At 38.7% G+C, this 53,708-nt stretch overlaps 1 pseudogene; it reads left to right on the plus strand.

Moving 5' to 3' along the window:
• Nucleotides 1–30,203: 30,203 nt before the first annotated feature.
• On the plus strand, nt 30,204–30,631 carry LOC102257219 (annotated as a pseudogene).
• Nucleotides 30,632–53,708: the final 23,077 nt, after the last annotated feature.

Consider the following 53,708-nt stretch of genomic DNA (forward strand, 5'->3'; position numbering starts at 1 on the left):
TTATAATAAGGGGGGATTGATAGTTAATATATTAGATCAGCGGTTGCCAACCTTTTGGACATCATGGACCACCAGTTGGCAACCACTGCTCCAAACCAGTGGTCACCAACCTTTCAGACCTCAGGGACCACCAGTGGTCCATGGACCACTGATTGGTGACTGCTGTATTAGATGATTTTATGTTTTCCTTCAGCTTGGTTATCTGCATCAAAGTAGTTATTGGTCAGGCAGAGAGTTAAATTCAACCAGAGTAGGGGTTTTGCCAAATGAGTACAAAGAAGGGAAGGGTAAAATATTTCAGGGTGTATGAAAAGGAGTTCCACAAGGCTTGGCCATAGAACTGAATCTTCCAGGTGAGAAGTAATTTTGGAAGGCTAGACAAAAATTTGGATCAATTAGTTGTCCGTCCCAGTGAAGTTGAAGGGTTGATGTAAGATCCTTGAATGCATGCTGGAATTAAGATTTTAGAGGGATTGCTTTATTTGTAGTGAGAGGTCTACTATTCAACCTTGCAACAAGTGGCTGAGGTATTCTAGAGAACATGACCATCGGAGCAGAGGAATTCTGAAAATTAAGTAAAAGGGAGATTGGGCAAGCAGATTAAATCACTAAGGGATAGTGCTGGAGAGAAGGCCAATAATCTAGGAGCTAAAACCTTCCAAGAATGAAGGGAAATAATAAAGACTGCAACAAAGAGGTAAACATAGGATTATCTAATACTAGAAGCCTGGTGCACGAATTCATGCACGGTGGGGTCTGGCTGGCCCTCCCCTATGGGAGCCGATTAGGGCCAGGCCATCAGGGGGAGAGGGGCTGTGGGAGGTTGGGGTGGGTGGTGATCAGGGCCCTGATCAGGCTGCTTGGCCTCTGCAGTGCGCGTCATAGCGACCAGTCCTTCCGGTTGTTCCATCATTCCGGTCACTTGGCTTTTATATATATAGATTTTATATACAAGGGAACTGAGGTTCAAAATTGTAAAGTGACTTATCCAGGGTTCTGGATAAGTTATTAACTCAGCCTTACAATTCACACTTAAGCAATCTGTCTCCAAACTAAATATTTTCCTCATCATATCACACTATCACCATTATCATTTTTGTGAACTCAACATTGAATGAAGATAAGAAATACCAGGAAGCAGGAAGTTTGTTGGGTGGTGGGAAGAGAGATGATAATTTTTGGCAACTTGAATTTGGAGTACCTGTGGACACTATAGTGAAGAGGGCTGTTAACTAATTGGAGAGATTTTGTAGGCATTTGGAAGTTTCAGAGATCTCAGAGCTTTGTAAACCCATCAGTCTATAATGGCATTTGAAGCAATAAATATGGGTGAGATAAAACAAGGAGAGAATGTAGAGAGAAAAAAGAAGGCAAGCAAAAAATTGAAAACAATATGTAAGGGATGAACAGAGAAAAGGGAATCACACAGGAAACTGAGAGAAGAGAGTCAAAGAGGTAGAAGAACCAAGAATTCAAGAATTTCAAGTGATAGTGAGTGCTTAATAGCATCAAATGCTCCAAAGAGATGAAATGAAATAAGGAATGGAAAGAGTCCTTTGGATTTGTCACTAAGAAGGTCATAGAACTGCAAAGCCGAGTTATTGTTTAATAAGAAATAATTTTTGACAATGAATACTAAACACTAAGTTTTGGAATGTCAGGGATCAAACAGAAGGTAGAAGAAAACAGTTATAATCGCTGCTTTCTGCTGAAATTATTATCTTCTCTGTTAGTCTTACCATCAGAGAAGTGTCACAACAAAGTGTCAAAGGTTTGCAGATAATCAATTACAGAAGCATTTTCTGAAACACTTGGCCAAAGTATATTCCTTAAAATAATGCTCCAGTAGTCAGATAATTTGGGAAACTGACAGTTAATTCCCCTTGGAAATGTACAATCATTTCAGCATATTTAAGGCTCTAAGATATCCTACAGCAAAGAAACTAAACTTTGATCATTTCAAAGTTTCATTTCCTAAGTTTGTTGACCAATTAACATCATTATTGTTGTTGTTATTATTATTTACAAAGTACCTTTTAACATTGTAAGATTATGTTATGCAGAACACACTTGGGGGAATGTTGATTTAAAGTGTCAGGCCAGAATGCACTGGTGAAGAGGAAATACTTCAATCATAAACTTATTAGGGGGTGAAAAACATGATTGAGGGACATAGAAATACTAGAGCAACTACTAAATGTAGTATGTTTTCTTCCTAATCATTCCCAAGAATTAAACCTATTATTACTTTCACTTATTGTCATTATTTTTTTCTATTACCATTTACATTCAATATTATTTTGAATTAATTTTAAGTGTACAGCATAGTAGTTAGATAGTCATCCTATCTAATAATAGACAAAGATTTAAATTGACCATACCTTCGCTACGCCTCCCATTGGCTAATCAGTGAGATATGCAAATTAACCGCCAAAAAAGATGGCGGTTAATTTGCATACGTAGGCTCAAAGCAGCGGAGCGAAGACTGAAGGCGGCTCCAGCCGCCGGAGCTGCGAGAGGCTTGAAGGCGCCTCCGGCTGCCAGAGCAGCAAGAGGCTTGGAGGTGCCTTCGCTGACGGGTGTCGGAGGAAAACCGGTGCCGGCAGCCAGGGGAAGGGAAGGCCTATTGCACGAATCTTTTCGTGCAACAGGCCTCTAGTATACTTTATAAAGTATTCCCCCTGATATTTCCAGTACCCACCTGGTACCATACATAGTTATTACAATATTATTGACTATATTTTCTGTGCTGTACCTTACATCCTCATGACTATTTTTCAGCATCCTATATAATAAAAGCCTAATATGCTAAGTGTCTGGTCGTTGGGTCGGCCATTCAACCAATCAAAGCATAATATGCTAATGATATGCTAAGGCCGCTCAACTGCTCTCTATGATGTGCACTGACCACCAGGGGGCAGAGAGTTGACCAGCCGACCAGTTGCTATGACCTGCACTTACCACCAGGGGGCAGATGCTCCAACCGGTAGGTTAGCTTCCTGCTGGGGTCCGGCCAGTCAGGACTGAGCGAGAAGGGCCAGACACACCCTGGAGCCCTCCTGCGGTCCCTCCTTGGCCCCAATCGTGCACCTGTGGGGTCCCTTGGCCTGGCCTGCACCCTCTCCCAATCCAGGACCCCTCAGGGGATGTCAGAAAGCCAGTTTCAGCCCGATCCCGCAGGCCAGGCTGAGGGACCCCACTGGTGCACAAATTCCTGCACCAGGCCTCTAGTTATTAACATAATTTAAATTCTCAATAAACCAGAGTTGGGGGGGGGGTCAATAAAATTATATATACTGTAGTTATTAAATCACATATAATTTTCTTTGTATTAAGTTTATAATAATGACTGAGTTGGAAAGCCATTAAAAGTGCCTTGATTTAAGTTCATAAGACTGATTGATTCAAATAAAGAAAAAATAAGCCCCAATTTGTATAGAATTTTGAACAGTTATTTTTAACATAAGGGGTAGAAAATACTATTCATCTGGGGCTGTTTGTGACTTTATCTGGAATTTACAGATGGTCTCTGCTGAGTACATTAAAGAAAAAATTACATCAGAATTATTTGTGACTGACATTCATCAATTTTTGGATTGGCATCTTACTAATAGCATATCTACTTAAGAACAGTGTTGGTGATGACAAATGACATAATTATTAAATTTAAACTGCCAAAGAGACAAATGGTCTTAAAGCCAATATCAAAGGGAGATATTTTTAAACTCTTACCTTTAAGTGGGTAATTTTGAGACTAAAACTTATTTGAACAATGGAAATTAACCTACTACATGAAAAAATATATAATTTGTCTTTTAGGTAAAATTTATGATTGCACAATACTTTATTACACAGTTCAGATCAGGTAAGCTTTTTCTGAGTGCTCATTTCTCTGCTCTTAATGCTAACAGAAATACTTCAGGAAAAAAAAATAGGGTTTTTTTTTTTAATTCCTAAGAGATATGGTATAAATAGGAAGGTCCAGTAAACAGTACAAGAGAAGGGGATTCTAAAAGTGCAGCACATACTGAATAAATGCTTCTTATTTGTTTATTCAATCAACAAATGCTTATTCAATGCTCATTACATAATAGACACTGTTTGAGATCTGAAGGACACAGCAGTAAAATACACAAAGGCCATGTGCTTATGAACTTTCATTCTAATTAGGGAAGCAGGCAAGAAAAAAAAAAGGTAATTTCCATGGTATGTAAAAAGTTAAGCCGGGGAAGAGGATAGAGAAAGTGGTCAGTAACATGCTCTCTGGGGAGGTGATAGTATCAGAGCAGAGAGCTGAATAGGAAGTTATGGCAATAAAAAGTTGTAGGGAAAGAGCCTCTTGGAAGAAGGAAAAGCAGGGGAAAGCCCAGAGACCCACAATCTTTGAGAATGTGAGAAATAGTAAGAAACTGATTATGGCTGAGCTCCTGTGAGCAAATAGGGGTGTGATAAAAGGTGAGGCTGGAGAGGTAGACAGAGCCAGGTCCTGATGGTCACGGTAAAAATTTGGAGTTTGCTCTAAGCTTGGTAGAAGGCTATTGGTCAGTTTTAAGCAGAGGAAAAGGATGATCCAATTTACATTTTTTAAATACACACTCCTCCCTCCTTCTTGAGTGTTGAGTGGAGAATGGACCAGAGGAAAGCACAGAGAGAGGGGATGATGGTGTGGCCCAAGATGGTAAAGGTGAAGGTGGTGAGAAATTATCAGGTTGGGGATCTACTGTGGAGGCATGGGTGACAGGTCTGCCTGTTGGATTTTGACATAAGGCCCAAAGGAAGAACAGCAAACAAGGATTATGGTGCTGTTTGGGCCAATGATGTAGAGATGCAGATAAAGGCAGGCTTATGCCAAATTTTAAAAGAAAAATTAACATTAACACAACAAGGGAGTCCCGAAAAATTTCTTAAGGCTGTTTCTGTGAAGTTAATTTCCTTTGATTAAAAAAACACACACTAGAATTTCAATCTTTAATTATGATAAATAGATTTACTGCAGTAACAAGTAGCAAAAAGTACATTCAGGTTAAGAGATGCTATTTACAAGGATTTTTCTTATTTTGAGACCATAAGGAAGAGTAAAAATGGCTCATACTAAAACATAAATTTATCTCTTAGCATGAGAAAAACCTGAAAGTCTTTGTATATGTATTCCCCAACAAGCTTTATTAGGTAGTGTTTTTTAGTAAATACAAAAGTATTTACTTATACTTAGAAATAAAACAAAACTATTTCCCTCGATGGATACACAATGGAAAAAACAAATAATTAGCTAGAATGTGTCACTTGCCTTTAAAAATAAAAGTAGCTATATTCATGCTGAGTTGTATATGAGGAAGAATAAAGTGCTAACCTCCCCTTGTACTGACAACATAACAAGAACCAATTATTGAAGCAGTGACTGGCGTTAGGCATGGACAAAGAGTTTTGGGCAGTAAATCAGTCTTATAAACCAGTAGAGGCTAGAAGCCATCTAGACTGGATTATAATGAAACATTTTTATATGGAAAGCTGATGAAGAAACAATAAATTTAATTTTATCGCTACAGGAATCTGTTCATAAAACTACTATTACATAAGAGGAATGGGGAATGATTCTATTTATCTGCAAATAAACCACTCTTTCTTCAGTGATGCTGACAGTTACAAGACAATGTTTGAGGGCAGTTATATTTGCTGAAGGAATCTCTAAGGTACTATATGGAGGTTGCTTAGTGCACAAGCACATTTCAGCGACTCCTTCTCATGGTGTGCTTTGATCATCTCTCCCTTGATTAAACCCACACACGAGTGGGCAAAAGCAGGTTCACAGTTGCATTGTGACATTCTTTTGAGTTAATAAAGCTATTTCAATAATTATAACCTACGTCTTTTTCTATATAAACAGCTGTAAGCAGACTTTTGCCAACTCCTATATATTGAAGTGTGTGTTTTGAGTTAAGAGGTAGACTGAGCAATCTATCATTAAGTTTTCCAGGTCAATGCCAATGTTAATTTTTTTTAGTTTCATACATTTTTGATATATGACTACCTCTCATAGGCCCTGACACTGTAAAAAAATTATTTGACTTTTCATGGGCTTATGACTAAACACAAGTGAACAAACCCTGAATGATCATAGCTTTTTGTTGAATTCATTGTATTTGAGTTATTTTTAAGTTGTCTTTATGAGTACAACTGGATTATAAAGTGTTCAATTCTTTGAAGATTAAGAAATTATTGGAAAGCAGAATTGCAAGATACTTCAGAATGTTAACCTCAGGGACTGAAGAGAGAAAGTCTACTGCTTTTCTCTAAATTTACTGTAGGCAGCAAACATTGATCAGATCACCTTTGCTTAGCTTTGGTCAAAGATGTGTAATACACACGCATTTTGAAGGAAAACAAATACAAAAAGAGAGAAAGTACTTTTTCACTGTGAAATGCTCCCAGCAACAGGGAATACTGCCACAAATTGTGATGTCAATTTTCCATTGGCAAGGTCAATATGGAAACTTAAATTTATTTTCTAGTGTGAATTCACAACTCCCTTGCTGTGCGGCTCCTCTTTCAGGTACCGAACCCTACTCCACGCAAAACGTGGAGGGAGTGTTACTCGACAGGCCCTGACACTGTAAAAAAATTATTTGACTTTTCATGGGCTTATGACTACACACAAGTGAACAAACCCTGAATGATCATAGCTTTTTGTTGAATTCATTGTATTTGAGTTATTTTTAAGTTGTCTTTATGAGTACAACTGGATTATAAAGTGTTCAATTCTTTGAAGATTAAGAAATTATTGGAAAGCAGAATTGCAAGATACTTCAGAATGTTAACCTCAGGGACTGAAGAGAGAAAGTCTACTGCTTTTCTCTAAATTTACTGTAGGCAGCAAACATTGATCAGATCACCTTTGCTTAGCTTTGGTCAAAGATGTGTAATACACACGCATTTTGAAGGAAAACAAATACAAAAAGAGAGAAAGTACTTTTTCACTGTGAAATGCTCCCAGCAACAGGGAATACTGCCACAAATTGTGATGTCAATTTTCCATTGGCAAGGTCAATATGGAAACTTAAATTTATTTTCTAGTGTGAATTCACAACTCCCTTTAGACTTGTAGAGGCAATCTCAGCTCTAGTACAACAGTGCATGATCCCAAGAAATGAATTAATACTCAGGAAAATGTTTCCATTCATTTATATGTAATTTATTACTTTCTAACAACTGCATTTTTAGTGCCTCACTTTTATATTTATTGGAAGCCTGCAATAGCAAAGGCTTGGTTTAATTCAGCATAAATTACAGGATAAAAATCTAATTCAATTTGCTTATGTGAGAGAGTAAACCAGCACAAGATTGCGTCTCTTTATATTCAACCATCTTCAGAGTGGTGTCAAATGCTTAATTAATTCATACATTTTATGCAATGGATTAAAGCAAACAACTCTCTTAGTTGTTTCTCTGCTTTGTGTTAAATGTACTGAATATCCAGAATGAGATTTTCAAAGGGGTGCTGTCAAATTCTCATGATGAAAATTTGTCCCCATCTAATTTTTTCAAAATTAGTATAGTTTTCTGCACATCTGAAGAGCCAGGACATCCCATCTGGGCCACCAGCCTCAGCAAGGCTGGATGCGGAGTAGATTGGCCTCCTTTGGCAGGCAGACCGTCTGCTGTGTGACTGCACCCCTTGGGTGAAAAAGTAGCCAGAGGTGATTTTTCTCTTCTCAAAATATAAACAAAGAATGACATCTCTGTGGGTTTTGCAAACATCCTACGTGATAGCATATTTGGCTTAAAACACGCACATTTTGATTCTCACTTGAGAACCTGGATTTAACAACCTGACAACCTTGATAATGACTGCCAACCAAGGAACCCTGCCAAGCTTTAGAAGATGCCAAAGGGCAGGGCAGCCAAGAGACACTTTAAAAAAGTAAATCTTCAAGGTAAAGTCGACAGATAGTGGAAGGAAGCATGAAAATGGGTTGTATAACAATCTGGCCCTGCTTTCTGGCATTAGGTCAAGGGACCCTGCAAGATGGGAGCACGGAGGATGTGCGTAGGAAATCACCCTGTGAGGATCTATAAACACAATTTAGAGTGAGCCAATTCCTGATGATAGTACTAAGGAATATCTGACTGCTCATAAAAGGCTTAACTTAACTAAACGCATTGAGGGATGTGATGGAATTAGACTGGGAGCTGCGGGCTAGCCTATCTTTGAGTTGCCAAGGCAACTCGGAAGAACTGAATTGGGTATCTCTGGGATAAGCTTTTCAAATCAAACCTGGAGGAGGTAGAGAAGGGGAAGGAGGAGAGAGAACAAACAGCTGGCATTAAACAGTAGCTAAAGGCAAGAGGACTCGGAGGTCCGGCTCATGAACGAAGCTGACTGGGCCCTGCTGCTCATGCTGAGCCTTTGCAATATAGACATGAGAGGAATTTAGCAAGTCACTGGTTGGTCTTGCATACATTCTGGACCAAATAATATGCAAAAGCAGGACTGCATATTAAATGTGATGAGATAACTGGCGTCTCTTTTGTTATTATTGATTGTATATGTCTCCATTTTTCCCCACCCTTTTTCATGTGTCTTCCTAAGAATACTGCATCTGAAGTAGACAAAAAGGGTATTGCTAAAGACCAGTCCACATTGCAACCAAGCAAGATAATGAAAGATAATTCAACAAATCTATTGTGCTTTATCTATCTCCTAAATTTAAAACCAAAATGGCTCACTGTGATAGAGTACATCTCTAGCCTGCAAAATTTTCCTTTCTGTGCTGCCAAATCCCACTATTCTTTACCCAAACTCCCTTCTTCTCCCCTGACACCCTTAGGGCCATAGTGCTTTTGGTATGGAAGCGTGTTTGTGTTAGATAATTTATTATGAACTTTAAAACTAAGTCAATTAAATAACAGTTAACTTCTTTGAACATGAAGTAATTATTTGTGTTTATTTAAGTAACCCAATCCATTTTTCCTCAGGCTTATTTTCCAAACAGCTTTGCGTAGGTGTGTATGAAATCTTAATTAGCTACTGTCCGAGGAGGTCTGTTCATACACTTTGTGAAAGAATTTTATTTTAAACAGCTAGTCCATAAAAGCATGTAGCCAAACATAGAAAAGTTGATGCTGGGCTTAAAATGTGGCCTTGTGCCATCATCTCCCTGTTTTGAGTTGACCTCTGCCAACCTGGTCCTACACAATGCCTGAGTTCTTTTGAGCAGAGACATCAACAGTGTCTGTTAATGAAGTCTTGAGCTGGGTGAGCATTAGTTATGCTCCCATAATGAAGCAGTATGCTGATAAATGTTAAACAACCGGCTCTGAAAAATGTGTGTTATAAAAGAAATAAAGCAAACTATTTACAAATAATAATCCTATATAATAAAAGGCTAATATGCAAATTGACTGAACGGCAGAAGGACCGACCAGTCACTATGACGTGCACTGACCAACAGGGGGCAAATGCTCATTCCAGGAGCTGTCCCCTGGTGTTCAGTGCGCTCCCACAGGGGGAGTGCCACTCAGCCAGAAGCCGGACTCATGGCTGGCGAGCGCAGTGGCAGTGGCAAGAGCCTCTCCCGCCTCCATGGCAGTGCTAAGGACCCCTCGGGGGATGTCTGACTGCCAGCTTATGCCCACTCCCCACAGTCAGACATTCCCCAAGGGGTCCCAGACTGCAAGAGGGCGCAGGCCAGTCTGAGGGATCCCCACCCCCTCTAGTGCACGAATGTCATGCATTGGGCCTCTAGTAAAATATATAATATTCATTATTGAAGACTCTACATAGTCAATTGATTCTCAGGGGATGCCTTATTGATTTTGGCCAAACTCTGGTATCTGTAGGCTACCTACCGCTGCTATTGAATGAAGAGTTCCTATAAAAATATTAGATCATAATTTTGCTTTTGTTAATGTGTAAGACAGAAATAAAACACTGGCATCTTATGTTGGAATTTCTTTTGACATTCAACGACATACAAACTTTACTGAATCACATAATTTTTCAATACTGGAAGAACAGTTTCCAGTTTTTTGTACTATTTATAATGGAATGGCTATAGAATTTAACAAGCATTTAAATTTAATATGCAACATTATAATTTTCTCTATCTCTTTTTTTAAAAAATATTTTTTTATTTCAGTGAGGAAGGGAGAGGGAGAGAGAAATAGAAACATCAATGATGAGAGAATCATTGATCGGCAGCCTCCTGCACACCCCACATCGGGGACTGAGCCTACAACCCAGGCATGTGCCCTGACTGGGAATCAAACCGTGACCTGGTTCATAGGTAGATTCTCAACCACTGAGCCATGCCAGCCAAGCTCTATCTCCTTTTTAAGACAATAAAATAATAGATAAAGCCCTGATTTGTAGGAAATTATTGATGAAGATACAGTAACAGAAACATTTCTCATAGTAGGCACCTTTGAAGAACAGTCTTCCTGATTAGCAGGATGGAGGACCAGACATTGATGACTTTTCTTGAACAATCTGCAGCTTTACAATTATTGCCTAAACTATACGCAATATCACACTGTATGTGCTAAGGTGTTTTAATCTGTATTATAACTATTGTAACACAACCATTTAATAGCACTGAGATTTGTAGGTTGTTATGTATCAACATGTCTATAATTACATGTGTAAATAATGAGGTACAAGGTCACACCAAATAAAAAGTAAAACCCTAGACACTGCATTCAATCGTGCAATAGTACTGTATACTTTTCTAAATAAAATAAAATGGAAGCATATGCAGTGAAAAGTAAAAGTTACTACCCTTTTTCCCATTGCTTTCATGTTAAGCCTCCAAGGTAACCACTCTTAATAGTGACATGTATCCTTTAAGTTTTCCTGACCACATATTTTAATGAGATTGTATTAACATATAGTTTTCTTATTTTTATTAAGATAATACTATATTATTTTTATTTTTAAAGGAACACATTTATACATGCTGTTATGCAAAATGTTGTGTTTTTTTTTTCTGTTCATAATATGTTCTCCTTGGTCAGACACACAGCTCTACTTCCTATTCCATAAGAGCTGTGAAGTATTCTACAGCTATAATCATTCTCTCCCTAACAGAAGTTTAATCATGGTAATCATTCTCTTACTAATAGAAGTCTAGGTTTCTTTCAAGTTTTTCACTCTTTTTTATGCCCTTTGCTTTTGCAAAAATAATAATAATAATACAGTCACAAGGATCACTGCATATACATTTTTATGTAGTAAGTGACTTTCTATAGGAGATAGAATCTTAGAAATAAAATGCATAGGTTTCTTTGATCATTGATCATGTATTTATTTTGCAATTATTGAAATAATCTTGACTTCAGTTCTAAATTTGTATACAAATATTTGCCTATTCACCATCCCTACTCAGTTGCCAACTAAACTCCAAAGGTACCACATCCTTTGAATTCATTGAGTTCTGCATCATTTTGCTTTTGAATATTCTATGGTTCAAAATCTTTGGTTTTGGAACTCACATTAGCTACAGGTTCTTTCATTTATGAATTCTCTGTCCATTAATTTTAAGAAACAGTGAAATGATAGTCTAGATCAGTGATGGCAAATCTATGACACGCGTGTCAGAGGTGACACGCGAGCTCATTTTTTTGGTTGATTTTTCTTTGTTAAATGGCATTGAAATGTATAAAATAAATATCAAAAATATAAGTCTTTGTTTTACTATGGTTGCAAATATCAAAAAATTTCTATATGTGACATGGCACCAGAGTTAAGTTAGGGTTTTTCAAAATGCCAGGACGTCGAGCTCAAAAGGTTCACCATCACTGGTCTAGATCATGGTTATTATGAACAAATCCAAGTAAACTGAATTCTTATATTTCAGGGTTCATTAGCATATCTTCAGAATGAGATTGTCAGGGTCCCACTTATTTGGGAAAGAGCATGTGTGTCCTTAAGATAGACTTGTAATTAAAGTAGAGAAAAACATTTAAAATTATTCAAATAGTGGAGACTGATGACCATGAAATAGAATCTGTATAAATGATTTGCTCAGCCATGAATAGGTATCCTATCTAATAATAGACAAACACGGTAATTGACCGTACCTTCGCTACACCTCCCATTGGCTAATCAGCGCAATATGCAAATTAACCACCAACAAAGATGGAGCCTAATTTGCATATTCCGGCTGGGAGCGAAGCCTGAAGACACCATAGAAGGAAGCCAAGCAATGGAGCCTAGGTAGCCGAGATGGGCAGGAGAGAAGCAGCAGAGATGGGCGGGAGAGAAGCAGCAGAGAAGGGTGGGGTAGGAGCTGCAGAGACGGGCGGGGGAGGAGCCGCAGAGATGGAAGGGAAGCCCTATTCTTGCAGGAATCCTCCTGCAATGGGCCTTTAGTCTATACTAATAAAAGAGAAACATGCAAATTGTGTCACTCCGCTAGGCCCACCAGCCAATCAGGATGAGTATGCAAATTAACCCAACAAAGATGGCGGTTAATTTGCATATGCAGGCACGGAGCGAAGACTGAAGACTAAAGGCGACTGAAGACTGAAGAGGCTTGGCTTCTCCGCTGCAGCCGGACCAAAGGCCTGGGTCCCGGGGGCCGGAGGAAAACCGGTGCTGGCAGCCAGGGGAAGGAAGGCCTATTGCACGAATCTCTTTGTGCAACGGGCCTCTAGTATGTCTATAATTCTGATGGCAATTCTCACAGCTGGAACACAATAGCAGAGTCTTAGCCCATTCAGAATTGAAGAGAATGCTCAAGTCTTAAGCAGCTGGATTCTTAAGTCTTAGTGAATTTTGTAAGGTCTAAATGCATGGAGGTATGGTCAATGTGGTCATATAAGACATCTATATTACACATATATCTCATATTTCTTTTGAGGGTGCTGGGGGCACTTTTCTCAAAGAAGATTCTTCTTGGAGTATTTTGGGACCACACAGATGAGTGATTCCAGGCTGCTTTGCCCTTGCTGAATCCCATATATTATTTTTTTTTCTGTTATCTAAAACAGATTAGACAGTTTTCTTTTTAGCCTACCATTGCTGAAAAGGTTTTCTTATAGATCATCTTGTTTTAATATGCATAGTCCTACCAAAGCTGCAGCCTCAGGTGGGCTGGGTTCACATCTTTCATCCTGCTCTGCACAGGTGCCTGAGGCTCTGGGCTACCTGCGTGATCCCGTAGATGCCCTCGAGTTATGCTGCACTCTCAGTTTCTCAGACCTGCTGGGGTTTGCTGCTTCTATTTCGCTCCGGGCAACAAGGGATAGCTTACACTTTTTAAGATACTAGTCTATCAATTGTGAAAATATTCCATGTGGCATTTTTTATCTCTACAGATGAGTACTTTTAGGATTGTTCGTGTACCATAACAGCAAAAAGAAAACACTAGAAACAGAAGTATAAGGCATTTCTGAAAATTATGAGTTATTTTATCATTATATAAAATGTGTAAAATCTAAAGCATAATAAACATAACGTCCGTGCTCCCACCAAGCACCCGAAGAACTAAAACATTTTCAATATATTCGAAGCTCCCTGTTTGCTTTCCATGATTACATAGTCCCTCTTCCCTAATAAGGTTGTAGTTATCTTGAATTTTGTGATAACAATTCCCTGTTTTATTTTTCTTTTAAAGTCTTTATTGTTGAGAGTATTATATATGTCCCCATTTTTTCCCATTGACCCCTTCTAGCCCGCCCCGCCCAACAACCCAGGCCTTCACCACCCTGTCTGTGTCCATGGGTTATGCATATATGCATACAAGTTCTTTGGTTGATCTCTTCCCACTCACTCACCCCCGCCTTCCCTCTGAGATTTGACAGTCCGTTCCATGCTTCTATGCCTGGTTTTCTTGGTAATTTTACTTCTTATGTGAATATCCCTTAAAAATAATGCTTACTTTCATATATCGTCAAATTTGATATAAAAATCATTCTGGTGCAATTTATTGACAACTCGCTTTTTTGTTCAACTTGTTAAAGATTGTTTGTGAGATTCTATAAAAAGCTTTTCAGCTCCTCATGAATAAACTAACCATTACTCACAAAACTGTCATGTCAATGAATAAGCAACATGAAACAAATAATTACTAGCGGGCTTGGGAATTTCGATGTTTTCCTTTTATTTTGGAAATGAAAGTCCAGCTGAAAAGCTTAATATTGACAAACTTCCCCCTTAATTAGAAAAAAAAAAGTATGATGATTACATGGAAGTAAATGCCAATTCTTCGCTAATGGCAACAGTTTTAAATTGTGTTTGTTATTCTCCTGCCTACAAACCCAGTGTCAACCACACAATTCCAGACAAGTTAACAGTTTAACCATTTTTAAAGATTATAAAACGAAGCAGGAATGAAATAATAAATAATACCAACAACTTTCTGCTTCTTTCTATACACAGGCACACATACAATGTTAAATTGTGAAAAATTTTAAATGGGATCATGCTTTTACTTTTTAGTTATCCATTCAATTTCAAACAAGGCAATCAATCTAACATTTCCTTAGTTTTTGTTTATTTCTGTTTCAGGAAGAAGGCTGGAAATTTTCTTCAAGAATTATACATCATACAAAATCCCGCCTTTCCCCCCATCTTAAAATGAATTAATTTCTGGAATGATAAGAACCAAATGCAGAGAACAAAATAAACAGGGCAAGACTAATGGTCTTTTTGTTTTAAGTAAATTTCATGTTTCCATTTAGATTTTCACCTACAATTGCTTCTTAATCACTCCATAATACAAATCCTGTAACACAAATGTTAAAATATACTTTACAGCATTATTCACCCTGGCCAAGACCTGGGGGGAAAAAAAGAAAGCATCCTGGGAGAGAGGGCTGGATAAAGAAGGTGTGGTACATATACACAATGGAATACTACTCAGCCATAAGAAAGGATAAATACTGCCATTTGCAACAACATGAATGGACCTTGAAAACATTATGCTAAGTGAAATAAGTCAGTCAGAAAAAGCTAAGAACCATATGATTTCCCTCATATGTGGGATATAAAACTGAAACTCATGAACACAAACAGAAGTGTGGTGTTTGCCAGAGGGAAGCGGGTGGGAGGAGAAGGGGACTCATATATGGTGACAGCAGATTTGACTTTGGGTGGTGGACACATGGTGCAGATCTTGTAACGTAGAAAACCACACCTGAAACCTGAAACCTATATGAAACCCAAAACACTTTAATTAAAAAAAAAAAAGTTCTGTGAGTTCTGAGAAGACAAGCTATTTTTCCATGCTATGGAGGTGTCAATAAATTGAAGAAGAGATGTTACATACTTAAAAAAACAACACCTTTATACTTCTCCCTAAATGCCATTTAATATGGGTTCTATCATCACAGGCCTTCTTTAGTATAAAATTTAGCCATACATATTTCTGTTGTATTTGCCATATTTTCAATATTGAGAAGTTATAGCATTTTCCTGTGGAAATTACCATCTTGACAGTCCTTCTGAAACACTTCGTCTGTTTATTATTCAGCACAACTCGATTGCCTTCTATTTTCTGTTTTCTTCATTTGTGACTGCATTCACTTTTCCACCAGATACTGTTTCCTCTGTTTCTGATTTTCATGCATTGGTCACTTTCACTAAAATATTGTTGGACACCCTGTCATCCAACAAATATTTATTGAGCATTGTTTTGAGGGCTGGGGTACAGGATCAGAAAGACAAATACTCTGCTCTTAGGTAACATGATAGACAGGGTGGGGCAAATGTAGGTCTACATTTGTCCATATGGAAAAGAACACAATAATTAATAAATAGTAAGGCAAGAATAAACTATGTGTTTTGTGTACTCCCACCTGTACACCTACTTTTGCCCCACCCTGTATAAGCATCTATTCTCAAATTCTTCTTAGACAAACCTTTACCATCTTTATTATTCTCTTATTAATGAGCTAAAAAATTTAATATTCATTCAGCATTAGTATGAGAGTCCTCATTTTAACTTTTTGAAAATTGTAATTTGACCAGAGATGAAGGAAACATTTGAGCACAAATGTTCTTTTTCCTGAAAAAGAACATTTGTGCTCAAATCTAAATGGCAAGTAGGAGACAGCCATGTGAACCTCTGGGGACGGGGTGCTCCAGGCAGACACACAGGACGCTTAAAAGCCTAAAGTAGGAATGAGCTTGGAGTGTTGAAGGATCAAAGATGATATGAGTAGAAGAGCAGGAGTAGGAAGGAGGCCATAGGTTCAGAGAACTAGACATAGGCAGATTAGGTTGGCTCTTGGGACTATGAATAATGACTTCAATAAATATTTTAAAATTATATTTTATAGAAAAACTCAATTAATATGTGTTTGCTCTCACACCTAAGGTAAGTTCTTCAATTACTTGAAAAAAATGGAGTGGGGAAAAGAAAAAGATTCACACAAACAAAAGATAAAAATAGGGGGTATTTCCAATTACAAAAGTATATTGAATCACGATCTCTGAGATGATGGTTTTATTCATTAGCACCACGCTTTAACCAACTGAGCTAACCGGCCAGCGTGCTGGTTTTATTTAAATTGAAGACTCAGGTTGGTGCAAATATTCTACAGGTCACCTTTCTTCCTTGTTTTTCTCAGAAAAGAAGAGAAACTCCAGACTCCAAATTATCAGAGATCTGTGGAGGAGAAAGTAAAAGCAGGGTTCTGTGACCAATTCTGCCTCTGATTGATTGTGTTTATTAATAGTGTTTTAGCTCCCCCACCTCTACATTGAGCATGAAATTGCCTAGAGATCTGTATGGTTCTTTTGTGGAATGGTTTTAGGACAGATAAAATTAGCTGTAATTCATCTTGACTTTCTAAGAGAAAAATTTCAGACGGTGGCTGAGTGTTTGAGTTTTTCCACCTTGCTTTGACCATGTTCTCTCAGACGGTAGGAGGAATAATAGAGACCAAAAAGGGCAATTCTAGTTCCTTATTCTTCTCTTCTTGTGACCAGAGTCTCCTGTGCTATCAATGTTTCACTTCTTCAGTTATAAAAGGTCACCATATTATGATTGTTCTATGTGGTCTCAGTTTAGTAATCTGTCTTATTTTGTTAAGAAGGAAAATGCAAAAAAAAAAAAAAAACCCAAAAACATAAAATTTGGGGTATTTTATACTTTTCCCTTTTTCAACTTGCTTATCCTAGTTTCTTTATTATTGTGTGTTGACCTTTTTGGCAAAGTTTATTTTCAATTTCTGTTTTGTTTTCCCAGTGTCATGGGAAGGTCTCAACTGTCATCCAGATGATAGAAATCCACCAGAAATTCCAAATGGGGAAATCCCAGAGTTGAAAAGAAAAAAAAAATTTTTTTAAGTAAACGTCACTGAAATAAACATGGGATAGTCTCATTTTCTGGCAAGGAGAGATCTGTCGAAAATTCCGAGATAAGAGATGGTAAAAATAAGGAAACACAGATATACTTAATTATCAGAATATCAACTGATATTACAGATATTTCAAAGCCCAGCTTCTGGATAAAATTCATATTAGCAAAGCATTAATTCCCTTTAATTTTGTCTTCAAACATTCCCATGACAGTGTTCAGGTATCCACACCACATGAGGACACATTTCATGACAAAACTGGTTTAGGAATTGTGCAGATCAAAGGAGAAAGGTATGCTATGGCTGAGACAGGCACTTCTAAGACATCTGGCAAGGGTAACCTCAGAACTGCGTGCTCTTTTGAATACTGCCTGGATACTGACAAGAAGATTCAAAGAGATTATGCAAACAATGGAGCCCGAGGGATTGTGTACATCTTAATAAGTAATTTGAATGGCATATATTTAAGACAATCCACCCATATTTGAGCAAATCCAAGCAATTTATACATCCTAGATGTCAGCTTGAATGGGAGATTAAAAGAAGGGTGATGCTTTACTCTCATTTTAGATAAAAAGCATGGATAATCATGGATTTACACATTAATTTATATCACAGAAATATGTAAAGTAAGAAAATAGGACCTCCCTATACTCCTGTTGAGGATATAAACTGTTACAAGCTTCCATGGAGGACAATTTGAAATTTGTATCCAAAAGCTTAAAGATATTTGTGATCTTTTTAATCATCAATTTTCAAGGGAAAAGGAAGATAGATGTTCAGGATTATATAACTTATTTATTATGTTGTTACTGTGTTTACAACAATGACAATTTGCAAAGAGCCCACGGAGCCAGAAATAGATTAAATATGGTTCATTCACACAATGGAACACTTTGAAGTATATACAGATGATAATAAAGATTTATAATTATTGACATGGAAATATGTTTTTAAATTATACTAGTAAAATCAGGCTACAAAGCATGATCCTATTTTGGTAACAATGTATTCTCATTCATTTGTGGGCATATATGCATAAAAACTCTTCCAAATCACTGGATGATATTTTAGGCTTTTTCATTGGTCTAAACTTCTATATTTCCAATTCTTTTCAGTTAGAATGTTTTAGACTACAATTACAGCACAGTTTTATTACAGATTGTGATTAATAAGTTGTAAAGCATGTTTCAGCTGTTAGTTATTCCATAAACAAATGTTGCAGCTAAAAACCCCAACCATTTCCTATTCTTCAGGATTCTGAGAAATTCTGTGCTTGGGTGGCTGGAAAATGACAGTTGGTGTTGGCTACAGCTTCTGATCTGTAGCTGTCAGAGCCTTGGCTCTCCTACATGACGAACTCTCCACGTGGGTGCTTGGGCTTCCTTTTAGCATGGCAACTAGGTCTCAAGAAGAAGCATTCCAAGAGTCAAGAAGTAGAGATTACAAGTACTCTTAAGATATAAGCTCAAAAATCCCAGAACTTCTGCTATTTATTCATCAATGCCAGTCACAAGGCCAGTCCTGATTCAAGGGGAGAGAAGTGATAATCATACAAAAGGAGAGGGATTGTTGGGACTATCTTTGGACCCTCATTACCACAATGTGAAATGTGCCATTTAGAAGCACCTTGGGAATGAATGCCCATGAATAGGTGAAAAATCGAGCTGAATTTTAGACTCCAAAGCAACCCTTGAAGGTGGCATTATAACATTTGACTGTCAAAAGGAAAGAGACTTCTGTTGTCTTTGACCAGATCCTGGCTGGGAAGAGGAGAAGGACAAGGAATTGAAAGAATTTCCTTCCTGAACCAAGACCAAATATATAATTTCCTCTATTGCACACCAGCATTACTCCACACAACAAAAATCTACCAGCTTTGTTCTGAGGAATGGGACAGAGACATTTTGCCTACTTAGTCATTTCTCCTACCCCATCCTATGAAGAAAGAACAAAGTTCTTGAATGGATGGAGTTCAAAGAAAAAGGCATTCAGAACCAAAGGAACTTCTCTCTGTAGGTGCTGAGTACTAGAAGGTCAGCAAGTGACTCAAGTATATTTTAGGAAACTGTGCATTTTGTTGTAGAGGTTGGAAGGAGGACCAGGGCATAGGAACACACCACATGAGAGAAAAGTCTGGTTAATAGAAGAGGAGATACCTGAGAATTTGGGATGTCATATGTTAAAAACATGGTCCTACTTTCTGCATCTCCTTAGAAGTAGACAGAGACATGAATGAACATTATGTTCCTTTCTGGGCTCAGAGTCTATAAGAGGGACACTGCTCCTGGACTGAATGTAGGGGTTGAAGCTTTATAAGCATTACATGTGTGTCAAGAGAATTCTGTATACACTCTCCATCAGATAAATTCTAGGTTTTGCATTTGGTTCATTTTTTAAATACTATTCTATATCAAAAGAGGAACAAGACTATGCCTACTCTTAATCAGTCTTCTAAACAGACATATCTAGGGCTTCATAACCAACTGTGGAACATATGCTTTCTTCCTGTTATCATACCAAAGATTTGTTAGAAGTTCTTGAATTACAGTGTTTAGTGACCAAGATATGCCTTCACTAAAATAAATGCTAAGAAGTAAAATGGCAGTGTTAAAAAAAAGTCTCCAGGAGAATATATGCATGTTTTCCACACATGAAACTTAGGAAAACTATGGATAGACTCAAAGATGGAAAAGGCACAAAAAATTGTCTTCCTTGCTAACATTGATCCTTAGTTATCCCAATGCTTTGTTCCAGTTAAATTCTAATCTGTATGAAAATTAAACTCTGCTACAACACATGAAAATTTCATAAAGTATTTATGACCAGATAAGCCTTTGTTGAAAATAACAAAACATGTGAAGTGTAGAAATTAGCTATCATATGGCTAAAAAATGTGTGTGTGCCTTTAATTTATGAGAGGATTTAGGCACAAATAAATGTGGGTTTTCAATAAATTTGAATCATAGCAGGGTCAAATATTTTCAATCTGTTTCATCTCTGTAGGTCATTGTGTTCAAGGTGGTGCATATACTTAACAAATTATGAAATTATCAACTATGACCTAGTTTCAAACTGTAGTTAGGCTAGGATGGCCTCTTGTGGGCTTTGGAGCTAAACGAATTCAAGGTATTTCCTGACTTCTTTATTTACAAGCCAGATACTTTAAGCTCTCTTTCTTTTTCAGAGAGGAAGGGAGAGGGAAAGAGAGATAGAAACATCAATGATGAGAGAGAATCATTGATCAGCTGCCTCCTGCGTGCCCCCTACTGGAGATTAATCCTGCAACCTGGGCATGTGCCCTTGAGTGGAATTGAACCTGAAACCTTGATGCTCTATTCACTGAGCCAAATCGGCTAGAGTAAGCTCTCTTTTTATAGAGTGGTGTTACAATACCTTTATTTTGGGTATTTTATTGGGATTAAATGACATAACAGACAGTGTGCTTAATACAATGTGTAACATTTAGTAGACTTGCAGTAAATGCAAGTACTGGTTCATTTTTTTGTATTCATTTTCCCATCAAATTTAGTTATTTAAACAAATATGGTCATTTAAGACAAATGCAGGAAAGACTCATTTGGATGAGCTTGAAGACTGAAGCCCCAAGTGTAGCAATGTATCAAAGCTTAAGATGGTCATTCAGTATTCAAGGCATTTCATGGATCTCTGAAGGCAACAGATCCAGAACAAAGAGCCAACCATACTGAGAGTGTACTCTCCCTCCAGAGTGACCTGCCTGTGAGTAGGTGTGTATACATGAGATAAATCATGTTGTTTTATGCTAGCCTCACCATTTTTCTCTTAATCTAAATCTATTTAAAAATAAATGGTTATTTTAAAAAATACGCTCTGAGAAAACAACCCAAAGTGAATAAACATACATATACATACAAACACTTTTGAAGGTGGAATAATTCAGTAGTGAAAACCTAGAAATAAATCAGATATGAAGAATTGTGAATTGGCTATATACAGTAAACTAAGTAGTCCATAAATAATAGCAGTTACTACACTGTCATTAAAGATTCACAAAATGTGGAATATTCTGATATGTGGAAAATCATTCATAAATGAAATATACAAAAAGCAAAACCCACAATAACATGCTTACTCTGGCTATAGCAATTTCAAAAACTAGTCATATTTACATTAGGATGATTTAAAAATGATAAAACAAGATAGTGGCATTTCAACTTTGTGGATAATTTATATGGATATATAAAATAAAATATTTTTAAAAATATACTTTTATTGATTTCATAGAGGAAGGGAGAAGGAGAGAGAAATATCAATGATGAGAGAGAATCATTGGTGGCTGCCTCCTGCAAGCCCCATTCTGGGGATCAAGTCTACAAACCCGGCATGTGCCCTGAATGGGAATCAAACCATGACCTCCTGGTTCATAGGTCAACGCTCAACCACTGAACCATGCCAGCTGGGCTAAATAAAATATTTTAAAGAAATATTTCCTTATTCAGATGGAAGCAATCCTCTTCTCACTCATACTGGTTATTCTGAACATTTTTGTTTATCGCAACCTAATTGATAGATTCTTCAGAGAAAGTACACTATTTCGTAATGCAGTGTCACCAATAATGCTTATTAGCTCGAGGCCTGGTATAAAGAAAAACTTAATAAAAGTTTATTTATTTATTTATTTTATTATTTTTTAAAATTTAAATTCTTTATTGTTGAAAGTATTAAATATGTCTCCTTTTTCCCCCATTGACCTCTCCCTGGCAGCTCCCATCCCCCAGCACATACCTTCACCCCGCTACTGTCTGTGTCCATTAGTTATGCTTATATGCATGCATACAAGTCCTTTGGTTGATCTCTTACTCTCCCACATCATCCCCTGCCCTCCCTCTGAGGTTTTACAATAAAGTTTATTAAGTAAAATGTTATATTTCTTAATTTCAAAACCTTTTCTAGACTTTATTTTTCAATATCACTTCTTTTTCTTGTCTTTTTGTATTGACCAGGGGCTTTAGCAGAATATTTTAGTGGAAATAGTGGCTATCCTTTATTTATTATGATCTGCTGTAGGCTGGGTGTGTCAGAAATAGATCTTCAGATGGAGATGAGTGTGCAAGAAATTTGTTAGGAATGTTCTTGGGATCTATCCGTGTGGATGGATTGGAGTGAAGGATGACAGGCCCAAGAGAGACGTAAGGCTATGATCTGATCTCAGTGAATGCCTCAGCCATCCTTTGAGGAGTGCTGAAGCTGAGATCTCGCTCTCTCTCTCTCTCTTTTTTTTTTTTGTAGAAAACATTTTTTTTTATTTTTGTATTGCTTAAAGTATTACAAAGAGTATTACATATATCTCCTTTTTCCTCCCCTTGACAATCCCCCAACCTCCCCTACCCCCCAGTGTCTTATGTCCATTGGTTATGCTTATATGCATGCATACAAGTCCTTCAGTTGATCTCTTACCCTCCCCCTCCCTCCCCCAACCCTTCCCAGCCTTCCTGCTGTAGTTTGACAGTCTGTTCTAGGCTACTCTGCCTCTGTATTGAGATCTCTCTTTCAACTTGCTCTAAGTAGAGAAAGGGACCATACTTTTTATCTCTCTATCACCCAGTAATTGGTTGAAGAGTATCCAGGTGAGGGAGGTCATGTGATTTTGGGTGAGGTGACTTTCTTCAGTTAATACATTTCCTAAAGACGGTGGACCAGTAAGTGCATCCACTGTTCAAGCTTTTATGAGGAAAGATTTTATTTTCCCAATATTTGTGCCTTAGTGTTCCTTAAACAATCCCATATAATGAAAGGCTAATATGCAAATCAACCGAACAGCAGAACGACTGGTTGCTATGATGCGCACTGACCACCAGGGGCAGACGCTCAATGCAGGAACGTCTGCATTCCCACAGGGGGAGCGCCGCTCAGCCAGAAGCCGGGCTCACGGCGAGGGCAGCGGCGATGGCAGAAGCCTCTCCCACCTCCGTGGCAGTGCTAAGGATGTCCAACTGCTAAGCCAACTGGATGTCCAACTGCTAAGCCAATCAGTTGGACATCCCCTGAGGGCTCCCGGACTGCAAGAGGGAGCAGCCCGGGCTGAGGGACATCCCCACCCCAGTGCATGATTTTCATGTACCAGGCCTCTACTAAATATAACAACACTGTAAAAGGAGCTTTAAAAAAAATTCCATGGGCTGTCAGCTGCAGGCCAAAGTGCCTTCCTGCCAGTGGCCATTTGTAACTGGACTTGATGTTTTACTAGGGCCTGCTAAAAGACAGAAAAGTGGGTTGGGTGGACCATCACTTGTCATGAGTGGGTGTGGAAAGGAGAGAGAATTTAGATAGCTGAGGAGTGTCACAGGTGAACTTGTTACTTTTTGTAGACAGCCACTCTATCATTAGCAAAAAGGCAAGTACCTTCCACTTTCATCTCTATAAAGATAATGGGGGATTAACATATTTTTAAGGCAAATTCTTTGGTTCTTTTGGAGGAAAGTGCTATATAAATCCATGACTAATCAAAAGGAAAAATGTCAGGCTAAGATCAAGTACAGTGTTTTTGATATTTTTTAAAAAGGTTATGCATGCTATCTTTTATTCTGCAGTCAATTAGACTCCTTCATTTTCAAATATAAAACTGAGCAGCTAATATTTCTCTTTTTAATGCATTTTCCTACCATGAAAAATTTAGCATATTTTTCCAAAGAATTATTATAAAAGAGCAAGCACTCTTATATAAAAGTTATAAGACCATTATATCCCTCCTTGGTATTTTAAAAGACTTTAATTAGCTTAGTAATGGTTTTGAATTCTATTCATTTTATTTTATTTTTATTGATATTAGAAAGGAAGGGATAGGAAGAGAGAGAGAGAGAAACATCAATGATGAGAGAGAATCATTGATTGGCTGCCTCCTGTACATCTTCTCCTGGGGATTGAGCCTGCAACTCAGGCATGTGCCCTGACCTGGAATCGAACTGTTATCTCCTGGTTCATAGGTCATCTCTCAACCACTGAGCCACTCCAGTAGGGCTGAATTCTATTCATTTTAGAGTATTACAAAAACACATAAATAAAGGTTTACCCTGAGGCTTCTAATTAGGCTAAAGCAAGTTTCACTTCCCTGAAATGTGATTTCTTCTTTGACTTTTGAATATGATGATTGTTAAAAATCCTTTCCAGAGTCAGAATGTTATCTATCCAACTCACTCTCCTTTCAAGATGGGTTGGATTTTTATTCTGCATTTGTTGATGGCCACCTTTGAACTGATCAAATAAGTACCATAGAAAACAAGAAGGAAGCAAGTTAAAGAAATAATGTTCAGGGTACATATATGACATTATTATGTTGTACACATAAAACTAATACAGTGTTATATATCAATTATATAATAAGTAAATAATTCCAGGACATTCTTTCCTGAAGGGTCATGTGTTTAAAATACAATAAATATAGTCAATGCCATGTGTGTAAACTAAATGTGTCACCTTAATGGAAGAATTAAATTAAATTATGTACCTTTATTGATAATCACAGAGATCTGAGTGATCAATAATCACTTGACCAATAAATATAAGACTATGATATAATATTCATTTGTTTAATAATAAATAAGTTTATGAGTTAAAGTATATGAGAGCTATCTATAATAATAAAAGCATAATATGCAAATTGATTGAACAGCCGAACAGCGCAACGACTGCCCGGAAGCCCTACCTGACGACCTTCTGGACGAAGCCGGGGCTGTGAGGGCCGAGGCAGCCAGAGCTGCGAAGGCCTACTTGTGCCCGAATTTTGTGCATTGGGTCTCCTCCATTGATCTGGGTTAATTATGGACCAAACCTTTCTTGTCAGATTCCAAGGGTGTACTAGGCTTAGGCTCAAGCTGCAAAAGTTGGCCTCTACCTGAATTTTCACAATGAACAGAACAGGAATTAGAGTCACATTAACTTAAATGTTAAAAGTACTATGACTATTTTGAATCCGTCAAGCTGTGATACTTGACAGGTAGGTTTAAGGCATTATTTAATTTAGAAAAAAAAATCTTGTACATAATATTGAATTTCCCACTCAAGGAGATGTTATTATTGATCCTTATTTATTCAACTCATTTATTTATATCTCTAGTGGAGTTTTCAGTTTGAGCCTAAGCCAAGTACACCTTTGGAATTCTGACATGTCTGGCAGTATCTGGAAACAGATGGGGCAGTCCCTTGATGTCTATTTGCATAAGACAATGAGGCACCTATTAGAAGAGAATTGATTCTTAGAGAGGAGTGTGTCACACACAAGTGAAATCAACAGTCAATCCTTGGACATAAGTGGGGAACAGGCAAGACTGAGAGGTCTGGATAGAGCACAGTATCTCCCATTGCAACCACATACCATACACCTCTCTCCATTCTTTATTCATATTTAAATTTCCTACATAAGAAACTGTGTTATTAAAAGATAAAATACTGTGCTCCTATAAGCTGTTCAAGTCATTAGGTCACAAGTGTATTTCTTTGCTACTCCTCTAGCAGATTACAATCCTAAGTGAGAAAGGGGTCCTCTGGTCTTCACCACAAAACACAGCACAACACTGCACACAAACAACTCAGTAGGTAATCAAGACTTGAACTAATGGACACAGGACGTGGCGGCCTTGCCCAGGGGAGGAGGTAGCTGTGCCTGGCATGGGGGAGAGAGAAAGGTATTTCTCGGGGAAGTGGTATTTCAAAGGAAGCTGGAGTGTCTACAAGGAATGGTGGAGATTGACAGAAGTGCAAAAGAGCACCTGGTGGAAATGGAAGTGGCAATGCAGAGCAGCATCTAAGAAGCAGCTCCTGGAGGAACAATACTGTAGGTACAGGGGCAGGGGGAGGGGGGGACGACAGGGTGTTGAAGGGCTTTAATTTAGTCATTTGGGTAAAGGGAAGAATATCTGCAGAGGGAGGCAGAGCAGGGCAGGAAACTGTCATATGTTTGCTGGTTGCTGTTCATGTGAGACATTCCCTATGGACTTCTGGATGGAGGGCGCAGGTGAGGGGGCATTTTGCAGAAGGAAATTCTGAAAGAGCAGGTGGGCCAAGTGCCTGTGAATGTAGCTTATTGATATTGGTGAAATAAATTTTAATTTGGGGGTTGGAATCCTCTGGGAAAATTGGCCATAGTAGTCTGTGCAACTGTCTTCATAAAGTCTTAAATATCATATGGATTAGCTTGGTTTGATTTTTGATAGCTATAGTAAACTGGATTTTTTTTCCGATTTTGTATTTTTAATTTTAATAAATTTATAGTCCATCTGTTTCTGAAAGCAAACAAAAATTTGACAACAAAAATTATTAAAGCAAATTACAATAAAAAATATAAGAAATGCCAAAAATTAATTTAAAGGGACATTAGGAAATGAAAAGAGAGAATTATATTTAAACACACACACAACAAAACTATGAGGTTTCAGCGTAGGTTAGCTACTACAATTGCATATAAAATAGGTTTTGAATATTCTAGTAGTCAAATCAAAAAAAAATTATAATAGATTATATAATATCTTCTTAGATGCTATAACCCTCATTTTATTTTATTTTTTGCTGTTGCTGTTAATCACCCGACAATATCTTTTTCCATTGATTTTCTTTTTTTTTAGAGAAAGTGTAAGGGAGGTAGGAAAAGAGAGAGAGAAAAAAAGAAACATTGATGTGAGAGAGGTACACTGATTGGTTGCCTCCTGCATGCGCCCTGACCCGGGCTGGCGATTGAACCTGCAACCGAGGTATGCACCCTTGACAGAGAATCAAACCTGAGATCCTTAGTTCATGGACCAATGCTCTAACCGCTGAGCCCAGGGGCCAGAGCACTATTACCCTCATTTTAAATTATTGTTTAACTATTTTTAAGTGTTTTCTCATAAGAACACACAAACACATTGATGAAATAATTCAAGCAGTACAAAATACATGCAATAAAATGAGGATTCTACTCTCCTCTGTCAGAAGTACTTTTCATATATGATATGTGTCTTTGCATTTTTTCTTCTATGTGTTTTCAGCTGTCAATGCATAGGAGTGTGGTCCTAGAGAGACCCATGAAAGAAAGTTTCACTGTAGGGGTTCTGGCTTGAGTCAATCTTCTCCTTGAGGATTGTAGTTTCTATGTATTTTTCTTTTTAAATTAGGAGTTGATAACTAAAATGATGTTTCTTGAGTATCCTATCTAATAAAGAGTGAATATGCTAATTGACCCTCATGCTGTCACAAAGATGGTGGCACCCACAACCAATAAGGAGGGAATATGCTAACAGACTGCCCCAACCTCAAAGATGGCAGCACCCACAGCCACAAGATGGTGACTCCCAGTCCCCTTAGCTCCACCAGGGCAGCAGGCACGCAGCAAGGCCAGGCCCACTCCCAGGCAGGCCCGGCCACTCCCTGCACCTGCCTCCGGAGTCCCACAATCCCCCCATCCCCCAGCTGCCCAAGGCTGGCCCAAGGCGCAGGCAAGCCTCAGATGGTGGCTGCCCAGCCACCCAGGGCCACCCGAGGCTTAGGTAACCAGGGCCAGCCAAGGCTTTCGCTGCCAGCAGGGGCAGCAGCAGAGGTGTGATGGGGGCGTCGCCGTCCCCTGATCACCGGGTGGGGTGCCGCCCCTGAGGCTCCCGGACTGTGAGAGGGGGCAGGCCAGGCTGAGGGACCCCCCCCTCCAGTGCATGATTTTTCATGCACCGGGCCTCTAGTAGAAGAATAAAGATGATTTAGAATTTTTTCAAAGATTCCTATATATTTTAAAATTTCTATATTAACTGTGTTATACTATTTAAATATAAAAAACCTGTGTCTACTTAAATAATAATACCAGTCAGTTCCTAAGGGCACAGTTACAAAAAGAAGACTTTAAAGCAGAGGCTGAAATGTTAGGCCAGCTGGCAATGTTTGGATGGTAAAAACCTATTACAGTTTGACATAAATTGTTTAGAAGTACTAATGTGCTGCATACAGCTTGTTGTTTTTCTCAGTTTTATGAATAACTTATTTCTTCATAGTTGAATCACAGCCCCTGTTTCAGACTGATCTTCTCCATACTTAGATTGAGTTCCTACACAAATAGCTTACTCGAGCATCGAGAGCTCACAAACCAACTCAGAAGTCATGGCATTGGGAATATTCTTTTCCTAGTATAAGTCTCCATTAACTGTATACATCAAATAGTCATTTATATCCATTCACTGATGTTAAATTCTTTACAACAAATATTCACTGAGTATCTATTATGTACTAGACATCTTGCTAGATCCCAACAATATCTAGCAAAGAGAAATAAATAGAGATCTTGCTTTCAAGCTGAGTGATAAAAATGAGTTACTCAGATGACTGGATGGTAATACTTCTGAGTGGCTCTGGCAGAGACAGAAGCAAAATACTCAAGCAAGAAAGCTAATATGAATCCCAGTAAGGTAAAACTGCCTGTAGCCTGGCTTATTTTTCTTACTCAATAACTAAATTACAGATTCTCCATTATAGGACTGATAAAAATATTTATAAATTAAGAAGATATCTTTTATAATTTTCCTTTGTTTTTGAATTAAAATTTGCTCTAACAGTTTGTCCCCCCCCCCTTTTTTTTTACAGATTAGTCCAAATTTGAAGCATAATTCACAAGTGTAGTTATCTTCTAGGCTTCAGTTCACACTGCAGTGTAATTTAAGGTCTTTCTGATAGCACCATATTATGAACTGATGTTTGTACAGCTTAATTTGGCTGCATAGGTTCACAACCACGCTGTGATCTGCATGATATCAAAGTAGGGAGCTAGTTCATTTGAAAAGAATTGAGATCCAGTTAAGAATGAGCTGATAAATACAAAAGATTTGCTTAACCAAGTACTTTTGGGCAGCGATTACCTGTAAGGGTTTTATCCTTTATGTTTTCCTAAGTGCTGATCCATGCAAGGGTTCTCTTAGGAGGCTCCAAAAATACTAATTACATGAGAGGAGGGATATCATATCTGTTTGGCTATTTTCTGACAGATTATATTGTGAAGAAGTTTACCCAGAATGAATGTTCGGACGCCTACTCAACATACCAGCAAGAGCAGTTCTTTTCCAGAAATTCAAGTTCTGATGAAAGCATCTTCCAAGCTTACAAAGCACAGTGCCTCTCAAATAAATTCAACGAAGCCCACCTTATTTGGGGAAATAATTTGCCGAGCTGCATTGCACTGGAATGTTATGACTTATATGAGTTATAACAAGGTTTGAACATCTGGAGAACTCCTTAAGCTTAAAGTATATCTAAATCCTATTTGCCGTTCTAACAAATGCATTTTTAAAAATTGTTTTAATTGCATTAGTTTTATGATGTAAATGTTCTCATTTACTTCTGTCTTGGCAAGGGCTGAATTAAACATTTTTATTAATGCTATTTAAAATCGTGAACTACGCATCATCTGTGTATTTTAAGCTTTACATCCAAATAACCTTTGACTTGAAAAGTTGAGTTGGGAGTGATAATTAGTATTTCATGCCCTCGTGCTTTAGCCTGAGATTTAACGACTAGGAAGGATAAGAATTTACTGTTTACACTACAGATATAAAATATTCTTAGTCCTTATCAACAATAGGACAGTATGGAGGAAATAAACTCTTAAACAGGAGCTAATGGGGATTATGGAGATTAGTAAAATCCATAATATTGAACTGGTTTCAAAATGACTTCTTTCCCCATTAAGTCAAAAGTTATTTTGGATTTATGGGTAAACACCAATGAGTTCAGATATTACATGTCCTAGATTTTGCTTATTTAGGAGCATGGTCCCCTACGGATCACCCCAGAACTCAGTTGCAATAGTGTCCCTGTGCAGGAGATCAGTGACTGTAACTTCTCCTGGGCCCCTTGGAGGAGTCGCCCAGGCACCACCTGATAAGAGTTGGCAACACCAGGAGGCGGCTGGCACCATGCCCAAGAATAAAGATAAAGGAGGTAAAAACAGGTGTAGGGGTAGCAATGAGAATGAATCTGAAAAAAGAGAATGGGTCTTTAAAGAAGATGGACAATGGTATGCAAAATGTTGGGAAACAGATGACTAGAAGCAATGTGCTTTGATGGCGTGAAGAAGTTATGTCGTATCAGAGGAAAATTGAGAAAAAAGGTTTGGATAAACATCTCAGACATTATTATATTGGTTGGTCTGCGAGACTATCAGGAGAACAAAGCTGGTGCGATTTTAAAGTAGAATGCCCATAAAGCTAGACGTCTGAAGGCCTAAGATGAGCTTCTAGAACATGCTAAAATCAATGAAATGGATACATTTGATCTTGGAGATGATGATGAAATCCAGTTTGATGATATTGGGAATGATGATGAAGGCATTGATGATATCTAAATTGAACTCACAGTTTCTAAATATTGTTCTACAGTTTGGATTTTTGCCATCACTTGTTAAGAAGACTAAAACTTGAGCCTGAATATAGTTTGTTAAGGAACACAGATTTATTTTCATTGTATTAAAGTATTATATTTCTTTTTAAAATGTTTTTTAATATGTTAGGAAGGGAGAGGGAGAGAGATATGGAAACATCAATGAGAGAGAAACATCATCTATCAGCTTTCTCCTGCACTCCCCTTGCTGGGGATCAAGCCTGCAACCTAGGCATGTGCCCTGACTGGGAATTGAACCGGTGACCTCCTGGTTCATGGGTCAACCCTCAAACACTGAGCCACACCAGGCAAAGTATTATATTTCTTGAAGTGAAATGTTAACACTGTATTTTTTTTTTGATGTAATAGAACTTAGGGGGAAAAGACCACATTATCTGCTGTTAAAAAAAGAGAAAGAATAGAGGAGAGAGAAAAAAATAAAAGAATAAAAGTAATTTTTTCTAGTTAATGAATATTTTGAATAAATTGCCTATTATTGTTGTCAGTGATAAGCTTTAGTTCCAATTAATTTTTTTCAGAGTCTTCCAGTATGTTCCAGTTACCTAGATGTTCTCTTTGATTTTTGCTAAAATTTAAGGAAGGCAGAAATCTACATTTGATGTCAAGAAAAGAGACTATTTTCATATTTATGTAGCTTTACTTTATACTATGTTTTATAATATTATTTCCATCATTTTATGCTGTAACCATAATAAAAAAAATTCCAAAGTGTAGATTTTAGAACAAGGATTTGATGAACAATTTTGAATTTATAAGTAGTTGCAAAAATTCAATGCTAGGTAATACTCAAAATTAGAAGTACTGATATACTAGTTGACAGTGCTTTTTACTTAATATGGAGAAAAAATTTTCATAAACAAGGCAACTTTTAATGGTAAAAAAAGTAGAATAGTTTTTACTATACAAAATAGGTTGCGTTAAAATATATCATTTTATTTTCAAAACATTGCATTTGTAACCTATGGTTCTGGGCTTTATGAACAATTTTGTGAACCTATGTTACTCCAAAAAATTCAATTAAATAAATAAATAAATAAATAAATAAATGAATAAATAAAATTACAATGTATAAATGTAAAACTAATTTCATAATCCTATATAATAAAAGCCTAATATGCTAAGTGTCCAGTAGACCAGTCGGCTGTTCAACCAATCAAAGTGTAATATGTTAATGATATTCTAAGGCTGCTCAACCACTCACTATGATGTGCACTGATCACCAGGGGAAGTCGCTCCAACCCATAGGTTAGCTTGCTGCTTAGGTCCAGTCGATTGGGACTGAGCAAGGTGGACCAGACACACCCTGGAGTCCTCCTGTGGTCCCTCCCCAGTTGGCCAACCTCCCGCATCTCTCCCCAGCCCTGATCATGCACCGGTGGGGTCCCTCAGACTGGCCTGCACCCTCTTGCAATCTGGGACCCTTTGGGAGATGTCAGAGAGCCAGTTTTGGCCCGATCCTGCAGGCCAGGCTGAGGGACTCCACTGGTGCAAGAATTTGTGCACTGGGCCTCTAGTAAATTGTTATAAGAAAGAGGAAGGTGCCACAGCCATGAAATATAATAAAATGTCACATTGAGTAAGGTGGTGGTTCTGTAGCATTTTGATCATGGTTCTTGGAGTAAATTCCACAGGAAAATAGAATCTCTGGCCCAGAGCAAGATTTGTACCAGCAATTTTAGGGGGACATGTTGCAAAAAGAAATGAGGGTCTTTAATTTAAAATTTAAACTCAATGATGCAATTTAATTGCCAATCTGGTTTGGCAATTTGTTAATGGGGATGTTTTAAGAATATGAAAAAAAAAGAGGAAATTTCAAGGGAATAAAAAGAAAATATCCGTTAGCGAACAAGGAATCCAGGAGTCAATAATGGTAACAGCAGCTTAATCTTAAAAATGCATTAATAATCTTACCAAGGTTCCTATTAATGGGCTTTGAAGACTCTGCCCAAATTCTTAAATAGGAAAGAATAAGCTTAAAATGAGGAGTAAGTATGAATATAAATTATAATCTACAGGAAAAAGCTGATTTAATCATGTGTTTGCTGATACCTATAATTACTACTTTAGATATTTTCTGTTGGCTACTTCTTGTAGTATTTAAGCATGTTTTCAAACATGGTAAGTTAAATGCCATATATTAAGTGATGTGGGGCGGACCTATGATACCAGAAGTTTCATTTATTTTTGTGGCTTTTCCCCTATTGCTTTTATGTGATCTAAATCTCTGACATGTTGGCAACTGTCCACCCCTACTCTCATAGAGTACGTGCCTGATAGATAATGTGGTTTCAGATTGTGAAATCTTATTTTCATCATGTATTTATGCTTTTTCACCCACCCCCACACACCATGATCTGCAGTCATTCCAAACTGGGGCCTTCTCCAGGAACTGTTGATTTCTGTTGGCTTTTGTTCAGAGTTTCAGCTGACTTCAAGTACCTTTGATAATTCATTTTCACAAAGTTTCAACCTGAAGCCAGAGGCTCAGACAAGGAAAGACTCTACTGACTGGAGACTAGGAGTCTGAAGAGAATGCCAAGTCCAGCCTGAGGGAAAAACAAAGTTTAGAGGCAAGAGGAAGGGGACAAATATGGGAGACAAATAGCAGGTAATATCTGGAGGAGATTGCCCCCTAGGAATCAGGCCTAACAAATTTAATCAAATATAGCTTCCATCATTCACACAACATGCATAGGAGTTTATTACTAGTGATTTCCCTCCCCCCTCCCCTTTTTTTGGTTACCTTTCTTATATGGCCTTTGTAGTGATTTCAGTGTGTGACTGCTGTAATTATTGCTCTATGCTGAACTTAACACAATTGTCCATTGATATATAGTTCATACCCTTCATTCCAGCATGCTATCCTATATAATAAAAGTGTAATATATATGCACATCAACCAAAAAACAGAATGACTGGTCACTATGATGCACACTGACCACTAGGGGGCAGATGCTCAATGCAGGAGCTGCCTCCTGGTGGTCAGTGAGCTCCCACAGGGGGAGCGCCGCTCAGCCAGAAGCCGGGCTCACAGCTTCTGCAGGCAGGCGGTAAGGAGCAAGGGGTCCTGGACTGCAAGAGCCCCGGACTGCGAGAGGGATGTCTGACTGCTGGCTTAGGCCTGATCCCTCCAGGCTTAAGCCAGCAGGCGGACATCTGACATCCCCCAAGGGATAAGCCAGTAGGTGGACATCTCCCGAGGGGTCCCAGACTGTGAGAGGGCACAGGCCGGGCTGAAGGACTCCCCCCCCCCCCCCCCAGTCAAATGTCATGCACCGGGCCTCTAGTAGAATATAGTTATCTAATTGAGCCGAGTATGTATAACTCACTCATCTCCTCACTCCTCCTTTCATTGTCCCAACCCTGTCAAGCTCTTGAACAATTTCAAACCTTTCTCTCTTTCCTGCAAGTTCAAGCACCTCAACATAATTATGCTTTCATTATATGTTACTGCCCTATTTAAAAACCTACTGAGACTCCCAGTTACTTATAAGAGATAGTCAGTTTTTTCTTTAAAAAATGAGCTCTCCTTTGTCTACTAAAACATGTTTCTAGTCTCTTTCCTCCTCCTACCTCTGTGGTTCTCTAACCTGACTAATAATTAAAATCCCCTGGAAAACTTTTTAAAAAAGTGATGCTGTGTTCTGACCTCTAGAGTTGTGGTAAGTGGCCTGCACTGTGACTTGGAAGATAATTTTTTTCCCCTTGCTTTTAATCATAGGTATTCCTAACTTGTAGCCAGGCTTGAGAACTACTTACCTAAACTAATGGTTCTCAAAGTGTGGTTCCAGACCAGTAGCATCTGCATCACCTGGGAACTTGTTAGAAATGCCAGTTATTGAACCCCACTCTGGATCTACTGAGCCGGAAACTCTGAAGATGGGGACCAACAGTCTGTGCTTTTTTTTTTTTTTTTTTTAATATTTTTTTTGTTTTTTTTACAGAGGGGATTGATTTGATAGGGTAAGAGGGTTTTTTTTAAAAAAGTTTTTATCATTCCTTATATAGTTAGTTGGCAGTTGGACAAAGAATGATGTCAGATAACTACTTGATGTCTAATAGTACTGGGGATGTGCCCGCAACCAAGGCACATGCCCCTGACCGGAATCGAACCTGGGACCCTTGAGTCCGCAGGCCAACGCTCTATCCACTGAGCCAAACCGGTTTGGGCAACAGTATGTGCTTTAACAAGCCCTCCAGGTGATAGTGATGTACAGTGGAACTTTGGTTCTCAAAGTTAATTCATTTAGAAGGCTGTTCGAGAAGCTATTTATTCGAAAGCCAAAATATTTTTTCCCATTAGAAATAACAAATTGAATGAATCCATACCAGATACTCAAAAACATTTTAAAAATCCCCACAAAACTATTCACAGCACAATTTCCTGAGATGTTAACAACACAAGGGTTAGTGGTAAACTGACTCATTCTCAGACATTCTCTCCTTTGTTTGTCACTTGAAAGATAGATGCATGACTGATCATACAGGTGTCAGCATGAAAGGGTTGTTGGGTCGAGAACCAAAGTTTTGTTCAACAACTGAGACATTTTTCCTGTGAACTACTTGATCAAGAGCCAAATTGTTTGAGATGGGAAATGTTTGAGAACTGAGGTTTGGCTGTACTCAAAAGTAGTGCTGTCCAAGGCGATAGCCACTAGGGGTGTGTGGCTATCGAGCACTTGAAATGTTGCTGATGGATGTTGGATGTGGAGTTCTTGCAGTTTCACCTGAAAAGCATTTCCAGGGACCCATAAGAGAGGATGATTTATTTGGTAAGCAAAATGAAAGGGGTTCCCCAGTGTCCCATCTCTGTCCATCTTACCATGGAAAGTCAGGGTCAGAAATAGAGTCAATGTGCAGAGATTCTGTGGTATATTAAACTTAGGCCCAGTCCAGTGTCTGGCTAGCTTAGCTTGTGCTCCCAGCTATAATCCATTGCTTTGCTGCTATACTCAGGATCCTGCCTGGTGTCCACACGGCTGTTGGCCATGGGGCTGCTAAGGCCACATGGCTATGGAGTGAGAACATGCAAATGCACAGGCGAATGCCATCACCATTTTCCTATACAGATTTTTTTCACAATAGCTTAACCAGAATATAGGCTGAATTTTTTATTCTATACCTTTCACCTTTCATGTATCATCCCATCACTAGGAGATCCTTTCTAGTCCTTCACTCTTGTCTCACTCTGGCTGACTCTTTTAGGTGAGTTTTTAATGTTTATCTTATTTCAGATGTACCTCCGAGGGACTCCATGGTGAATCACTTCTCTTTTTTGTAATTCCTAATTCCAGAATGAAAGAGAGGAAACCAACATTATTAGAGAATTCATAGAAAGGAGACATTTGTGCTCAATTTTCAAGGATTGTGGTCTCATCAAAAGGTGGCAAAGGAGCTGGGCCAACATGGCTCAGTGGTTGAGTGTGGGCCTATGGACCAGGACAGGGTTTGATTCCTGGTCAGGGCACATTCCCGGATTGCAGGCTCGATCCCCAGTAGAGGGCATGCAGGTGGCAACTGATCAATGATTCTCTCTCATCATTGATGCTCTTCTCTCTCCCTCTCACTTCCTCTAAAATCAATAAAAAAAATTATATATTAAAATAAAAAGGTGGAAAAGGGGAGTAAAAGTCCATCAGACTGAGGTAGAAAGGTTGGTAGTTCCTGGATGTCAGAGACTATGTCTCCCCTTTTTTGCATCTCCCATAGTGTAGTACAGCAATTGTGTCCCACAAGGCAGGAGTCCAATCCTATATAATAAAAGGCTAATATGCAAATCCACCAAACGGTGGAACAACCGGTAACTATGACACGCACTGAAAACCAGGGGTCAGGCACTCAATGCAGGAGCTTCCCCCTGGTGGTCAGTGCGCTCCCACAGGGGGAGCACTGCTCAGCCAGAAGCCAGGCTCATGGCTGGTGAATGCAGTAGTGATGGCAGTAGCCTCTCCTGCCTCCGTGGCAGTGCTAAGGATGTCTGACTGACAGCTTAGGCCCGCTTCCCCCAGGGAAGCCATCAGTCGGACAGCCCCCAAGTGCTCCCGGACTGCAAGAGAGCATAGGCCGGGTTAAGAGACACCCCCCCCCCACCAACACACACACCAAGGGCACGAATTTTGTGCACCAGGCCTCTAGTAAGTACAGATAGCTGATAAAATTGATGGGCCTTAGAGGCTAGAATGAAAAGACAACTGCTAGAAAGTGAATAAAAGCCACAGGACCCAGGAATAAGGTCTCTTCTTAAATAAAAAAAAATTCCCCTTGTTTCCATTTTACTGGGATAGTGACAGAAAATTCACCAAATTAACTGGTTTCAGTAACTTGTAGAAATGAAACCACCTATTTGGGCCTTTTGTATTTATGGGCATGGGGTGGCTGTAGGGAGACCATTTCATTGTAGTTCAGTAACACTCAGGGTTTTTTTCTTATGTTTCCTGTGTTTTATCTTACATAGGAAACAATTTTACTTAAAGGATAGAAGAGACTAGACAACCTCAAAATACTGCTTTTGCTCAGGACTCTATTGAAAAATTGAAAATCTAACAACACTGCCCCCTCCCAGCATTCTTCTACTTCCCCAGCATTCTTGACATTTCTCACCATCATGCAGTATTGAAACAGAAAGAAGAATGATGTTGTTAGGGACATGAAAGGGGAGTTTCTAAAGTGGAAAAATAAAAAGCAAACAATGTTCCTCCCTATATGCAACTTAGCTGCTGTTTATCACACCACTCTAGTACACGAATTCCTTTCATTCCCTCTCTAATCATGCATTAGAAAGTTAATGTTTAATATTTCTCAGAAAGGACCACTGAAGCTACCAGGCATCCCAGATGCTTCCACAGTTGCTTTAAGCACTTCAAAAAAGTTCTTGCACAAAAAACATGGACTTGATCTTTGTAGGCTCCTGATGGGAACAAGCAGTACCTCGTAAAAGGATCAGAACTTCCACCAGAACCCTTAACCCATTAGAAGGAGGAGAAATATCTACTTGCAAATATATTCTGAGTCTCAAATAGTAATGCTCTAAATTCAATTAAGAAATATGAATCCCAAGACAAAGAAGTACCTGAGTATGATATCAAGTTATAAATTACCAATTTCTCACCACCACCTTGAAAACAAAAAAAGGACCATCTTGAAAATGAACCTACAAAATACCACCAGCCAAACATGGGATTGGGATAAAGTATTTCATCAAAATGCCCACAGATCACTTATTTTAGGTGGAGATGAGTACCTCGCAAGCTCTCACACAGTGCACATTTTCATAGTCGCACTGGAGAGAAATGCTATCATAGATTTTTTTTGTGACAAGAGGCAATGTGATCAATAAAAATATAAAAGATTACACTTACGGTATACAAATCAATTGTAAATGCAGAAGGAAAGATAAGTTATTTTGTTTCTTAAACCTGTGAGCTCTCTTGGCCTATTTTACTTCTTGTACCTGTTCTTACCCAACTGTCATTTGGTTTCCATATCCCAGGAACCATCTATGCTATTATTGTCAAAGCTGTGTTGCTGACACTGGTTTTCAAGATCCAGGGTGGCTGTCAATTTTCTCTCTCTCCTTTTTATAATATAAAGAGGATTGAATGCTCTAAGTTTTCCCTGCCTCCCCTTTCCACACTTGCTGTAAATAGAATTCTACTCTTTTTAGAAAATAGCAAAGGTTAGTAATTAGAGGGGTATCTATATGTCCTCAGAACATTCGCCAGACATCAATGATAAGAACTGTACCTTATATACTTCAAAATGTGAATGGGGTCTATTTTCCTTGGGCAGAGTAAGCTTTGGGCTTGCAAACTGGTTCTGGAGCTCCTAGTCAGGGGTGGTTTATGTAGCTGCCAATTCAGAGACTCAGTGTCCTAACCGGCTTTTGTTACCCAAATTTAAAAAGTCACTAAATGCAGAAAGTCTGACACCTGGATACTCTATTCTCAGACAACTGAGTTACCACTCACCCTCCTAAGGGTAGCGGCCCTCAATTTCTCTGGGGGGTTGTGGGGTGCCCGGTTCATCTCCTGTTGGTTTTGAAATCCGCTCCCCAATCTTTTCCTGCCCTGGATTGAGAGGCAGGCTCTTGGTAGGTTCATCCAATGGGAGGCAAGATTGAAGTGAGGAGATAAGATGGGAATGGTGTTTTTCCTTTTATTTTTACCCCCTTCCCCCTTATTTTCATGGCATTTCTGACAGCATCTCTTCCATAGTTCCAATTTGTTCCAGGCAGCCTCTCTTCCTGTGGTCCCAGCTCCCTCTCTCTGGTCAATGCCTGCCATGTATAGGTCTCACAGAATGGTCCATCTTGTGGGCTCTGGTAATACCACCTCCCCTGGTTGTTTCTCTAGGACTAGGAATGATGGCTTCTTCCTGCTTTTGCCAAACTGGGTGGCCTCACCATCCCTTTATAGGATTCTCTTTTCTTCCATCAGCTTTTGCAGGAGACACTCTCATTCCCATCCAGATCCCCTTAGTGTCCTGGTGTACCCATCATTCTGCTACTATGAGCTTTGATAGCCAAGAGCTCAAAACCAGTCCCCTTCTCCGAGACATGCCTGACAGGTGCTGACAGAGAAGCCACAGCCAATGAGGATGGATACAGGCTATGAAATGTTGACTCCCTTGGGTCTAAGAAGGGACAAATATATGGTGTAGTTCATGTTCCAGATCCCGCCCCCCCCCGCCCCGCCGTGAGTCAGGACAAGGCTGTGCCTGACCTGAGCCACATCCTTTCAATTTTCTCCCATCCAAGTAATACCAGGCAGACCCTGCTTAGCTTCTGAGATCAGACGAGATCAGGCACGTTCAGGGTGGAATGGCCATAGACCCTTGCCTGTTTCTTTCCTCTTATCCACCCTGCTTTGCTCTCTCGCTACCAAGCTTTTTCTAAAGAGCACACCTCATAAAATCGCATGCATCCAAATCCTTGCCTCGAACTCTAATTTCTAGGAGTCACAAACTGAGGAAGCTGTGTAGCCAAATCCCTCTTTATGAAAGTTTGAGAGTGATTTGTGCTTTCCTGGCCGTGTCCTGAATGAAATAGAAATCTAACGTGGTTCTCAGAACTTCACCTGCTAAAAAAAGGATAATACCTGGCAGGGTCTTCTAGAACAAGAGCAATTTCATACCCGTTACTCATTTGATTATGTTAACCACTCTCTGAGGTGCAGCTTCCCCTCATGTCTCCTGCAATGTCACTGGTTTTCTTTTACTGTGTCTTTCACACAGTATAATTTTTTCTACCTCAGGTTAGTTCCCAAATGCTCTTCTTTCTGGAATCAATGAAGGTAAGGGATATTAGGTGACTTGTCTCCATGATAACTAATGTCAGAGATATAATAAGGTCATAAACATTTTCTTAGACCCAAAACAATGAATTTTTCTATTGCCTCACAATCTTTTAGTTAGGCAGCAGCCACACAGGAAATTAACACAATAAAGTAAAAAGACCTTTTAGGTTTCACTGATAGCTTCCTGTCCTTGTATTGAGAGGCAAATGACCTTTCTGTCCCTGGTGCTCATTTGGAGACCTTAGTCAAGCATGTCAAACTCGCAGCCTGTCAACGGTGAGTTTGACATGCTTGCCTTAGATCTTCTCTCAGGAACAGTAGGATCCAAGGTAAAATGGGGCCTCCTAGAGGTGATTCTCACTGGCTTCCTTATATATTCCTCCAGATGGGGGAATGTAGCCACCCATGCAATTCTGCCAGAGCTCTGACAAGTGAGCTACTGTGTGGTGCTCATCCTTCCATGGAGGATGGCAGCCAGCCCACTATCTTCCTCCCCACCCCAAGTTCCATTATCTTCTTGCTTACTTTCAACTGCAAATGGATGACCTCTCCAATGCACTTGGCCCTCAAAGTTCTCTGTAACTCCATTGACTTTCATATCCATTTACCTTTGTCATGATTTAGTTAGCTCCTCCTCTGAAATATCAAACTTTAATAACATCCTCAGCCCTAGCTGGTTTGGCTCAGTGGATAGAGTGTTGGCCTGAGGACTGAAGAGTCCTTGGTTCAATTTCAGTCAAGGGCACATGCCGGGGTTGCAGGCTCAATCCCCAGTAGGGGGTGTGCAGGAGGCAGCCAATCAATGATTCTCTTTCTTCATTGATGTTCCTCTCTCTCTCTCCTCTCCCTTCTTCTCTGAAATCAACAAAAATATATATTAAAAAAAAATCCTCAAACCACAACCTCATATATTTCCAGCTCTTTCTTCCTCATCCCTAGCATACTCATTAGCCTCATAAAAAGTTAGATTTACTTGATTCGTTTTTTCAATTCCTCAATTATATGTCCCCTCCACTTTCTTTCTTACCTTGCTTAGTCTCCATGATCTGCCCAACTATACAGAACATAGTGATCTATAGAGTTGAACTATTATTTTGCTAATAATCTCAGCTGCTATACTTGCTTTCCATCTCTACCCTCATGCCACTATTCCAGCCTAATATTTATAATTTCTCTTTTCAGTTCCTATACCCAGGTAACATACTAGTATTGCTTGAGGAAGTCATTACTCACTGTCACACTATGAGAAGATAGAAATCTCCTCTTCCACTTGAAAAATTGCAATCATTAAGCATAAATTTACCTAAAACATACACATCTTCACCCATCTTTCCGGTCTGAGGATATGTCCTTCTTGCTCAAAGACAAGCCAGCCCAGACAAAACACCCCCTCTAAACAACTCACTGAGAATATGGACCATGTTTTATCCCTATTTTCTGAATATCAGATCCTGGGACATGGTGGCTAGCAATAAATGTCCCATTTAATCACTTTCTTTTCTATATTTTCTGTATCTTGTATCATGTTTATTTATGTCTACCTACCGTACTATATTGTGAGTTCCTTGAGGACAGGAATTGTTTTTTAGAGTTATTTTATCCACTGTACTTGGCAATGTCTGCAGCATAATAGGTATGAGTGAAAAAGGCAAGAAGAAAATGAATACATTGGCAAGTCATTTTTAGGTATTCAAATATGATTAGCTGTAATGATAAATGAATATGTAAATGAGGAATTTAGGAACATGACAAATCCAAGTGTACAATTATGGCAATTCAATGAGTTCTAAGTTACTTTACTACCAAAAGAATTCAGAGTTATTTTTAGCTCAAATTTAAATCAAATCATTAAAAAAATCAGATAATTTCTAGTCTAGCAAATGTAGTATCGGGGCACCCCATATGTTCTTTTGCCTGGGTTCCCTTTAATGCCACTTGGAAGAACTGAAGATAAGTAACTGTGCCCAGATGTTTCCATTTCCATTCTGAAATCTACTTTATCTTTTTTTCTTCGGTCATTTAATTTAGTTGTTTATATGGTTTCCTTTAGGATACCCTGCTTTTTAAAAAGCATAAACAGAAATAATCAAAGAGTTATAACTCCTGTATCCCTAACCCATTACTTCAGTTTCTTTATTACTGGCCATTGCCCAATGACAGTCACACACACACACACACACACACACACACGTATACTATAGACAATAAAATTAAGATTCTCGAACACTTACTATTGTCAATTGTTTGAGACACAAACTGTCCAGGCCTTTTCTAGATTTACTAAATAAGCCATATTGAAACCTCTAAACACTACATTTGTTTACCTGAGGTCTCCAGACCACTCAATAAATGTTCTTCAGAAATTTGGCTTTTTCTTTTTTTTTTTAAACTACAAAAGAATCTCACTATGAACTCCTGTTTTACCGTAAGCCTCTAAAGAATGTCAGATAAGAACAGAGCTCTCCTTTCCTCTGGTTATAAAACTCTGAGCTACTGGCCACTCATGAAATAAGAAACTATGTTCTTAGCACAAGGGCACTTAATGACTCCCCAACACAGTCAATCCTTGGTTATTCAGGTGTGTAGGTTATATACTTCTGAGCTTTCTGTAGTTTGTAATCCTAGGCTGCATTTTCCCTTTGGCCCTGATTATAATATCTCAACTTATTAAAAATATTCAAAACATTAAAAAGCTTTTAACTATGCAAACTAATTATTAGAAATTAGTTCAAATGCAGCAATGAAAATGCACACACACACACACACACACACACACGTATACTATAGACAATAAAATTAAGATTCTCGAACACTTACTATTGTCAATTGTTTGAGACACAAACTGTCCAGGCCTTTTCTAGATTTACTAAATAAGCCATATTGAAACCTCTAAACACTACATTTGTTTACCTGAGGTCTCCAGACCACTCAATAAATGTTCTTCAGAAATTTGGCTTTTTCTTTTTTTTTTTAAACTACAAAAGAATCTCACTATGAACTCCTGTTTTACCGTAAGCCTCTAAAGAATGTCAGATAAGAACAGAGCTCTCCTTTCCTCTGGTTATAAAACTCTGAGCTACTGGCCACTCATGAAATAAGAAACTATGTTCTTAGCACAAGGGCACTTAATGACTCCCCAACACAGTCAATCCTTGGTTATTCAGGTGTGTAGGTTATATACTTCTGAGCTTTCTGTAGTTTGTAATCCTAGGCTGCATTTTCCCTTTGGCCCTGATTATAATATCTCAACTTATTAAAAATATTCAAAACATTAAAAAGCTTTTAACTATGCAAACTAATTATTAGAAATTAGTTCAAATGCAGCAATGAAAATGCAACTATAGTACTTCCAGATTTAAGGGTAATAATGATGAGCACATACAAAAAATGTTTTTCCTTGTGATAGTATACTTTTTTGTTTTTAAACTTTGGATATCAGAGCAAACCCTCTGCTAATTGTGTAGACATAAATTCTTACTACTGACTTTTAAACTATGTGAGACATTTGCTTGAGGAACTAATCTTTTCAGGGACCCAAAGAGGTACACAAGGTATTGAAGAATGCAGGCAGAGGTTGACCCTTCAACAACCTGAGTTTGAACTCTGTGGGTATACTTATATGTGATTTTTTCAATAAATAACAGAAATGTATTTTTTCTTATGATTTGCTTAATAACATTTTTTCTCTAGCTTACTTTATTATAAGAATATAGAATATAATACAGATAAAGTACAAAATATATCTTCATCTACTTGTTTCTGTTTCCAGGACAGTTTCTGGTCAACAGTAGGTTATTATTAAGTAGTTAAGTTTTGGGGAGTCAAATGTTATACAGGGATTTTCAACTGCATGGGGGTCAGTGACCCAACCCCTGTGCTGAGCAAGGGTCAACTGTATAAGAATCCCATAGATAAACAGGCAGGTTCTGGGCTTTCTAGGTGGATGGGAAAGCACACAAAGCAAAGCTTGGTGGCTCATTTCCTACAGATTTCTGACATCAGCTACTTGGCAGGACTTGTCCTGCCCCAGATCTCACCTGCCTCCAGGGATGTTAGTGGACTTCATGACTGTACCATGGCCTAACTTCCTCGAATTCCCACAGCTCTTATTCCTCAAACATAAAAGAACTATAATTAGCAGACCAAGGGACCCACAATTCAAATTACTTTAGCCTAATTACTTGGAAATATATATTCCTTTTCTTTCTCATTTCCCCTTTTTGTTGAATTTATTGGGGATACACTGGTTAACAAAATTATACCAGTGTCAGGTACACAATTCCACAGTACGCTATCTGTACAATGTATTGTGTGTTCACCACCCTTAGTCATCTCCTTCCATCACCATTTATCTCCCCTATACCCTCCTCCCCCTTCTCCCCCACCCCCTACAGTGACAACCACACTATTGTCTACATTCATGAGTTTTCTCTTTCTCTTTTCTCAATCCCAGCACTCCCCGACCCAGCCCTCCAACATCTTCCTTTTCTTTTTGTGCTCAAATTAATTTAAACTTGGTCAAGCAATGAGTGAATGTGCTTCCTGCCATGTCAGGAAAACAAAAAGCCAAAAACAGCCCTCTTGTGAAATAACTAATTTTATATAAGAGAAGGTTAGCTCCTTTCTAGTTACCACTGGAATCTATACTGTTCCATGGAAATTGTGACACTCATTTTAAGGATTAAAAATAAATGGGAGTTTTGCCAATCTCACTTGTTGATGCCTCCTGCTAGGAGATACTGAAGGCTCTGAGGGGAAGTTAATGCTCTTTTTATATCCACGTTGCTAAGGTGATTCTGTGGGATGAAAACACACTGGCAACTCACTGGTAATTTGTTTACAAAGGAATATGAATGAGTTTCACCTCCTACAGTCAGGGGCACTTCAGCTTCTGCTTAACTCTTTGAATCCAACCATGGGGGGGCAAGGTCATTCTCTAGCAAACCTTGAACCAACTAGCAAATTAAGTAAAAACTCCTTCAGTGGTTATTAAGATACAATTACTCTCAGCAGCCACATATACAATCTGTTAAATAGTCCCAATTAACTAACTATTTAGAACTCAAAGTGAAAACCAGAATATATGTGAAAGTAAATGTAAAAAAGATCATTCAGTTCCAAAATGAAGCTCACCTTGTTTTTCAGAGCAAGCATCTGATTAACTCTCAGTAAATCAAAATGGTTTGGAGAAATGGTTGGCTTGTTGGCTTCTGTGTGTGTGTGTGAATGTGATATTATTTAATCAAATAATCAGTTCTTTTTTAATGCAATTGTGACCTTTTTGGACATACACACGAGGAATGGGGCAGGGAGCCCTATGATTGCCTGGGTTTGTATAAATAATACCAAAGAAACTGAGTGAGGGGCTAGAATACAGGTTTTCCTGGTAAAGGGCTGGGCTTTATTGCTGTGTACAGCTGTTTTCAAAGCCTGTGCACGACTTTGTTCATCCTGCATCAGAAGCAAGACTAACTAACCATGGACCACTGATTCTATACTTGAGGAATGGGGCAGGGAGCCCTATGACTGCCTGGGTTTGTATGAATAATACCAAAGAAACTGAATGAGGGGCTAGAATACAGGTTTTCCTGGTAAAGGGCTGGGCTTTATTGCTGTGTACAGCTGTTCTCAAAGCCTGTGCACGACTTTGTTCATCCTGCATCAGAAGCAAGACTAACTAACCATGGACCACTGATTCTATACTCTGAGACTAGGGAAAAGAATCTTCCCACAATGTAAGAAGTGAAGTTCACATCTTGGTGTAGAAGAATCCTATATAATATAAGGCTAATATGCAAATCGACTGAATGCTGGAACGACTGGTCGCTATGACATGCACTGACCACCAGTGGGCAGATGCTCAATGCAGGAGCTGTCCCCTGGTGGACAGTGTGCTCCCACAGGGGGAGCACCGCTCAGACAGAAGCCCTGAACTGAGATCATGGCTGGTGAGCACAGCCAAGGTGGTGGGAGCCTCTCCCGCCTCTGCAGCAACACTAAGGATATCCTACTGATGGCTTAGGCCCGCTTCCCCCAGTGGAGGGCTGAGGGATCCTCCACTCCCAGTGCACGAATTTCGTGCACCGGGCCTCTAGTACTATTATAAGAGACAATATAGTGAAGTGGTTATGAACATGGACATCAGTGCTCAGTTGCCTAGGTCTACACTTTGTATTGCATGAACTAGGGGCAAATGACTTAACCTCTATGTCCTGCTTCATCCTCTTTTAAACAAGAATAATAAAAGTAACCACATCCTAAATGAACAGATTTAATCTGTTACTGTATGTTAAAGTGGAGAATAAACTTTGTGTCAGTGTTCATTATTATATTTGTAATATAATATAACATACTTAACATAATAGTTTGAATTCTTCAATTAGTATGTAGAAAATTACCATATACTTTATATTTCAAGGCCAGAAAGTTCTTTTTTCTTCATATGAGAAAAGTACATTTTGTATGGTTTTGATACAAATTTCTACAAGGCCTTTTGTTCCCCATCTCTTTAAAAGAACCCCATGTTTTCATTATAGATTGACTCCTTGAATTATTTGATTTGCTAGAAGCTGAGCTGTATTGCTCACAATAGATTAAAAGTCTAAGAAAAGCCTAATAAAATATGACCATTTCCTTCTCTTGCATTAAGCTATTTTAATTGAGAAAAAGAATACGGATTTATAGAATCTTAAGAGTTCAAAGGAACTGTAAGAGGGACCACTCCACCCTATACAGGTGCCCTCACTTAGTCATACATTTATTCTGCTGATTATTTAGCACACCTTAAGGGCAGGGACTGCGTCTTATTGTAATTCTGAATATCTTGCCTTTGATAGAGTGCCTGCATGCCTGCACTGAGGCGATGTATTTGGAATACATTTATTCCTCCATTAAACACATATTGATTATCTAGTAAATGCCAACACTTGGATAAGCTATGGAATTATAAAGATAAATAGAACAGAGTTTCAGCTCTTATAGAGCTCACCACATCAGAGTGTTGTACAAACTAAGTATTATACAATAAGTGCCAGACAGAATTGCTGGGCTGTAAATGAATAGATGAACTGCAGTGTTCTCTTTAGATTTCTGGAAGGGGGAAATAATACCCCCATGCTCCCCAACAGCTTGGCCTGAACCTTAGCAGTGGCCAGCTCTCTCTATATAGCATAGCAGTGGCTCATTCCTAAGCATCGCTTGCCATGTGAAAAGGGGACTGCAAGGCCTTTTGACAAATCCCTATTTTTTGGAATTTTGAAATGTCCATCTCATGTTGCTAACATGACTCAAGGGGCCAGCTAGACCAGAAAAGAGAGGTGTCCTCAAATTTGGCAGGCTTCAAGGCTTGAGTCATGGGCTTTAGAGAACTGCCCCTTGGTGTCAGCCCTCACCCCTCCTATCTGGTCCTTCCGCAGATGCTTACTACCAGGAAGTTCCCTCCTGGATAAGGTAGCCCTTTCTAATGTCCAAAGATACTTATATTGAACCTTATCTACCTTCTTGTAATTAACAAGCATCAGTGCTGATTGCACCACCTAGAACAGCATATGAAATTAAGCCCTGGACTAACAGACATTAGAACAAGAGAGGATCCCCTCAATTATTATGATATCCCCTCTTCAGGTTGAACATTCCCAGTTCCTTCAAACTTTTCTCTTATAATTTCTATAAACTTCATCACTTTCTTTTTCACCTTTGAGGCACTCTGATTTGTCAGTGACCCTCAGAGTTTGGGACTGGACCCTCTGTAGGGCTCCACAAAGTACTAAATGGTCCACAGGAGGCCTACACCGCATCTTGCAGAACAGAACATGGTTTGCAGAAAGAACACAGAAGCACTTTGAACACTGTAAATCCCTTTTACAGATGCACTAATACCTTATAGGTTTTTCTCCGGTGCTCTTTAAAGTACATTTATCAAAGGGGTTAAGTGACTTTGTTCAGAGCCAGTAGCTCAGCAGTACCTATAATAGGAAAAGGCAACCTTAGTTATTTCTTAATTAAGGCTCTGGTAGCATAAGGAGATGTTGGGAAATTAATTTGACAACCTAAATTAACTTGCATTACTTTAACAATTATCTCTGATTTGTTTTTGAGAAGCTAAGTAAGTATTGATTCATTTCTCCAACCTTTTATGAGTAATCACATTCAAAGCAAACAACATCAATTATTAAGAATCTGCTTTTGCATGGTAACTAACTTTATGTTGAAAGAGTAAATGTCAAAATGCATTAGAAGAGAACGACTGAATTGATTTTCTTATAACTTTAAGAAAATCTCACCAAAGCTAACTTATTTGTAGTGCATGTCTGTTACCTTTTAGAGAATCACCACATTTCAGTGCCAAAACGGAACTCAAAGATTATTCAGCCTAATTCTAACAAAAATACATAGAGTTAAGAAAGATTTTATAATTGTGAAACCTGGGTACTTAGCAATCTAACTAAATTTATACTACCAACATATTTTTTTTAATTATTTTTTAGCTGGAGCTAAGTAAAATGTATACTTATTGTCTAATACTTAGACATTATGCCATATAATTGTGATTAAGTTATAGTTAAGAACCAATACTATTTGACTGAGGGGACACAGTAGTAGGTAATGATCCATTTCCTCTATGGGTAATATCCTGATATTTGCAGTTAAGGGTCAGTTTCATTGGCCACTAATAACATGTTAGAAATATTTGCAGATATAAAATTGATGGCAGTGTTTAGTGATACTAGGGCATTTTCTTTTTGTTTGTAGTTTTCTATATCATCTAATTTTTTTTTGCATTGAAAGCACATTATTTGTAATTGGAAGATGATGCACTAATATTCTAGCAAGCATATTTTCTGTTTCTGATTCTCTGTTATAAACAAAAACCTAGGAGGTTACAGATGACTTCCTATTAAAAGTCTAAGTAGATTACAATTTATCTAAGGATATCTTTCATGTTTGTCTTTAACCCTCTGTTCCAACTCTCTGGCCTGTTGAGAACTGAACTAAGGGTACTCAGGTGTCAGTGCCTATAATGCAACTAGAGAGCCTTTGTTCTGACTTTTCCTACCCAGATCCTATCTTTCTCATGCTTATTATTTATCACCATCTACAAATCAGAGGTAGAGAAGGGGCTGAAGGGTTGGGGACTGTTGTGCCGGTTTCTTTTCTATGATGATGAGAAAGTAGCCATGGAGGACTATATCGTATGTCCCAAATATGTATACACACACTTCGAATAATTATAAAGGCAGTGTTTATTAAAATATATTTCATTTTCAAAATTGAGCAATCAGCTGTTAAAGTGTGTGCACATTTTTTGGAGGACACCTGGTATATATAAATATTTGCAACAATGTTATGGTGGAATTGGGACTGATTTAATTATTGTTTTTGTTTCCATTAATTTTTCCATATGCTAATATTTAATCCAAAAGTCAAAGAAAATTCTATAAGATAAGGTTGTGAATAGCAACACTACTATATACTACTCACAAATGGCTTTTTAAATAGCTTAATTTTTATTTTCTGTAATGTAAGAAGAAAGCAAAATTTTACAAGAAAGTTGAGATTACTGATTTGCCTGTGATTACACAGAAAGAAAGTGGAAGGACTCTAAAACAAATTTCACTAAATAAATACCTTTTCCTGACATGTTTATTTTTTTTTTATCTTTTGTATTTCAGCCTTAAAAAGTTGACACAATTCAGTAAGAAATGGAAATAGCCTGGAACCACTTAGCATTTAAGAATAAAATGTATTACACAATAGATTTTTTCCTTCCTCCAAAAATAACATTTGCTTCCCCCGCCCCCTACTTTAATAATCATTCAATGCTAAATTGCTTTGGGAGAGCTGAATTTGGAATAGTAAGATTTGAGGGATTAGAAAGTTATTTTGCAAGTATATAGTATAAATAGGAACAAAGCCAATATTGGCAAATGCTCAGTGTAGGAAAATGCAGAGGAATGACAATGACTTTTGGAAGAAATTAAATCAGTTGCCTTGTAGAATATTTTATATTCTGGTTTTGATTTGTAAGCCTATTTTAAAAAGTTTAAATTGGTAAGTTGAACTTATTTACATTTATCAATATAAATAAGTTTTGCTTTTTTATAACATAAAATTATATTTACTATGTGTCTTTCATTAAGAAGTCTATTTTCTTTGCTTTTTAATGACATTTTTCCTTTTATTTTGTAATACTTTTTGTTTAAGAAGATGTATATTTAAGAAAAATATTACCTTATTTTAATACTTTTATTTAATGTTCTTAGTCCTCTTCTTCCTTAGTTTAGATGTCAACTAGTTTGCAAACTTTATTTGCTTATTTATTTTTAAATATATTTTTTATTGATTTCAGAGAGAAAGGGAGAAGGAGAGAGAGACAGAAACATCAGTGATGAGAGAGAATCATTGATTGTCTACCTCATATATGCCCCACAGTTAGGGACCAAGCCCGCAACCCAGGCAAATGCCCTGACTGGCAATTGAACCATGACCTCCTGGTTTCCATGTGGGCTAGGCTAGTTTGCCAGCTTTAAATAATTTTCTTTTACTTCTACTTATTATAAAGATCAATAAGTGTATTCTATTTTCTCCCATTTTTTTCTTCTAATTATTTGTGGGTGTGTGTGTCTTTGTTGTTGTTGTTTTCTGTGTGACTTCGACAGAGCAAATAAGATTTGCATACTAATTTTTCTTTCTCATTCCCACTTACGTCATAGTCTTAGGTCTACAATTAAGTATATTTAATCCTCATTACTAGTTCCTTTTGCTGGTTTTCTTAACCTTTTCTTTGTTAAATAAAGTTCACTCTTTAGTAGGTTCCCCAGGAAAAACTCCTGGGTAGACTTCATGTTTGAAGAAGAGCTTGGCTAGATATACTATCCTCTAATTACCCCGCTTCCTTTGCGTTGTTGCACTACCTTCCTGCTTTGATGTTGCTGACAAGAAGTCTGATGCCCACTGGATTCTTTTCCCTTTCCAAGTGACTTTGATTCTGTCTGGAAACCCAGAGGGATATTTTCTTTATTTTGAAAGTTCAATGGTTTTGCCAGGATATGTCTCACAGTCAACTATTCTGAATTAATATTTTGAGTTAAAGATAGATCCATGGAATATACAGATCCAGGTCTTACTTTATTTCAAAGAACTTTTCTTGAACTACAGTATTAAATAGGTGCTGGAGGACAGGGTTAGGAGAGACTTTCACTCTATTCTGTGTTTTGTGCTATATTACCTATTCAAAAATAATTCATTTACAAAACCAGAATCTTTACTTAATATATTGAATATGTTGTGCAATGTTTGTTACTCATTGTCAATAGAAAGGTGCTGGCATACTAAAGGTATCTGGATATTCAGCAAATCCTAGAGAAAACAGTTTAATAAAGTAGATATTGTGCTTTCTATAAGATCACTTTTAAGGCCATCACTCAGTGCTGTATTTCTGAATAGTCACAAAATAAATTAGTTTAGCGATTTAGTATCAAGAAAAAGTTGTGCTTCTTCTGATAATCTGACTTGACATTTCACTTTTACATACTATATGGTTCTAGTATCGTATTTCACTTCTCTCTTTGGCAATTAAAACTTATAAAAAGTCAATCTGAACTAAAATTGTTTTATTAAGGGTAACACCAAATCTTTGTTCTTGAACAGAATTTAAAATAACTAGAGTTAAATTCATGATCAGTCCAAGTTTAGTAAACAGGACTTTATGGCATGCATTTAAAGAATACATTATTAACTCCATTCTTCTCTCCATTTTTCATGCCCCATCCTTGCTTTAAGTTAGGGCTTAGTAGCACATATGACATATGTTGAAGTAACCATTTATAGATACCCATTAGAAACTAATCCTATCTAATAAAAGAGAAACATGGTAATTCGCCGTACCTCCACTACCCTTCCCATTGGCTAATCAGGGCGATATGCAAATTAACTGCCAGCCAAGATGGCGGTTAACCGCCAACAAAGATGGCGGTTAATTTGCATACGTAGCCACAATGCTGGAAGGCGAAAGGGATCGGAAACCCAGGCGGCAGGCAAGAGGTGGGGGGCGGGCAAAGGCGGCGGTGATCGGTGATTGCATTGTGGATTGGAGGCAGAGAGAGCCCCAGCTGGCCTGCTTCCCTGTGATCGCCATGGCGATCGGGGGCAGAGAGAGCCCCAGCGCAGGCCAGCCGGCGCCCCGGACACCCCAGGGCTGTGGGTGCTGGCTGGCCTGCTTCCCCGTGATCACCATGGCGATTGGGGGCAGAGAGAGCCCAGGTGCAGGCCAGCTGGCACCCCTGAACCCCCGGGCTGGGATGCGGGCTGGCTTGCTACCCCGTGATCGCCATGAGGATGGGGGCAGAGAGAGCCACAGAGCAGGCCAGCCGGCACCCCCGGATACCCCAGGGCTGTGGGTGCCGGCTGGCCTGTTGCCCCGTGATCGCCATGGCAATTGGAGGGAGAGAGAGCCAGGGGCAGGCCAGGCGGCACTGCCCCCCCGGGGATGGGGGTGCCGGCTGGCCTGCTGCCCCGTGATCGCCATGGCGATCGGGGGCAGAGAGAGCCCTGGCACCCCCGGACCCCCTTGGGCCTGCTACCCCGTGATCACCATGGCGATCAGGGGCAGAGAGAATTAGGAGAATCTACGGAGTTCCCTATACTGCACAAGTTTTAAGCCATGGCGATCGGGGGCAGAGAGAGCCCCAGCGCAGGCCAGCCGGCGCCCCGGACACCCCAGGGCTGTGGGTGCTGGCTGGCCTGCTTCCCCGTGATCACCATGGCGATTGGGGGCAGAGAGAGCCCCGGCCAGTATAATACGTGTGGCCTGCAGGCAAGGAACAATATTGGGGTGCAGTAAAGCGAGATGTGTGAAACAGGTAGAGGTGCAAAGTTTAAAGAAGTTAAGGTTATCCATGGGCTGGGAATCCGAGTAGAATGATCACTATTATAACTGAAAAGTGTCAACATTAAGCAAGAAGAAGTAGAATTGGGTGAGAAGTGGCAATGTTAACAAAACATTGTTGAACAAAATGAGTTCCTAGTTATGAATGTATCAAAGCCCAGGTGTGAAAACCTTCCCCAGAGCCCTTCTTCAAGGCAAGACTGCCTCTGGATCTGGGCTGTCACTAATAAAGTCATGTTTCTCCCGAGTTCCACAAAGGATTATTCCTCTTAAATCCAACTGGAGCCACTGCAGGGATAAATAATGCAAATCTTAAAAGGAAAACTAAAGCCCTAGCCAGTTTGGCTCAGTGGATAGAGCGTCGGCCTGCAGACTCAAGGGTCCCAGGTTCAATTCCAGTCAAGAGCATGTACCTTGGTTGCGGGCACATCCCCAATAGGGAGTGTGCTGGAGGCAGCTGATCGATGTTTCTCTCTCATCGATGTTTCTAACTCTCTATCCTTCTCCATTCCTCTATGTAAAAAAACAATAAAATATATTTAAAAAAAAAAAAAGAAAGAAACATCAATGATGAGAGAGAATCATTGATTGTCTGCCTTCTACATGCCCCGTACTGGGGATCAAGCCTACCATCCGGGCATGTGGCCTGACCTGGAATCAAACTGTGACTTCCTGGTTCATAGGTCGATGCTAAACCACTGAGTCACACTGGCCGGGCTCAATTCTAATTTATAAATTCATTCCAAGGACATATACAGCTTGAAAAGCTTTGGAAGTAGTTTCAAAAAAACTAGCTTTTAAGTAACAAGAAAACAGTTATAGAAGAAAGTTTAAATTAAAAG

The sequence above is a fragment of the Myotis brandtii genome, unplaced genomic scaffold (genome assembly GCF_000412655.1).
Source record: "Myotis brandtii unplaced genomic scaffold, ASM41265v1 scaffold436, whole genome shotgun sequence".
NCBI lineage: Eukaryota > Metazoa > Chordata > Mammalia > Chiroptera > Vespertilionidae > Myotis > Myotis brandtii.